The 72,089-nt window shown below is 32.8% G+C and overlaps 2 protein-coding genes, 1 long non-coding RNA gene and 1 pseudogene across 3 annotated transcripts; all 4 read right to left on the minus strand.

The window, feature by feature from the left end:
* Positions 1 to 3,624: 3,624 nt before the first annotated feature.
* Positions 3,625 to 7,940, minus strand: LOC143047838 (cytochrome P450 2H2-like). The gene is made up of 4 exons (XM_076221135.1): positions 7,523 to 7,940; positions 5,837 to 6,355; positions 4,822 to 5,262; positions 3,625 to 3,891 (listed from the first exon to the last, which is right to left on the minus strand). Exons 1-4 carry the CDS (start codon positions 7,848 to 7,850, stop codon positions 3,701 to 3,703), a joined length of 1,479 nt encoding a protein of 492 aa, XP_076077250.1. The 5' UTR covers positions 7,851 to 7,940; the 3' UTR covers positions 3,625 to 3,700.
* Positions 7,941 to 13,512: 5,572 nt separating this feature from the next.
* On the minus strand, positions 13,513 to 16,388 carry LOC143049523 (cytochrome P450 2C27-like; annotated as a pseudogene).
* A 2,269-nt stretch (positions 16,389 to 18,657) lies between these two features.
* LOC143047839 (cytochrome P450 2C8-like) lies at positions 18,658 to 23,494 on the minus strand. Its single transcript, XM_076221136.1, has 4 exons — positions 23,034 to 23,494; positions 20,745 to 21,263; positions 19,553 to 19,993; positions 18,658 to 19,035 (listed from the first exon to the last, which is right to left on the minus strand). Exons 1-4 carry the CDS (start codon positions 23,359 to 23,361, stop codon positions 18,857 to 18,859), a joined length of 1,467 nt encoding a protein of 488 aa, XP_076077251.1. The 5' UTR covers positions 23,362 to 23,494; the 3' UTR covers positions 18,658 to 18,856.
* A 26,133-nt stretch (positions 23,495 to 49,627) lies between these two features.
* On the minus strand, positions 49,628 to 53,112 carry LOC143047840 (uncharacterized). The gene is made up of 4 exons (XR_012969672.1): positions 53,041 to 53,112; positions 51,752 to 51,898; positions 50,659 to 50,806; positions 49,628 to 49,708 (listed from the first exon to the last, which is right to left on the minus strand). It is a non-coding gene; the product is annotated as an uncharacterized LOC143047840 (long non-coding RNA).
* Positions 53,113 to 72,089: the final 18,977 nt, after the last annotated feature.

A 72,089-nucleotide genomic window follows, 5' to 3' on the forward strand; every position in this document is an offset into this window, starting at 1 on the left:
TAGGGTATCGAAGAAACAAACTAAACCAGGAAAACATAAGATGGACCAATACAATAAAAATGAGGTCAATTAGTCTGATGATTATTGCCAGACTGACACATACCTAACAATCATTCCATACATATATAGTTGACCTATTGCTTATAGTATCAAAAATAGACACCAAAACAAACTTAACGATAGTAATGAACCGTAAAAATTCGGTCAATGTAAAATAAAACATGTACAATGTAAATTTTCATACAACGAATACGGTTGATCTAGTGCATACAGATTTATAAAAACGGACCAAAAAACACAAACTTTATTTCACCACTGAACTTCAACCATGAAACTGAGTTGAGGTCGGTGACTACCCGCTGGACATGTACATCTTAAAATTATTCCATACACAAAAAATATAGCAGACCTCTAACAGTATAAGGAAATCGAAAAAAACCCACAAAAATAAGAACTATAACCATTGAACCATGAAAATAGGTCAAGGTCAGATGACTGCCAGTTGGACATTTGCACCTTGCAATCCTCTATACACCAAATATAGTAGCCATATTTGCTTATAGTATCTGAGATGCGACTTACCCACCAAAAATTAACCTTGTTAACTGATCCATAAAACGAGGTCAAGTAAAACATGTCTGACGGGCATGAGCTTACAAGGTACGCACATACCAAATATAGTTATCCTATTGCTCATAACAAAGATAGAAATTAATATTTTGCAAGTTCCGTTGTCACCGAACCATGAAATTGAGGTCAAATACAATGGACATGTCACAGACGCAAATTTCATAACATAAGGCATCTGTATTTATGCAAAGTATGGAGCATCATGAAGGTCTTCCACCTTCTAAAATATAATGCTTTTAAGAAGCTAGCTAAAACCGCCGCAAGATCACTTTGTCGAGCTTTCTGCGACTAAAGTCACAGCCTCGACAAAAACTAAAGGCTTTATAACACCAGGGCCATGACAAGCTTCTTTTAGAAGTGAGGCAACACAAATTTTCGGAGAGGGGTCTCGGGCAGCTGAAGGCCCCCAGAAGCTCTGAAAAATTGACTCAAAATCGTGCATTCTGATGGTTTCCCAGACTCTTTCTTTCTCTGAAACGCAATTAATTTTTATACGACCGCAAAAATTGAAAATGTTTTGGTCGTATATTGGTATGATGTTGGCGTCGTCCGAATACTTTTAGTTTTCGTACTCGAACTTAAGTAAAAGTGAATAGAAATCTATGAAATTTTAACACAAGGTTTATGACCACAAAAGGAAAGTTGGGATTGATTTTGGGAGTTTTGGTCCCAATATTTTAGGAATTACGGGCCAAAAAGGGCCCGAATAAGCATTTTCTTGGTTTTCGCACTATAACTTTAGTTTAAGTAAATAGAAAACTATGAAATTTTAACACAAGATTTATGACCACAAAAGGAAGGTTGGGTATGATTTTGGGATGTTTGGTTCCAACAGTTTAGGAATAAGGAGCCAAAAAGGGCCCAAATAAGCATTATTCTTGGTTTTCGCACAATAACTTTAGTATAAGTAAATAGAAATCAATGAAATGTAAACACGAGGTTTATGACCACAAAAGGAAGGTTGGGATTGATTTTGGGAGTTGAGGTCCCAACAGTTTAGGAATTAAGGGCCAAAAAGGGGCCCAAATAAGCATTATTCTTGGTTTTCGCACCATAACTTTAGTATAAGTAAACAGAAATCTATGAAATTTAAACACAAGGTTTATGACCATAAAAGGAAGGCTGGGTTTAATTTTGGGAGTTTTGGTCCCAACAGTTTAGGAATAAGGGGCCCAAAGGGTCCAAAATTGAACTTTGTTTGATTTCATCAAAAATTGAATAATTGGGGTTCTTTGATATGCCGAATCTAACTGTATGTAGATTCTTAAGTTTTGGTCCCGTTTTCAAATTGGTCTACATTAAGGTCCAAAGGGTCCAAAATTAAAAATGAATCCTTGGGGTTCTTTGATATGCTGAATATAAAAATGTACTTAGATTTTTGATTATTGGTCAAGTTTTTAAGTTGGTCAAAATCGGGGTCCAAAATTAAACTTTGTTTGATTTCATCAAAAATTGAATAATTGGGGTTCTTTGATATGCCAAATCTAACTGTGTATGTAGATTCTTAATTTATGGTCCCGTTTTTAAATTGGTCTACATTAAAGTCCAAAGGGTCCAAAATTAAACTAAGTTTGATTTTAACAAAAAATGAATTCTTGCGCTTTTTTGATATGCTGAATCTAAACATGTACTTAGATTTTTGATTATGGACCCAGTTTTCAAGTTGGTTCAAATCAGGATCCAAAATTATTATATTAAGTATTGTGCAATAGCAAGAAATATCTAATTGCACAATATTGTGCAATAGCTAGAAATTTTCAATTGGAGTTATCTTTCTTTGTTCAGAATAGTAGTTAAATCAACTTAAATCATTGTTTTATACAATATACAATGTATATTCACTTTTACTACCAACTGATAAATTAAAACAATCTTTACCATTCAGTGATAACAAGCACTTTATTTTACATTTTAATATTTTATGATGTATTTAAATGAGTAGTTATTGTTGCAAACTCCATTAGAAATTTGAATTGAGATCAGTTTTGGAAAAAGGGAAAGGGGGATGTGAAAAAAAAAATTGGGGGGGGGGGGGGACTTGTCTCATTTCAGATTTCATAAAAAAAAGAAAATTTCTTCAAACATTTTTTTGAGAGGATTAATATTCAACTGCATAGTGAATTGCTCAAAGGCAAAAAAAATATTTTAAGTTCATTTTTTTTTTTTTTGGTTTTAATAATTATTTCATTGTTGAAGATCCTCCACCGACTATTAAGATGAAGAACAGGAATAAAAATGCTGACCGTTGAATTTTTCTATTTAATGACTTTTTGTGAGAGTATGTCCGTTGCACCTTTACTCCCTATTCCTTTATTTTTCTGTATAATAGTTTTCCGACAGATAAGTATATTTATATATATTCATCGGATTTTGATTGATTTATGGATGTCATTTAAAAAATACATAGCCCCGACGTTGCTACCCATTACACCGGGGTATTTAAAGAAAAATTGAGCCAAGGCATACAAGGTTTTAATCATGGGTAATATCGTATTTGATAGGTTAAAAAAATAACGGCACCATGTCAAAATCAGAACAAAGTATAGAGAAAACAACTTATCGTGCGAAAAGTCTCATTCTAGAATGACACAGACGAGAAAAAAGGCTTGCATTGAGGCATATTTAACTGTATCTGTGATACAATTATTTCAAGATTGATAGAAAAGATGAATTCAACAATGTCACTCGATGATTCATTTAGTGAAGGGAATCATAATATATTGCGGAATGTAAAAGTTAAGCGAAAATGTTAGCTTCTCTCTATGTTTTTTTTACAAGCTCATGGACAAATTCTGACTGATATGACTAAAGGATCAATTTAGCAACTTGCCAAGAATAACACAGTTGTTTTTCATAGGAATACCATATTCTCAATAAAGTTCTTAATGATGTTAGACTATAGAGACGGAACAGAATATTTAGAGTAAATTTGAACAAAGATTTTATGGCATCATATTATATATAAAGCGGTAATGGAAGAAGCAAACACATATATTTTTACTATTATAATATTATGTAAATAAGTATAATAATTGGAGTTATGTTTATAGAGAAACCATGTACACTACAACTAATTCTGTGATTCAACTCCAACTGCACGAAAGGTGTATTGTTCTGGAGCCAACGTAATGCCTAGTTTTCCTTTTAATAATGGTAACTTATTTGGATCTGATGGAAGTAGTTTGAATCTCTGCACAAGTGATGTTGTAAAGAGGAAAAACTCCATTCTGGCTAATGACTCACCAGGACAAACTCTTCGTCCTAAAAAATAAAATAAATGTAAAGTAACTATAAGATACACTTTTAAAGTAAGCTCCAATTATACTCATTTGATGAGCGCAAAAGGCTAAAGTCTGACAATTCATTTTAAAATAGAATCACTTTGATTTCCTATCTAACTTGGAATCGTATAAATGCATATTTTATACGTGATTCTAATTTTGTTAAAGTCATCAGATACTTGATTAATCAAAAAAAACCAAAAAAAACCCAGCATTTACATTCTTTACTGCTTTTTTATTATTATCAAAATAGTGAATATAACTTATGTTTTAGATATCAGAGTGTATTATCCATGAGAGAAAACAAGGGGAAATAACTGTACGTTTGGTGCGTTTTGGTATCATAAGAGACACCAGAAATCACATCCAGATTTTGGCGGGATTCTTGTTATTCAGTCCCTTTTTTCAGTGAAGCGTTTTAAAAGTAATTGTTGTTATTCCTTTTTGCCTTAATCGTGGTATTTTCGGTTCCCACAAATGTTTTAATTGTCCTTTTGGTATCTCCTGTCTCAGATTTACGTATATATATATATTTCTCCTTTCAACTTATTATATATGCTTGGTAAAACTGTTTTTTTTCCACATATTTAAAAAAAAAAAAAAAAAAAAAAAAAAAAAACATGCAGAACAAATAAATCAATTGCACACTTTAAGACAATAATATAGAATTCACGAATTTGTTTTATGCAATACAGTGAAAAGTCAAATATACACTGCAACTGTTAATATTTGTCTCAACATTATAGAAAATCGAGTACTAAGTTTTGAACTACATCTTGTTTATTTTAAGGTTTACTATTTTTGCAATTGATTAGAACAATCTTTGTCGACAACCACAGGGTTATATTATGGACCTTTCTATTAACATCTTAGTAAGTATGAATTTATATTTCTATAATTACAAAATTACCCAGACTGAAGACCAACACTTTATCTACATTCACAAGCTTTCTATCTGCATCCAAGAATCTTGAAGGTCTAAACTTTTCTGGTTCTTCAAAAATTTCAGGATCGTTCAGCACAGAATACAAATTTGGTATAAGCATGGCATCTTTCGGGATCACATGACCCTTATAAATAAAATCTTTAGTCAACCCATGTGGAAGACCAAGAGGGGCAATGCAACCAAATCTCAGAACTTCATGTAAAACGGCTTCCGTATAAGGTAGTTTTCCCCTATCATCCATACATGGATATCTAGATGTTCCAATGACGTCACTGATTTCTTGTCGCATTAAAGTTTGGACTTCTGGGTGATTTATTAGCAATACTATAAACCACTGCATAGCCGTTGATGTCGTTTCAGTTCCCGCTACAAACAAGTCGCCTATTGTTTTTAAAAGCTGCTCGTCTGAAAGAAATACAAATGCAAAATATGAATTATCAGATAGTCACAATCGGCAGTCCTCGGGTAAATCCATTACCCTTCTTCTATCCCGAGATGAAGGTACGGAATCGGCCGAGTTGTGACGAATGAGATAGTCAGTGTATTTTGTAAACATGTATTTAATAAGTTGATCGTAATTCTTCATCTGAAACAGGAAACAAATGAAAGAAAACGACAGCAGAATTTTAAGGATATGCACAGTCATTTATTTTCAATATATGCTTTACTATTGTACTTGATAATCAATATAACCTGTAAAATATCAGTGTTTAAGTATATATATGTTTACAATAATCTCTGTTTAAAGTACACTAATTTAACCTTCCTTTTTTTTGGAATATAATGAATACAAATTAGGAAAAGAAAAAGAAATGTTTGTTGTTGCAATATGCAATGCACAATTCATATAGTGGTAATTGATGTTTAATACTATTATATTGTACAACATTTAGTATAATTTCAAAACAAAAAGAACATCTTATTATATTCCTTATGTAACTTGAGAAAACAATCATACATATTGTGTTCAGAAACTTACGATCAAACGTGGAGTTTGGATTGCCTCCCTCTGATTTCATTCTTTTTAAGTAGACATCGACATAATCTCGCAGATATTTTTCATCATATGTGTCCTCGTGTTCCTTTACGACCAACGTAAGATGTTTTTCCACGTCATCAGCATTACGAAGATTACGTTTTAAGCCAAAAGGATCAAAAGGAATATGTTTGAGAAAAGGAAAAATGGTAGCCACAAACATTATATTGGTGTTGCTCAGATTTTCATTAATTTTTTCCAAAAGTGACATGAAAAATTCGTCAGTGTGTTCATAACGTTGACCAAAGTTTATTGAACACATTATATTGGAAACACACAAAGTCAAAAGTCCTCTGATATTGAATGGTGTTCCACGTTTTTCTTCGATGGCTCTAATCAAAACTTCAACCTCTTCCATTACTTTAGATTCCAAACTTTTCTTACCAAACCCAAACTCGCGTAGTGCTCCTATTGCAAAAGTTCTGTGTTCTTTCCATCGCGGACCAGACGAACTTGCAATGCCTAAAATTAAATGAATTTAATAATAATGTTTATTTGACACAAAACATATACGACAAGTAAATCTTATTGATGGAAAAACCATGTAAGTGTAATTTCAATTTTCAGCATGTGTCTGTTTTATATTTTTTTTCGTATGTTATAGAACTCATTTTTTGGCCTTTTTTATGATCTAGACTTAAGAGTCCATACGGTGTTTCTTTTGTAGAAATATCCTTATTTACTATATGGTTACATCAATTTAATTTGAATCCATATTAAAGATAGAGAGAACAAGGTTTTCTTATTCTTCTGGTATACAGTTACAGCTTATGAACTGTTGCATGCGCGGAGTATATGATTAAAATATGAACAAAAATTTATCTTTAAATTTGTAGAATACTTGGTGATATTTACATGAAAGAAAACAACAAGTGATTAAAAAATATGTACATTGTTATTAATAGAATTAAATTATGTTGTGGAGAACAGTTGGTGTCAACTGATCTCTATAGGTCATGACAATGAGCCCATGGATGACCTTGTAGAACATGATAAGTCTGGTTTTGAGGCGGCGCTCAGTGAGTGAGGGCCATTAATATTGTAGTTCGTTTAACATGGATGTAACACTACAGGTGTTGTGGTAATTGTTACATACATATCGTGCCGCACGCCTCTGTACCATTTCTAGCTTATTTTTGAAGCTATTCACGATCTCATGACTGCAAGTAATGTCGTGATGTCTTTCACTTTAAATACAAGTGAAAGGTTTAGCTTGCTATAAAACCAGGTTTAATCCACTATTTTCTACATATGAAAATGTCTGTATCAAGTCAGGAATATAACACTTGTAACACATCGTTTATGTACTGGTATTTGAGTTTTTGATTTTGCTATTTTATTAGTGATTTTCCGTTTTGAAATTTCCGCGGAATTCAGTATTTTTGCAATTTTACTTTTTAAATAAGAGACATTTGGGTTGAATTACTTTTTGTTTGGTTCAACCGCTAATGAAAACATAATTATGGAAAATACAACTTTTTTAGATTCGAACTTCAAAAGTTACCATGTCTGAGAAATTCAATTTTGAAATGATGCTATTTTTTGACGGAAACCTCACAAATTGACAAATTAAAGTTTCGTTAATTCACAGACGACATTCTAGATCACAAAGTCAAACCATGCACTCACCTTTATATCGACTAATTTCTTTCGCAATAAACATATCAGGACGTTCTGACGTTACATCTCCATTTTTGATGAAAACTTCTTTAAGTGTTTCTAGTCCATTAAATACGACCATTGTTTTGGATCCCAATATTAAACTAAACACATCACCATACTTTAGCCTATATTCTCTGAAAGCCTCTGGTAAATTGTCCAACTTCACGTTTAAGTTTCCCAGAAATGGTATTGTCGGTGGCCCCGGTGGCAGTGTGACATTTCTGGTGGTCTTTCTCCACAGAATGTACAGACAAAAGCCACAAAATAACAGAAGCACTGTTGATAAGTCAAGCATTGTTACATCAAGTTTTGAATGTTGTGCTTCTTATGACTTTCACAATACCTAAGCTAGAACTTCCTTTTCATTATCTTATATCATGTATATATTAAGTACAGATAATAATGACGAAAAAGAAATTTGTTATTACAAGCATTCAAATGATGAAATAGCTTTAAAGAAATCGATTTAGTTGTTATTGACCGTATAACCTTGTTCTATAATTAGATCACAGTATATGTATACTGTGTATTATCTGGCCTATTTCAACATGTTCAACCATTATGTATTTTATTCAGTTATACAATTCAACTGATATCAGTGTTTGCTAAAAAATGACCAATTTGACGTTGCAGTTATTATTTCAAATTAAAAAAAAATATGTATTGAAGCAAGCCTTTATAGAGGGGGAGGGGGGGGCAAGGGGGTCCCCATAACAGCAAAACAGTGAATTGATTTGGTGGAAAACAGATAACAAGGAATTGAAAAGGGATAATAACAGATAACAGTAAATGAAATATGAAAATAAATCTGCCCAGGACCAATCCAGTAGATGACTCGTAGATCTTAGTATATAACTTGTGGTATGGACCTAGAAAATTTTAAATAAGTTATAGTATGATTGTTGAATTTTTCTGAACGAAATTACTAGTTTCTGTTTTTGATATAGGGATATTTTTAATCTAGGGCATTTGAGGGATCAATTGTTAATGATTTAGGTTTTTTTATTTAATTTTTGAAAATAGTGCAGCCAGTGACAATTTATTATCAATTTGATTTTTAGATTTTTTTCTTCTGAAAAGCAATATATATACTTTACACGTAATAAAAAAAAAATTGATGCACAATATATTTTTTTTATTTAATGACCTCCTGATAAAACTTACTTATAAAATACAAAAATACCCACATCAGTTGAGACAGGACATGTAACTGAAACACGCATGCCAGTTATGGTTCTTCTGATAATAGAAATTGCCTCAAATGACAATTCTGATAGTATAATAGAATTTGGACCTATTGAAAATTTGGATGACACCAAGTGAAACACCAATCATGCCTCTTATGTGAAATTATAGAATATGGAAAATTTGGGTACAGCATGGGAGAAGCTGTAGGATTTTAAAAAGGGTATTTATCGAAAAATTAAACTGAAGACACATCTTTATTTGCATCAATGGTTTCAGAGCTTCAATTTTCGCCATGTGAAGCAGTTAAAAAACTTTTAAAAATATGGTGGTCAGGGTTCTCTTTCATGTAAATGAAAAGAGAGGGAGTAGCACTTATAATATAAATGCTAAAAGAAAAAGATGTTGTATAATTTCAAAAGCCATAATTCAAACCCATACCACTTAGTAATGTAAAATAATTCAAAGGAGAAAACTAACTGCCTAATTTATCCACAAAATAGTGAACGAGAAACTTAGTAACACAGTAACAAACTACAACCACTGAATACAGGCTCCTGACTTGGAAGTAGGCACATACAGAATGTGATTGCGTCAACGTTAGCATGCTAGTTGGTGTCCAATCCTCCCCTAGTCATGGACAGTGGTGTAACAGTACATCATAAAGATTATTATGTGGTCATTGAATAAAAATAATCTATAGGGTGTACCAATGCTTTTGATAACAAAATCCATACTATAAGTTATTGTACAAGTAATAAGTAAATTATAATTTGTACAAAATGCTACATGTTCACAGACAATGGAATTTAATACAAAGTATAATAATAATATATACTGGAATGGTCCTGGGTCCAATTGATTTTAATATGTTTATGTGATGTATGTTACTGAAATTCTTCTGCAAATACAGGGCCACCCGATATTACCAGTAGAAAGACCCCAATAGATATACATTGTAAGAAGATGTGGTAAGCGTGCCAATGAGACTATAATCCATTCAAATCACAATTTTCAACTATCTTCAAATTCTACGGAAGATTTGTTGTCAAAATGCTAACATTCCAGTTTTCAAAAACAGTTAACAGCAAATACATTCTCACAATAACAGATAACAAAATAGATAATAGTCCTATAACAGCTAACAAAGAATAAGTCAATAACAGCTAACAGTAAATATATTTTCAGAATAACAGATCACAAAGAATTAAAATGCCCCATAACAGCATAACAGTTAAACCCCTTGCCCTCCCTCTTTATAATTATTTCGTGAAAAAAGAAAAAGAAAGGAGAAATCATAGGTAATTAAACCTCTTTAAACAGCAAGCATAATTAAAAAAGGGAAATAAATATGAACAATATGACAAAACGAAAAATCTTAAAAGACACGGATTAACAGCGATACAAACAACCTTACTTCGAAAAAAAGATACGGAAATCACGTATGAGAAGGGTAAGCAGTTACCACTCTACTGGTGAAACTCTCTGTTTTGCTCATTCTAAGTTATATCCAAGTTGCAATGGGAAAATTTTATGAATAAAGAAAAGAAGTGACGACAATTTGAAAATATGTATACGTGGTCATTGACTCAATTTTGACTCAGTCTTGAAGTCTGTCCTTAAACCACCATCTACTCTGCCTCTTGCTACCTCTACGTCTGTCATCAAGTATCTAGCCTTTTGTGCCATATCAATATCCAATTCCAGCCAATTATTTGCAAGCAGCAGTTGTTGATTATTCTTGTTGGATAATCATTATACGTATACCTAAACATTAAGACACATAATATGTAGCTATATGACCCTATAGGTATGAAGTATCTATACAGAATCTAGCCTTATGTCAGTCTGTCGTTGTTACAGACATAATACTGTGGATTCATTATTTTTCGTTGGAACCAATATTCGTGTGTTTAGTGGGTAGAAGTGAACAACGAATTTTAATGTTCAACGTTCAACGAAAAACAAATTTCTATAAACTTGTATCCAGACTTTTGCAGAACCTTGAAATAAAATATCCACGAAAATTCGAGGTTTCCGTAATCCACGAAAATTGGTACCAACGAAAATAAAAGAATCCACAGTATTCCGTATTTTGTCGTGTTGTAACGTAGTAAACCGTAATAGCCTCTGAGAACCCTGGCTGACACCTAGCTTTCCTTATAATAATAGTCATCTAAAGAGTTAGATTTAGATAAAAGTTGAGGTTTACTTCTTTGTGGAAAATAGCACCCTGAGTAAACTACTACAGGAGTGTGTGACCATTTTGTAAATAAAAGATTTTCCTTCGTTCATCATAAAAAGCTAGTAAAAGTGTCAAGTACATTCCTTAAAAAAAGTTGAATTTGAGCTTATTTGTTATTTTTGTTAAGTGAAAAGTGTCATTATTTCAAGAAATGTGCGCCATAAAGGTTTTATTTCCCCAGCCTTATGACTTTAAACAAAATATGGACCGGATCGCAAGAAACGAATACATATTTACTTTTATCCTATAAATAATGCATTTACATTATTTAAAGTAATAATTACTGGAGCTCTGTTTACGGTAAAACATATGAATAACAACTGTTATTATGTTATTATACTTCAACAGCGGTAAATAACGGTAAATAACTCATGAAAGAAGAGATTCAGTTTTACCATTGAATTACATTGGATCAATTTCTTTTCTGTAAGCAGTAATCATCTATCACGAAAATCATGATAGACAAAACAACCCATGGAATATGAATATGAACTTTAAGAACGAAAAATCCGGAAAAAAACAGCAATGATATCCCCACACCCTATTACCGGCTATTGGTAGTGTGGATGCAAAATTAATCGTACAGTTTAGAAATGACCGGATTAATAGAAATCTACTCGTATTTCCCCTTGTTTGCAGGACAGCTGTCGTTTTATTTAAGGCCAAGGAACATTAAACGGCCTATGTATCAGATTTTGCTTAAATTTTGCATACAACCTTCAGTTTAACTACAACTGTAAATTGAAAATAATAATGCATTAATCTCTTTTATTATACGAAATATTATAGATTGATTTCTTTCAGTATGGGTATATATTTGTATGGAAAGAAAAAAAAAAAAAAAAAACAGAACAAAGTCGGCGAAAAACTTTCTAAAATTTGTCTAAAATCATCAAATCTGTTATTTGTACTCCATAGTTTTTTTCTTCTTTAAAAACTTTATGTTGTTAACACTTACATTTCTATTTTAATGATATAAAGTAATCATATGGTTACCCATTTCGTTTTTTGTCTAATAATCAATTTGATACCTTGGTAGTGAAAAACATTTTACATCCTGCAACGCGATGACGTTACGATTATTTCGACATTTTATTGGATTTTTACGCAAAGAACACAACTTTGAATGATGTATACCATACAAACGAAGTCGGTGACTCTATCTTTATTTTGCATCATTAAAAAGGAAATGGATGTATCAACAAGATAATTTTTTTAAAGAAAATTCTATGGAGTAGAAATCAGGGATTTCATGATTAAAGACAAATTTTAGAAGTTTTTTCGCCGATTTTATTTGCTTTCTAAACATATGTTCACCAGTTTTGAAAGAATATAATCAGTAATATAATTAAAATGATAAATAGGATAAATGCATTATTTTTTCGATTTTCAGTTGTTGTTCATCGAGCCAGAGTTGTTTGCAAAATTTTACTGGAATCCCTGACTTAGTCCATTGACTATAAATTAACCTTGATAGTAAAAGGTACTGATTCGATAACTTGAAAAAACCGTCTAGAACATTTTCATCCCTCGAAAATCTGTCAAACAGTGTGCGTTCTTATTATATATAACTGAAAGTGGCAGCAATGACTGACTTTACTTTTATTTGACAAAATGTACTTTTACATAGACTCAACTAAAAAAGAGACAAACATGTTTTGTTTTTTTTTGCAAATCAAAAGAAAGTCAAAGCGCAAAGAGTAAAACAAAGAACGAAATGTGAATATTATTTTGTATTTAAACTTTAAAAAATCTTTTGCTAATACAATTCTCTCATTAAATTTTCACATTTTGCTTCCACATATATAATTATGAATAAACATTGTTCAATTGCAGCCCTACCATTCTGCCTTATTAAATTCGATATCATTCTTGGAAATATATAAAAGAGGGACGAAAGATACCAAAGGGACAGTCAGACTCATAAATCTAAAACAAACTGACAACGCCATGGCTAAAAACGAAAAAGACAAACAAACAACAGCACAAATGACACAACATAGAAAACTAAATAATACACAACACGAACCCCACCAAAAAACTAGGGGTGATCTCAGGTGCTCCGGAAGGGTAAGCAGATCCTGCTATAATTTAGTTATTTAACCGCAACTTGATCAGTTATACAACTAAATAGGTTTCAATCAATATATTTAACCATGTACCATTGCCGTAATAGTCATCTAGAGCGTTAGGCTATAGATAAAACTTATGGTTTACTTCTTTGGGGAAAAATTAGAAACCAGAGCAAACTACTACATGACTGAGTGACCATTTTGAAAATAAAAAGATTTTCCTTTGTGCAACCTAAAAAGATAGTAAAAGTAGCTGACAGAAAAACAGTGTCATTATTTCCAGAAATATGTACCATAAAGGTTTTATTTCCTCATCTTTATGACATAAACCAAAATATTACAGGATCGCAAGAAACGAATACATATTTACTTTTATCATATACATAACGCATTTACATTATTACTCGAGCTTTTTTAATGGCAAAAACATATGAATACCAACTGTTATTATATTATTATACTTCAACAGCGCGGAATGAGAAATCGTCTGGAGCCAACGTAACGCCTAGTTTTCCAGCTGTTGAAGGCAAATGCTTTGGATCTGATGGACGAAACTTGAATCTTTGAACAAGTGTAGTTTCAAACAGGAAAAACTCCATTCTGGCTAATGACTCGCCAAGGCGTACTCCCTAGAAAACAATTTATAGCAACAGCAGCAATGACCATATATCGTTATTCGTTTGGAATCTTTCGGATTTTTGTATTCATTGACGTTTATCTCACAATTATTTTTATCCATTTTTGACACTCACAAAAAAAAGTGTGTATAATACAATAAAACACATCTTGTAAACTATTTAGCATAATCATGCGAAGCACTAATATAATATCATTATAAAATAACAGATACAAAAATAAAAAATATTTGTTATGCAAGGCAAACTTGTGAAACGTTCTTCTCTTATGGAAGTTTGTGACAGCATTTCGATTAAATTTCAAATGAAATCACTTAAAAAATCTTACATTACCCAAATAAGTCAGAACTTTATTTATATATGTACGTGGCTTAACCTTTATCTGATACAGTTCACATTTCACATATCTAAATTGTGTTGGCTAAGTTCATTGTAAAATTCTGACCTTAAGTTTAACCATTATAAACCAATTTATCAATTTTACTCATGGTTGAGATTTCATTGTTCATAAATAATGTTTTTTTAATACCCTCAATAGGTAATCTGGAAATGAAATATCAACAATACAACTTTAATTAAATGTTTTTGTGTATCCAAACCATAAATAGAAGAGACATCTTCCACAATAATATCCCCTTAATAACTATAAAATTGTTAAACTCTCAGATCAAATTAAACCACGAAGTGTAGACACTATTTGAAATGACACTAGTGCGATCACTCACAGCCTCTCTCACACCTCCCCCCCCCAAAAAAAAAGCAAACAAAAAACACAAAACAAAAACTGTACTTTGTAAAGAATGTCTATTTGTTTTAGATGCTTATCAACAAATACATCAAATGTACTTATCCATCACAATTATTTATTCTTATTTGTATAGATAGATAGTTACCAAGACTGAATGCTAAAACTTTGTCTTCATTTACAAGTTTTCTTTCGGCATCCAAGAACCTTGAAGGTCTAAACGTTTCTGGATCTTCAAATACTTCAGGATCGAAACAAAACAGAACCTAATAGTGTATAGTATGTGAAAACCCATACACATTGTGACCATAAACTTACAATCAAACGTAGACTCTGTTTTTCCCTTCTCTGATTTTATTCTCTTCAAGTAAATATCGATATAATCTCGCAGATTATGTTCGTCAAAGGTCTCTTCATGTTCATTTATGACAAGTGTTAAATGTTTTTCTACGTCATCGACGTTACGAATAGTATGTTTTATACCAAAAGGATCACAGGAAACATATCTGAGAAAAGAAAAATTGTAGCCAAAAAATTATATTAGAAACACATAAAGTCAAAAGTCCTTTGATTTTGAATGGTGTTCCATTTTTTTCTCCAATGACCCTAATCAATACTTCAACTTCTTCCTTTATCTTTGATTCCTGGCTCTTTTTACCAAATCCAAACTGGCGAAGTGCCCTATTGTAAGTTCTATGCTCTTTCCACAGGGGCCAGACGAACTTCCAATACCTGAAACAATATTGATTTAATTTTCAATCATTAAAAACTCATGCAAAAATATACCTGACAATAAAATTTATGTTGTAACATTCATTAGTTTCCCCATCACTTACAGTTTATGTCATTGACCTGTCAGATATATATCGGTTGCACTTATGTTAATACAGAAAATGCAATTTTTCCATAGGAACTCCCTTTCTTACTAAAATGTGCCACTTTAACTATGAATGAAGTTTCATAAAAAATCATATCTAAGAACGGAAAGTCTATATACACAAAGATCAAAACATAGTTCTGTGCATATTTTCAACATTTATGTGCCCGAACTTCTAAGAGTTTAAACGTATACTAAAATTCTGTACTACTTCACCTACACTGTAGGTCTTCCTCAGATTTTATTTTTCACCGTTATCATGTGGTTTTGTACTGGTAACTTTCCCAAGTTATGTCTCTATGAGATGAATCATAGAGATCGTATCTGGGAACCAGTACGCCAACAAAACAAAATATCTATGAATATTACCGGGTATGTATCTCCCAAAAGAGCCATGCCTTGAGAAACAGCTGTATTTACCAAGTTCAACCTACAATAATTGATTTCCTTAAACAATAACTATCATTGGTTATATAGCAAATGTAAATCTACAACTAGATACATTTTAATTTATCATTTAAAGAATATTTGAGGCTTCTAGCGAAAAAAAAAGATACAACTGAAATTTCACAAAACAGTGCATCAACAACTACACTCTATCTCAAACATAAATCTGATAGGGTGATCAGATAGGGAAAAAAGTCAGATAAAAGTATTGGCTTTGCAAAAAATAATTTTCAGCCTTCAGTTAAAGTAACATCAGAACGTCCTGATAGCCTTATTGTGAAAGATATTGCTCATTGTAAAGGTAAGTAAATGAAATTACTAAGTGGAGTGACAAATCAAGAAAAAAAATCTTACATCTCCATGTTTTATGAAAACTTCTTTTAGCGTCTGTACTCCATTAACTACGACCATAGTTTTGGATCCTAATATTAAACTAAACACATCACCATACTTAAGCCTATATTCCATGAAAGCTTCTGGTAAATTGTCTAACTTCACGTTTAAGTTTCCAAGAAATGGCGTTGTCGGTGGACCCGGTGGCAGTGTGGCATTTCTTGTTGTTTTGCTCCACAAAATGTAGAGACCAAGTCCACAAAATAATAGAAACACTGTTAACAAGACAATCATTATCACGACTAGTGCTTTCTTATTATCATCCTAAATACGTTAAACAGTTCAGCAAATAGCGGATAAATCATGTGTTATTATGAGCATTTATTTATAATGATGAAAAATAACTTTTAAACCCTATCAAATCATTAAATTGTTCTTGTTCCAAATATAGATTACAATGTATAAACGGTCTTAGTATCCTAAATTTGTATTACCTGGATGAGTGTAAGTTAATTTTACTTGTATGTTTATATAAAGTATGGGATAAATTATGTCACTCAAACGCACTTTATTACAATACCACTGAATTATTCAGAATGATTTTTTAACAGTATTTAAAAATATAATTTTGCATGTATCAGATAATTATTTGTCAATAAATTAAAGCCCTAAAAAGGTTAACTTGTGGCATAAAATCAACAATTTCAATGAGTTTTGAAACCCAATCTTTCTTTTAGATACGTATTTGAGAGATCTATATGTTTTTGTATTTCATAAGTAAAAAGGTAAGTGGGATATTACCAGGTCTTAAAACTGTTAATGCACTTAGTGCTGTAAAAAGGTAAACAGTTTCTAAACCATTAGTGAATTTAACCAAACAAAATTCTTTGTAAACTATTGCAAATACCGCTGAGCACTAGAACATGTACAAAATAAGTGTAAGGTTTGTAGAACAGTCAGCCGACTTGTTCATTTAGTCATTTGAGGCTGATTTAAAACAAATGTCTTCTTAGAAAGATTGGAAATGGGAGTGTCCTTCAATTAACTTTCCGATGCAGAGATGTTGTTTTCTAACTAAATAACGAAAACGAAATTCATAAATCGGTATGAGAAAAAAAAAAAAAAAAAAAAAAAATCCGGGTTACAAACTAAAACAATTCAAAGTTTGGTGACTATGTTAGACGCATCTATTCCATCGAAATTAAAATCAACGGTACTACAGATAGTGCTAAGTCTGCTAATATCATGACTTACAACTAGATATATTAACAATAATGGTCGGTTGAAAACAAAACTGAACGATAAAAGAGAATTTGAAAAATCTCTTCGTAAATTTTATGGACGCTATGTCGAGTTGGTTGACCGTTATGAAATATCTGTTTCACAGATAAAGACGAATATGTTCGAATTGTCGTAACCAAAATCCTGTTCTCTTATCCCCAAATGTGACCAACCGAATTTGACTTATCACCGGGTTTGTACTGACATGAGCGTCAGAGGATGTGCTTAATCATCCGGAGAAACTGATATCACCCCTGGTGGGGTTCGTGTTGCTCACTCTGTTTAGGTTTAGGTTTAGGTTTATTTTTATGTTGTGTTATGTGTTCTTAGTTGTTTTTGTCTTTTTGTCTTTGTTTATGCGATGATGTTTTCATTTTATTTTATAATTTATAAGTTCATTTGGTATCTTTCGCCTCTCGTTCAAAGTGTTTACATTCAAAACGGACAAAAATGTTATTTCCTGTTGAGACACGCGCTAACATTGCGTAAACGAGGGTAATATATATTCCGTGATATATAGATAAAGGCAACAGTTGTAACGCTGTTCAAAACTCATCAATCCATTGACAAAAAACAAAATCGGGGTAACAAACTAAAACTGAGGGACACGCATTAAATGTAAGAGGAGAACAACGACACAACATTAAAATGTAACACACACAGAAACGACTAAGCATTAGACAAAATCCTATTAGAATAAAAAATATAACATATAGAACTACGGTTGCAACTCAATCAATCGATTGTTGCCTTTAAACGACTAAGAAAGCTCCGTATTAGTTTGCGTTTTAAGCTTTCAAACAGTTTGATATTTTTGCATTGATACATTTGGTGTCCATTTCGGAATTTGAGGTCCTACATGCTCATATTTTATTTAGAATATTTTTACTTTTTAAATTTTACCGTCACAAGTGAGCCGCTCGTCTAGAAAAAAAATATTTGTTTTTAGTCTGGTGTCTATGATTAGTTTTTTTGTAAAATTGAAGCCGTCCTACTAGTGTAGGAATTTCTCGCTGCGTTGAAAACCTATTGGTGGCCTTGGGATTATTTCTGCCCTAGGTCGGGTTATGGTTTCTTTGACACCTTCCCAATTTTTTTATTCTGAGAAGTTAGACTATGAAGATTCATGCCATATGAGCGAAAAGGTTTAATATTAACATAAATATAACTTGTTTGAATATGCTGTGTTTTTTATTGACTTGATTGGTATTTGTTGTATTCCTAGTTTGGGATGTTGACGTAGATAACGATGTTCAGTACTGGAATATTATACCAACTTGGATTGAAATCGATGAGTATATTTATTTATCTGAACTAACTTATTGCAATGCAATGTTAATGCGAACTTCTTTTTTCTTTTTTCTGTAGTGTTTTCCTCGCCTTGTTAAACGTTAGAAATTCGAAGACGTTTTAAACATTGAGGCATTTACACAACAGAACTAACTAACTATTGTTTCCAGATACTATTCCTATAAAAATTATTATACTCCGACAGCACAAAAAGAAAATTCCACGGGTGCTAATGTAAGTCCTAATTTTCCTTTTATTGACGGCAAGTTGTCGATATCAGCAGCTACGAGTTTAAACCTTTGTATGAGTATTGTTGCAAATAGGAAAAATTCCATTCTGGCCAATGACTCTCCAAGACAAACTCTTCTACCTAAAACAAAAATACCAACAAGATAATTAAAATCAATATTTCAAAGTATAAAAGCGTCAAACTTTCTTTAAAAGAAATATTGCATAAATATGGCAGTCATCGGACATGATTTATCCTACAGATAATTATTAGCACCTTTTCTTAAACAAACCTCTTTAATTTTTTATTTTTTAACTGGTACAATCCGTCAATCAAACATTCTCAATAAAAAGTCGTTCGTTACGTATTGAGGTGTGCAAATTACTACATGTACTGATATTTTTTATAAGGATATATTTAAAAATACAATTACAAATGTAAGTATTTCTATCCCCAGGTTAAGATATCCTTAACCAAATTTTCCACCACTTTTGGATCTTTAAAAACAAATATTCTTGTATTTGCCTCGCAAATGTTTTGATTCGAGCAACACTGACGAGTTATGCGGGGATGAAATGCGAAGCTATCTTTCTAAATAATACACCTAGTATTTTTGGCGAGTTTAAACAAAGAAATGAAAAAATGAAAATAATATTACCTAGTCCAAAAGCAAGAACCTTATCCAGATTAACGAGCTTTCGTTCTGTATCCAGAAACCTTGTAGGACGAAACGCCTCTGGATCGTCAAATATCTCTGGGTCATACAAGACGGAATGTAAGTTAGGCATCAATTGGGAACCTTTGGGGATCACGTAACCCTTATAATTAAAATCCTTCGTTAGTCCATGAGGTAAAGTGAAAGGTGCTATACATCCAAATCGTAGGACCTCATTTAAAACTGCTTCCGTATAAGGTAACTTAGGCTTGTCCTGCGTACATGGATATCTTGATGTTCCTATGACATTGTTTATCTCCTTTCTCATTTCGTTCTGAACTTCAGGATGATTTATCAGCAAAACAATAAACCATTGCAAAGCTGTTGATGTCGTGTCGGTCCCCGCTACAAACAGGTCTCCTATTGTACAAGTAAGTTGCTGATCTAAAATATTTAAAATTAAAATTAAGAGACAGAAGATGTTATACTCGTGAAAATAAAACAATGAACCCAAAGTGATCAGAAACTTATTTGGTAGTGTTCTTTAATTAATTATATTTTTGTTGTAATGTTTTGTAAACAAAGAGATGTGGTATGAATGTCATTTTTTTAGTCAAAGACAGCAGTTTTTGATAAATTATTACCCAATCAAACGTACATACCCAAAAAAAGGATAAAAAAATAAGATAAATCAACATCTATCCTGAACAAATTAAGGTTTGTTCAAACAAGTTACCATGCATGCACTAAATAGGTGATTTGTTCTAAAGAGTCACATAGATGCATACTAATTTAAAATACGATTTTTAACGGCAAAACATTTCTCTTGGAAAACAAATTAGTATATTTTACTTTGATTAATTTTAGTTTAATAAGTACAATTGTCGTAACAATTTGTTATTTAAAAAAAGCTAATTAGTGCTGAAAAAGCATATATATCCGGAATTTGACCATCAATTGAAAAAAGTAATTCTGATATATAATTGTAACCCCTTTGCCACCAACTGATAATGAAAGGCTACAATTTAACAACATTCTAGCATAGTATATAATTATTGATGTGAATTCAAGCAGGAAATACGATTTTCGTTCAATTATTTCAAGTTTTATCCTGTTGAAGCCTTTACCGTCTGGATTTTACCGTCTGGGATTTGCTCATTGTGCCTGATGTATGACAAAACATATTTTCACTTACGATCAAATGTAGATTTTGGATTGTCTTTATCTGATCTCATTCTTTTTAGGTAGACATCGACATAATCTCTCAAATTATTTTCATCAAATGTCTCTTCATGTTCCTTAACAATATTCTTCAGATGATTGCGCACGACATCAGCATTGGTTACTGTACGTTTGATCCCAAAAGGATCACCTGGGATGTATTGAAGGAAAGGAAAGGTTGTAGCAAGCATTGTTATGTTTACACTGTTTGTGTTCTCTTTAATTTTGTCCAGTAATGACATAAAACGTTCGTCAGTGTATTCGTAACGCTGACCAAAAACTATGGAACACGTTATGTTAGAAAAAGACAAATATAGAAGTTGCCTGATGTTGAATGACTGTCCATTCTTTTCCTCAATGAGCTTCATTAAAACTTCAGCTTCTTCTATGATCTTTGATTCAAGACTCTTTTTACCAAACCCAAACTCGCGCAATGCTCCCAATGTAAACGTTCTGTGTTCTTTCCATAAGGAACCAGATGAGCTTACTATTCCTGAAAAAAAATCATGAAATAAAAACTTTACAACACATAAAATACATGTGCACACAGCCTTATTTTACTGCTGCAATCAAAAATAATACTATATCTCCTTTCACATTATTGGCGGAGTTCATATTGCTCAAAGTTCATGTGTAGTATTTGTCTTCAACTTTTTTGCCAAAACATTTCCTAAATGGTGTTGTGATGTGTTGTTTATGGAGGGTTATACGAGGATATGCATTGAATAGGAAGCTAAAACTATTAACTGTCCTGATTATTATCTCAATGTTGCACGATTTGTAACACTTGTCTACGTCTTTTATTCCCCGGAGGATGTTGGGAAATTTCGTATTTTCCAGTTATTTTCTAAATATAATTTGCACGTCTTCCTCCAAGGAAATGAAACTCATTCCTATTATGTACATGTAACTTCGTACGGAATGATTTCGTACAGAATACATTATAAATCGATTACTAGTATTACAAATCACAGGAAACTGGTATGTTCATACAATTTTCTATGCCATAGGACCAATGCTATCATTTACTATAACCAATATGCCTATACACTGAATATTATATATATTTAGGCATTACAGAAAAATGCAATGACTGATATTTTCAAGCAATTCATTATGTTCTTCACAGCGTCTGCAGAAGTAGCCCAACCGTTACGAACCTCATTCTTAAAAGATTTAAATTAAAAACAATTTGTTATTTGCGAATTAATTTATCAAACATTTTAAATATTTGATGAATTGATTCGGACATTACAGAAAAAGTATGAAAATAAAACCTACTGTGAGACACCAGTCTTATGACTTTAACATCAGACGTGCGTTTCGAATACAAAAGTCTCATCAAACAGATTGTTTTAAACTATTGTCAAATGTCGAGGGACCACAACTTCATAAACAATCATTCAACCGGAACGAAACTCAAACTCTCTTCGGTACCATTGAACCATTACATAAAATTACAGTGTATAGCAACATGAGCAAGCATTTAGTTTATTTCGGTTTCATCTGTAGAATAATATGAATGTCTTTAATTTGTACACAAAAAATATCAACCAGCCAAGAAAAAACAACGCAAACTTTTACAATTCTAATAAACAAAACATACTATAAGAATAAAACCTTATGATAAACTTTTGGTTGCTATGATTCCCTCCAATGAAATAAGCCTTAACATATCGCTTTTCTACCTCAGACATAAATTACCATAGCAGTATTTTGTAAAAAAAAAAAAAAGATTTTTTTGTCGTCAAAGCTGTTCAACTTTGTGCTTTATTTGGCATTTTCAACCTTTTTTTATTCTAGCGTCACAGCTGATGAGTCTTTTGTAGAAGAAATGCGCGTCTGACGCAAATACAACATTTCAATCCTGATATCTATGATGAGTTTATTTATATACAACATTTGAATTTTAAACGGACTGGGGTTTGTCATTGATGTTTGTTTTTTTTTTGCCACACGACGGTCTGTTATAATTTGACTCAAAATTATTTGTTTTATTTATTTTATCTTCCTACTTATTTAAATATTGGGCATGGAGCTAGATTCAACGAAAAGAAAGCTTGATAATACTTAATTACTATAAAATGTATTGTTTGGATAGATGATAGTTGACCGTCCGGAGCAAAATTAATGCATATATTATTATTCACGACCTCCACATGACAAATAAACTTTGTTTGTTATTAAATTACAAAAGAACGATTGACCTATATAAACATGATAAATAATTTTATATAAAAGAGTACACATGAAATACACAAACCTTTATGATGACTTAATTCTTGGGTAATAAAAGAATCTGCGCGTTCTGACGTTACATCTCCATTTTTAACAAATATTTCCTTTAATGCTTCAAATCCATTCACAACAACTAAAGTGTTTGATCCTAGTATCAAGCTAAAAACGTCTCCATAAGTTCGTCTAAAATTACGGAAATTCTCTGGCATATTGTCTAGCTTCAAATTTAGGTTGCCGACAAATGGAACTGTTGGTGGTCCAGGCGGCAACGTGGCATTTCTTACTGTCTTCTGCCACAGAATATATAGACCCAGTACACACAAACCTAGCAAGACTGTCCATAAATCGAGCATATTTACACTCAAAACAGGAAATGTTCTTCTATCACTGACTTCTTTGGATGTCGTTACTCTGTCTCATATGTTTTACTCACATGTATATATAATAATAGTCTTAGTTTGATAAGCAAGCTGCTCGTATGAAATAATACTTGATATTGCAAATATTAAAATGACGAAATATTTACTTGAATGATTTTGTGACAAAATGATATGGTCGTTAACCTTCAGTTCTAAAAATAGACCATACACAAATATAATATTGACTTTACTTAAAGTGCATATATACTTTATATATTTTCTGTGTTTATATATTTTATAAAATGAATATGAAGTTAATGTAAAAAAAGCAAAACTGTACATTGAATATAAAAGATAAGACAGTATTATCAACATGATAAATATGTGCACACGTTATCTTTTAATTTGTATATGTTTGAACTTAGTCTTTCATTATTTATCATTGTTTATAACATAATTTCTGCTCTTTACATTGGCTAACTGTAAATATTGCAAAACGGACAATAATGAACTTGTTTTCTCTTCTCTCTTCTTAATTTATGCTATCTGCTTAAATTGAATTGTATTTTTCAATTAATAAATTAAAGTTAAATCAATCATGTACATACGAATATTCTGCTTGAACTAAATAACATGTACTGGTACAACTGTTACTGCACCAGCATTTCGACCATTTTATCTTCAGTCATGATCAAGGCCAAAATATTTCAATACCTAAACTGAATACTAATGTAAGAAAACGTTTTGTTAAATGACTCGATGCGACAAAAAAAAATGATTGCACGTTTTACTGAAATGTTCACGACTAAGGTGTACTTTTTCTCATAAATTTTTTGTGAGAATTTTCATTCATGTGTATAGCTTCGAATCTTTTAATAGCAACGATAGGAATTACAGATATTATCTGGCTTAGGAGGATAATTAAGAAGATCACACTTTTGATCGCATTTTCTTTTTCAATGTATCTTGCTTTTATAAAGTGGGAGTGTGGTTATTAGTAAGTTATCTCTTTGTTATACCTCCGGGGCCTTTTCTTTGTTTATGAAATATCCGAGTTAAATATTTCGACATCTTATATGCATGAATCAATGCAGATCTGTATTTTAATGCATATTAAACGAGAACTTTATTTTATATAGATCAGACCATATCAAGAAATTATGTTATGCCAAATATGCAAGAAAATTCGTATACAGTTTAACGTTATTATAACGCGAACGTCAAATTACGGTTACGGGGACATTTCATTGGACATCTTAGATCGTTTCGGATTTTCTAACTGCAACTCAAACAAAAGTACATATCATTTCATTTTAAAAGGAAATTAAATGTATTTTCCATTCATATCATGATCAGTTAACAGGTGTTAAAAAATTGAGATATAGTAGAATTTCGTTTGATAAAAAACCTCTGAATTATTCTTTGTGTTATTTTGTCCATCTGGACATTTTATTGGACACGGGAAAAATGACGATGTTTTTAAAATAAGACCGCAGTTACTTAATGATGACTTCAGATAGCTTCTTCGGGACATGTATAAATTTTTGATATTATTAAAATCCATTTTCGTCCGTTATATCTTATGAAAGTGAAGACAGAAAAAAAATTTACGGGTTGAACAGCTAATTGGGACATTTTTTCTCTTTTTTATTTAAACTCTTTTAACGATCTTCCTTCTCTTACAGTTTAAAACGTCTGTTTCTTCATTTTAAGTTAAATGAATACAAAACAATTGCAAAATTTTTAACCATTCTACTTACTAATGAATCCGCACTGGGATTTTAAAGACTCGCATAAAACAAAATTGTAACAGCGGGACACCCTTGAAATGACGTTATAGGCATCGAAATGAGCAAAGTTTTTCTATTAAGGCGAAGTGTACGTAATTGCACGCCTCTAGCGGAATACGGGATTAAAAACGTTCGTCGTTAGTTACGCAAGTTATCTCCCTTACTCCAAGAAAGGACACACGAAAGAGAAACTACTTTCTTCGGTCTATAATGAATCCAACAAGCACGCCTGTGCTGTCTTTACTCATAGAAATTATCTAAATAACTCCAATTAGAAATCACAGCATTCTTTACGTTGTTCTGTGTGCAGCCTGACTTAAAAACATTGTTTTAGACGCGTAGGAGAAGGCATTTCGTGTTTATGATATCAACAGAAAGAAAAAACGCATTTTAAGAAGATTATTTTCTCGTCCAATTTCGTCTGCTGCAATCTTGCCGACGTATTTCGAAAAGACCAAAGCGAGGTTGCGATCAAACTAATAAACACAAATGTTAAATACCCAACAGTGAACCACCACCTGCCCAAATTAAAATCTTCGAGTTTGTACCCAATGGATAACGGGCTTTAAAATTGTAGATTTTAAATCCTTTTGTTTAATTAAAAAGACGTTGAAATGTTCGTATTTTGTGCAATTGAAAATTTAAGGACAGGATTTATATTCATATAAGAAATCAGACGATACCAAGAGAATATTTTGACCACTTGTGCAAAACTTACCAGTCGGAAGAACAAAGACGGAAAACAAACAAAAAATAAACAAATTATGCCCCAAAAATTACTCATTAACTTAAAAATTTTCTTACTCTAACATTTATCTTAAAATAAGTAAAAATTATGTCATTCAACTCCCAGTTTTCAACTTTTCTACATGTGCAGAAAATAAACAGGTGTCTTCTATTCCGTCCGCAATTTATGGGAAAACTAAATCTAAATTTAGAACCATATTGAAATTGAAAGTACACATGTAAGATAAAATATAACATGTCATTTCTTCTTTCACATTTTTCACAAATTCCAATTTCGAAGAGATATATAGCGAAATCTGTTTTCTTTTATTGTGCCTGTGTGCATCATTCAAAATGCAGATTTCGTGTTTTTAAGCCCGGGATTTCGGGATCTGGATCCTTCCTTCCCTCCTCCCTCTATTATGGTTAAAGAAAAAAGGTCAGGGAAGTTTTGTGATACTTGTAACTGCAATTTAATATTTAGTGGAATGAGAGGTGAAATGTGTTCAGACTATTACATTTCGATTTTTTTTTAAAATTTAACCAAAGTTTACTGCAAGGGGTGTTTAACGACCTCGATGATTATCCATGAGGATCTCGCACTCGGTCAGCTCTAGGTTTTCACCTAGTTCATGATCATACAAGAATTGAGAAGCCTGTGGTTTACTAGTCTTATAATATGAGACTTTGGAGTTCATATAATTTACATTCAACGTTTTTATCGAATATTTCAAGGCTTTTTGACTATCAATGTTGATCCCCTCTTCCAATTGATTGGATAAAATGAATGGATTGCCGCCCCTATTTCTAACTGAAGACCTATAAACTGACTGGTATTCCAATTTGTTAAAAGAAATAATTGGTATCTCTATTGATTCAATATCGTAATGCCGAAAAACAATCATTTGTTTCCACGAATTCCGAACAGCTAGAAATATATTCCCGAGTTTCAATTTGAGTAACTCGAATAATTCAAGCCCTTTCCATGTCCGATTTTCTCCCACACGAGAAATGTAGCATTCGTACATCAGCTGAATAAAACGACTGAATTATTCGGGTTACAATTTGTGTAGATCCCGAATGCACATAAAAGTAAAGGTCCAGTCCGACTTTCGGAATGGACTGTTGTAGATTTCAGGTTGATTTCTAGAAATAAAAATCATACAAAAATTTTTCACGCAAATATTTGTCTTCAGACGTGTAAAGTTATACAACGGTTACTAGCCGGTTTGGATTGTGATAAAAAGAAGCGCATGCAATGCATAAAATATATAATGTCGTGGCTCAGGGATGTGTTGAATTATAGAAATGCTTGTGCGGCACAAAGATTAGATTAATTTACCCAAATGTACTAAGAATTACCACACAACTTAAATTTACTTAAATATTGATTTGTTATCCTGTGCCAGACAGATGGCTGATATTCTGAGAAGAGACCTTGACGAAATGAAGTTTTATGGGAACAAAGATTTTGAAAACACGTTGCAGTGTTTAGATTTTAACAAAAAATAAGGCACCAAAGTCGAAAATAGTTCTAGTTCATAATGAAGAAAATGTCAACCGTTTTCTAGCTTGGCGATCTCCGCACGCACCCGAATATAATAGACAAATACAATACAATAGTACACAAAACGTAGCATAAAGAACTAAAGACCGAGCAACACGAACTCCAACAAAACAGTATATATATATTTCATACAAGTATAGGACTATATGAAGCGTCGTAACTGTTGCGGCGACGTCAATAACGTTGTCGTTGTTTTTTGTTTTTTTACACTCAAGATTCAACTTTAACAGGGTATAGCTTGAAAAGTAGCACGGTTGCTAAGGACTTTCTTTGCACCAATCGATTCCTCAGACATTTTAGAATCGTCTCATAAATTTAAAAAAAAATCGATTGTCTAATATGATAGAAAATCTTGGAAATGTAACAATTCCTGCCGAATTTCACGATTTTCCCTATATATCCTTTGTAATTTTGGTGTATGATGCTGGTAACTTCAACAGATCGTATCTCAAAAACGAAAACGGTTACCCCCTTTTTTTATTTTATTTTCCGATTTATTTTTACAAGCAAAATCTACATGTAAAATTTAAAAAGAATCCATTGTGTAGTTTAATTACGTACACTTCGCCTTAAAAAATAGACAAAGCACAAAATCATCTATGTTATTGATTTCTGTGGTTTATTTCCTTTCGAATGATATGCATAACATGGATATTTATTGTATAGGATAAGAGCTTGAATTTGAATAACCCGCCTTCTAACCCATATTTCCAAAGTGACACCAATATCGTGCGCAACGTCTCTAATATTGATTCGTCAGAATATACACAGTAATACATTATCTGCTGAATGATAGCATGATTAGTTGGGCTGTTTAATTTGCGAAAACCTAAACTATAACACATGCTCTTTTGACTAACATGGTGCAGTTTCATCTAAACCATTTGAAAGTTTATATTATTATTCAAATCATAACTGTGGCATGCAAACACCAACAAACCAATTTTTACCTATCTCACCGGTCTACACCAATACGTACAAATAAAACAAACACAATTCATATTTACGAAAACTTAACATCAATGTTTAGTTTATTAAACGTAATCAACAGCTCGTTCAAAATATAATAGAATAGTTATCAAAGTACCAGGATTATAAATTAATACGCCAGACGCGCGTTTCGTCTACATAAGACTCATTACTCATAGAAAGCACTAAACCGGATATTGTAATCGGAACAGAAACTTGGCTCGATTCAACAATCAAAGATATTGAAAACTTTCCTGAAGAGTACATTCTTTACCGAAAAGACAGGAACAAACAGCAGATTAGCGGTGTAGTCATTGCAATTAAATCACACTTTACAAGCGATGAAATTAAAAATACTGGCAGTGATGGATACAGGTGCTGGAGTCATGGTGCATGTGCGTTCCCTACAAAAACATGTTTTATCCTGTTGATTGTAGGTAGGGGCTTGGTGGATACACACTTTACGAAATATACATATCCGTTCTAACAGTAAAATTCCATAATCTTCTAAAAGACATTGTCTTTGAGTTGACGAAATTCCTCTAAAATGTTCCCCTTTCCAGTATAATCTGAGAATGTGCAGTTTACCCTGGCTTTAGTCTATTTCCAGTTTTTTTTCAGGGAAAATGGACACACAGTTAGTGATGAGTTTGTAGTAAACAACCCAACTCTACAACACAATAGGTCTGCCGGTAACTAAATCAAGTAGTGATTTTGTAACCAGACCACCGACTCCCTCAACAGCTAACTTAAGAACTCTTTAAGTGGTTTGTTTTGGCTTTATTGCATGAGGAAAGTTTCATACTCATAAATCGATGGACAAAAAACAAAATCGGGGTAACCAACTAAAACTGAGGGAAACGCATAAATATAAGAGGAGAACAACGACACAACACTACAATGTAACTAACACACACAGAAACGGACCAAGCATCAGACAAAATCCAAATAGAATAACAAATATAACATCAAAACCAAATACATGAATTTGGGATAGACAAGTACCGTTTTGCACGCAAAAACGCAAAAGTTTCAGTCTACCATAGTTCATCTCCAAACAATCTTCCATCATTTTAAAGGGTTTGCATTAAATACTTGTTTAAAAAATTCCAATAGGGAACATACTTTACATTATTGTACTATTAAACCAATTTTTAAGACGTTTCGGCCATTGGCCTTCTTCAGTTTCTTTCTTATTCTTCACAACTACATGGCAAACATTTTTTCTTTATCAATCATCCAGATGTTATAGAATAATTGCTGAAGGGGATTCACAAGTACACAGCCACGTTCGGTGGATATATTTGTGTCATGTAATCGATTTGATTGATCCACTTGATATATAGTACATTCTTCTTTTTCTTCTATAGTATGATATGAATTGTATAAGTGACTAGTCACTTGTTTACGAATCTGGACATCGTTCATATGTACATGGGACCGTGATAAACAAAATATGTCGTTGGGCTTTCGGAACAAATCTAGAAAAGGCTTTTAAAGGAGCACCAGATAACGTAACTCAACAGAAAAATAACGAGAATGCCAGGACAAGAGGGTCCATAATGAACTATTAGAATGTAATGACAAGTTAATTAATTGCTCGTACTGCAAGGTAAATATAATAAAAACAGATTTGCTTAAGGGTAGGAAAACATTTAATGTGATGCATTGGACGCCAATCTTTGCTCCTTTATTATAATATTCACTAACTAAACAATTATGAAGCTTAGAAATGGAAAATTACTAAATACTAAACTTGTTCAAAGGGTATCTTGTTGTCTCTTTGACACATTCCCCATTTCCATTCTCAATTTTATTTTTTACAGAGTTTGTCTTTAGTGCCGTGTGGAGGCAGTAGAGTACCTCCCCGTGCTTCAGATTTATGATCTTATAATATACTAGATTATGGAGTGTGTGTCCGAGCGAGAACTGCTCTAGTTCATTACTTTAGGAATATTTATCAAAAAGTAGTATTTCAATATTCAGCCCCATTCTACTATTTAGTCAGCCACCAGTCCTACCCTGATATACCCTATCTTTTTCGGGTAATTTATACTGATAGCGTTTGACATTTTTAGCCGAACAAATTTATCCATTTTATATAACTTAAATTATTGTATGCTGGTTCATATTCTGGACGCCAATCTTTGCTCCTTTATTATAATATTCATTAACAAAACAATTATGAAGCTTATAAATGGAAAATTACTAAATACGTAACTTGTTCAAAGGGTATCTTGTTGTCTCTTTGACACATTCCCCATTTCCATTCTCAATTTTATTTTTTACAGAGTTTGTCTTTAGTGCCGTGTGGAGGCAGTAGAGTGCCTCCCCGTGCTTCAGGTTTATGCTCTTATAATATACTAGATTATGGAGTGTGTGTCCGAGCGAGAACTGCTCTAGTTCATTACTTTAGGAATATTTATCAAAAAGTAGTATTTCAATATTCAGCCCCATTCTACTATTTAGTCAGCCATCAGTCCTACCCTGATATACCCTATCTTTTTCGGGTAATTTATACTGATAGCGTTTGACATTTTTAGCCGAACAAATTTATCCATTTTATATAACTTAAATTATTGTATGCTGGTTCATATCCTGGACGCCAATCTTTGCTCCTTTATTATAATATTCACTAACAAAACAATTATGAAGCTTAGAAATGGAAAACTACTAAATACTAAACTTGTTCAAAGGGTATCTTGTTGTCTCTTTGACACATTCCCCATTTCCATTCTCAATTTTATCATTAATGATCTGAGCAACACAAAACCGCCAGTCCAATCTCAGACAGGCCAGTTTCTGAAAAGTCAACGGCAATTAAGGCTGTTGTATAAGTAAAGGCTCAGAAAATGGACAAGCATGATCTGTTTTACAAATTCAAATGACGTCATTTTTTTTGTCATTTTTAACCGGATTTTTGTGACAAAAATGTCGGTTATTGATTTGGAGATGTACGGCGGGCGGTCGGGCTGGCGGGCGGCAATCAAATGTTGTCCGTGCATTAACTCATAAACCGTTCAACCAAAGCTTTTAAAATTTTAATATGTTATTAATGACAACTATACGAGGGTCAAGTTCAATAATGGCGATTTTGACTTTTACCGTTCAGGAGTTATGGTTCTTGAAAGATTGAAAAATGGAGTTTCCAGTCGTGTCCGTGCATTTACGCATGAACTGTTCTACCAAAGCTTCCCAATTTTAATATGTTGTTACTAATGACAGAATGGAGGTCAAGTTAAATAATGACGAATTTTACTTGTTCCGTTCAGGAGTTATGGTTCTTGAAAGATTGAAAAATGGAGTTTCCAGTCGTGTCCATGCATTTATGCATGAACTGTTCTACCAAAGCTTCCGAAATTTTAATATGCTGTTACTGATGACAAAATGGAGGTCAAGTTCAATAATGACGATTTTGACTTTTACCGTTCAGGAGTTATGGTTCTTGAAATATTGAAAAATGGTGTTTCCCGTCGTGTCCGTGCATTTTCTCATGAACCATTCAACCAAAGCTTTTGAAATTTTAATATGTTGTTACTGATGACAAAATAGAGGTCAAGTTCAATAATGACGATTTTGAATTTTACCGTTCAGGAGTTATGGTTCTTGAAATTAAGATCGTAAAATGGCGTTTCCATTCACGTTGTTGCATTTACTCATGAACCATTCATTCTAAGCTTTTCAAATTTTAATATGTTGATACTGATGACAAAATGGAGGTCAAATTTGATATTGACGATTTTCACTTTCACCATTCATCAGTAATGGTTCTTGTGATATTGCCAGGACACAAATAAATGTTAATAAATCCGGTTTGTTGTCGTTGTGACAGCCTCTTGTTACTATTTCAAATATGACGTCACTTGGCGTTGAGGTTTAAACTTATTCGGATGTGTCTACATTTTGTGTTGCAAATGTCTGGTTATGTAATGTATTTCAGTTGTTAACTGTAATTAGTTAATACTTCAGTTTTATCATGTACATCTTCTGTATAGTAATTTTATAAATTTACTGTTTGCAAAAGTATAAATTATTCTAAATAATAGGGATGTTCTGGTAACTAACAGAAAACCTTGGCCGTTTTTGGCACAACTTTTTTGATCTTTTGGTCCTCGATGCTGTTCGACTTTGTGCTTGTTTCGGCTTTCAAACTTTTGCATCTGGGCGTCACTAGTAGATCTTGTGTGGACAAAATGCACTTCTGGCGTATTAAAATTTTGAACTTGTTGCCTTTTGTTGACTGTTGTTCGTGTGTTTCTTTGTCAATTGTGTTCTCCGATTTATTTATATTGTAGTCCTGTGGTGTTGAGTTGTCATTTTAATGTTATATGTCACATGGCTATAAAAGAGGGAGGTTTGGCATGCCACATAACCAGGTTTAACCCACTACTTTTTCCTTTAAAAATGTCCTGTACCAAGTCAGGAATATGGCCATTGTTATATAGTTTGTGTGTGTGTTACATTTTAAAGTTGCGTCGTTTGTTTTCTCTTATTTTTTAGTGTAAATTCACATTGCGATTTAGTTTTTTGTCCATGGATTTATGAGTTTGAACGGCGGTATACTAATGTTGCCTTTATTTAGTATTCTGTTTCGCAATTCTCATGCTATTATATTTACATTTAAACATTCCCCCCCCCCCCCCCAGGTTTACTAGTCTAAATTAATATTAGTATGCCGAAAAACATTTAAATGCCAAAGTGTCGAGAGATGACGTACTACTACTATCTTTGTCTGAGATCAGTTTTATCAAGACTTTTGATGTTCCAACCCTATATAACACCATTCCCAATGTGAAAAATCGTCGATAGAAGTAATCCACAATGTTTTTCAACATCAAAATGATAGCATACGCTATAATTGTATTACTTTGAGATACAATACGTCAAAAAGTTAAAAGATGCTACACAGAGGAACAAGTGATCAGTATGCCTGAATTCCTTATTGACAACATATTAATGGAATTTAGAGGTCAACTTTTTCAAACAAATTGTCGGCATACCTATGGGAACGAACTGCGTGCCTCTCCTTTCCAACCTCGTATTTTTATATGAATCGGAGTTCCATCAGACACTTGTCAAAAACAAGAAGCCATGTAATTTAATTTCGCATTCAGATTAAAGAAACAACAGACGTCTTCCTTCGCCTTATGTGTAGACCTATAACTCGAATTTGACACAACCCAAAATCTATGACAAACGAGACGATTTCGATTTTGAAATAACTTCACTTGCATAAGGGATAGGCATTTTCAAAATTTATTTTGTATGCGAGAGCTTGCAGCTCCTACTCAGACTTTGAAAAATGTCCCAAGTGTCTCAGCAGAAACTGAACCAAGTGTATGTCAAAGAACATCTCGTCCTTTTTAAAAATAGTTCATCGGAATGTACCAAGACCTTGTTGATGAATATTCCGTACCAACTTCACAAATAATAGAAGATGGTCGTAAAGTAAGGAGTCTGGGTACTGACGTTGTTTTCATACTAATAACGTGTTATAGTATTATTTTATTTGTCTTTTTGAATATTAGTTTTACTAATTAGTCTGTTTTTGGTAATATACATTTGACGTGGCTCTGTACTTGTACATCCCGTCTTTGTGTTATTGTTCTATGATAATTTTTTGTATTCCCGTCTTTCATTTTTACTAATGTGCTTTGTCTGTATGGCTTTTTGTGTTTCTTTGTTACAACTTTGATTGTTTATGTGGTGATTAAGATAATAACACAATGCTAAATGCTGAACCCAAATATTTGTAACTCTTACCTTTATGTCTGTTTTGTTCATACATAGTTATCAATATAACGGAATTTAATGAGACTATCTTACAAAAGAGAAGCGAAAGATACCAGAGGGACAGTCAAACTCATAGATCGATGGTCAAAAAATAAAAAAGACAAAATAATAGTACATAAGAAAATGCCTGTACCAAGTCAATACAGTTGCTATCCATTCGTTTGATGTGTTTGAGCTTTTGTTTTAACCATTTGAATGTTTTGAATTTTCATCGGGAGTTCAGGTTTTTTGTGATCTTACTTTTTTCTGAATGCCTTCTCAATAATGTTCACACAAGAATCGAGAAGTTTACATTTATCACAGGATTGAGTGTGCGAATGATTGCATTTTGTAGCAAAGTTCTGATCAACAGAATCTCTTAAAGCAAAATGTGTACAATGGTCTGCACATTGGTCATCATTTCTAAGGCGTAGTTACCTCTGATAACTATTGTACTCAAACATAAGGATCTGGTTGAAAAGTTCATTACTTTCAGCGTATTGACATCTTCATGTCACAAGTCATAACCTTGGTCAAGCTGTCAATGGCACCCATATGTATTGTCCAGTCCTTGATGTGCCTTTTCCCTAGAAGCATTACAAACTTTAATGATTCTATTCAATGAAGCTTTATAGAAGAAGAAAATCCAGTCTCGAAGTAATATGTATAATAACTTTTCATAGTTCTAGCATGTATCAAACTCCTGATTACTTTTGGAATTTTTAACCTTTGATTTGTTGAAAGCTTAGGAACAGTTTGGCCAAATTACAATACTGGAGTATCTGATTTAGAATATAGTCAATAAAATTAGCAATCTTTGATCTTTTTAATTTCATTCGATATATCTTTGATGCATTAATGTTGTTACCAGCGCCTCTAACTATAGCACGCTTTCTTGCTGCATCAACACATGACACTGTGACTCGTGTGCTCATATTCTGAAGTTTTGATTTTGTGAAGTTGTTTACTATCAGAAAAATAATCTGCGTTTGTCAGTTAGATTTTGTTAGGTAATAGGTACGGACACGGTAAATTTTGCGGATATGCCATCATTACCGAACTGAAAAAAGAAATAACACGACGGGTTCCGTATAAGGTGCAGGAAATGCTTACCCTTCCGGAGCACCTGATTTCACTCCCGGTTTTTAGTGGAGTTCGTGTTGTTTCTTATTTCTTATTTATATAAACTGTTGATGAAAATGTTCTTGGTTTTGTGAGTCTTTGTTTACTCCTTGGTTTTGATTGTTATTGTCTTCATTTACCCATAAGAACAGACAACTTAGAAATAGGGAATTAAATAAATTTTACAATTCTGAGGAAAAAGCGAATATATAAAATATTCTTAAAGTACAAAAATTTATCAAATGTTAAATTGTATTTTCCCAAAAACTATCCGACAAATTATTTTTATTTAAAACTACTAACTGTGCCCATATTTTTACAATGTTACCTATTGTGTCTGTTTTGTCAATACAATGAAATTTGATGCGTCTGTCGTACAAGTGAGAGGTTTAGCGCTATAAATCACATTTTCTACATTTGAAAATGCCTGTACCTAGTAAAGAATATGACAGTTGTTATCCATTCCTTTGATGCGTTTATCATTTGATTTTGGCCGTTTGATTGGGGGCTTTCCGTTTTGAATTTCCCTCGGAGTTCAGTATTTTTGTGATTTTACTTTTTGATGTCACGAAATTTTTTGTGTTAGCGATAACATTGAAATTGAATTATCGAAAAATCAAGAATTCACCATTTCAATAAATATCGTAAACATGTTTTAGCCTAGGCATAGTCAGTTTCTCTTAAACTTATGAGTTTTGCGTGATCCTTAGATATCTTCCGCATCTTTTTCATTCACATGCAGTTGCTAATCATTTTTCAAAAGTTTGATAGAATTACAAAATGGACAATAAACAAACAGTTCTATACATAGCAGGTCTGTACACCATACTAAACTTTCTGTTGATGTATTGTTTTGCCAGTCTTATTTCTAATGCTGTTTGAGTTCTGCTCATTTCTAGTTGTATAAGCTGTTTGATTTCCTTCTTTAAACCATGATAAACATGCATTACTTTTTCAAACATTTTTTTTTTAAACTGATAAGCATAAGATTGCTTACATATTAAAAAATACAGCTGAGTATGAATAAAATGTCCAAGAACGGCACAGTATATAAAAAAATACAATATATTAATTTTTTTTTATTCAAACAAAGTTAATTTTTGACCCTAATATGGACTAACTTTAAACTGCGCCAAAAGGACAAATCTAAAATAATGATCGTAATACTCCAATAATGCATAGTTTACAAGAGTTCGAATTATTTTTCATCTTTGGATCCTTTGAAACTAAAATACACCAATATTGGACCCTAAACTTGAACCTGTATTTCGACTAATTTGAAAGGGGACCCAAATAATATAATTTCTCTCTTTACAACGAACTGGTATAACAACCCTTTTGCTATATTGTCGGCGCCAGCAGAATAGCAATTGTTAAATGAATAAGCTATTTCTAACAGTTTTATTTAAGACAGATTATTCAGAGCCGTCATAGTAGCATATTTCTTATTTCTTATTTTCCCGGCGCTGACCAAATGGTCATTTAAAACAAAACAAGATCTAAAAAGAAGTATTAGCTTATTACACGAAGTTGTCATGCTATTCTTACAATGAAACAGTCTGACCCTTTAAAGATATCTGCTCCAAAAGCTGCCTTGGCAATTACGCCAAGCTCTTTCTTAACTCCATCCTCAATGCGAAACTTTTTTTCCCTATCCTCCCTGGCCATTCTGATAACTCCTCTGTTGGTTACCTTTCCCTTGGCTATTCCTATTCTGGTTTTGGAACATACCCTTTATATCTCTGGTCAGGGAAACAGAAATTTTAATCAGAGAAATAATAATTTTGGCCAGAATAGACAGAATCAGCCTAATGGTGTCAGAAGTGGGATTCATGTAGTTGTCTCCCATTATTTACTAAAGCTTGGCCACCAGCCCGACTATTAACAAACTCAGAATTAAGTTTGAATATCTTCTTCATTAACTTTATTTCAGGTAGCAATAATTATACCCCTTTATAAAGTGCAGGGCTCATTATTTATATTTATTATCCTCAAAGGAATATTATACATCGCTAGATGTACAATTGATCTTGCCACCAATAAACAATTCTTCTTCATAAATTTCTCATCCCTCTTCTCCTTTTTTCTCTTTCCTCCTCTGGTGTTCTTTTTTCCTGCATCTTCTTTGTTTCCTTCTTTTTCTCTATTCCATTCCCAAATACCATTCTGCCCTCAACATACAAATCCCCAAGTACTGTTCTCTGCTACTTTGCACCCTAGTCTTGTTCCTTCCTATGGGACATCTTTACTATCTTTCTGCAGCTCTTTTTTCTCATCTTTGTCTACTTTCTTTGTTATCATCTTTTCCTCTCTCTGCCTTTGGAACAAAAGGAACTGATTCTCCTCCTCTTTGGTACAAATCATCGTGGACCGGCTTTTATGAATAATAATTAACCACCTGAAGAAAAAAAAAAGTCAAGACTGAGTGAAGCAAAGAATGAAGTCATATTCCAATTTGAAATAAACACCCTCTATTAATGTATTTTTCTACATAAATTTCTATTTATGCAGTTTCAATTTTTGCCGAAATTACGGGCTTTGGACTTGGAGAAATTGTTTTAAAACACAGTTATACGGACTTTTTTTCTAAACGCCTTCAGATATTTGGCTGATTTCTGGTATGTGAGTTAACCATGATGAGTTACAAATCAAGTTTAAGTTTCGTTCCGCTCCACTAATTTTTGCTGAAATTACAGGCTTTGGACTTTGATAAATTATCGAAAATGACAGTTATACAGATTTTTTTCTAGATTAAACTGGAGATTAATGGTTTTCTACGACGTTCATTTTGTGTATAAGAACATATAAGGCTCATCGACATTAGGTTTGGCATCTTTCATCGTTTGTGGAACCTCGACCAACATCCAAAATTATTCTATTCCAAATCTAGAACGTTTACTTGGTATATACTGTAGCATAGTTGATCTCAATTTCGTACCTACTAGTTATTCTTCAATTGAAAGTGTCTTTCTTGGGAAATTGGGAAACTTGCAGTTAAGCTAATTCTAATTTTCATATAAATTTAAATATTAAATTCAGTAACGTGTACTGCATGGAAAGAGAAACACCGACACCGAAGACATTTAATATTTGATACAAGCAATTTAATGTTTCTGATATTTTTGTTAGTATTAATAAAAAAAAAACACTTCCCGAAACCAATCAACAATTCGACATCATTTTTCTTTTATCATCCAAAATTAAGAGTTGCAAACTTGTATCAAGCTATGATCAGATGCTTGCTTACAGCACACGTTGAATAAACTGAGAAATCCTTCTTAGAATATTGTTTTAAGACTAAGAAAAAGGAAACTATTCTTTTATCGTTAGATCATTTCTGATTATACTGATAAGTTAGTTTTGATGATGAACATAATTAATATTAACTAGAACACACCCGTGACTGAATTAAAGTATATAACTATGCGTATGCCTTATTTTAGCATTGGTATTGTCATCTGATAAAGTCATGCCGATTATAAGATGCACAGTTTTCTCTGCTTTCAAAACCTTTCTGTTTGAACCCGTCGACCTGGAACCTATCAATTATTGGTAATAATAATAATTTGGAAAACAAAAGGGCCTGGAATGGAGTATTTTTTACTCCACAGTATACAGCAAAATTCTAAATACACCGTTTGGTGGTGTGCCTGTTAGATGCGGAACGTACAGATAAGGTAACAGGTAACAGGTTAATATACTATTGTTATCGGTGTCGGACTCCATCCGGAACTTCTTAAATATTGGCAATATTAATTACGTGGAAAACAAATGGGCCTGGAGTGGTGTAATTTTTAATCAACACCATTGTACTATATTAGTTATATATAAAGTTGAATTCTTTGATTCATCGTTTTTACGTGATGACGGCTGACAAATTGGACCTCGTTATTTTAGTATTAGAGATTTGTAAAAATACAGCTTTTTGCAGAAACCAACCTATGTGTTTGCCTCACAAGTTGTTTCATTAACTCAATAGATAACAATAAATAAAAATAAGCTATTGGTGGCGAGTTTTTATCTGGCATTCTAGTTGACCACCGTTTGTTTATGTTAAATTCTGGTTCTTAATCTTTTGGTTTCGAAACCACGGCGTTGGAATTGGGTACACGACGGCCATTTTCCAAATCAAGCACTCTGACATTTTGACGTTATGATTAATATAACGTATCTTCAAAATTCCGTTGGCCTTAAGACCTCAGCGTGTCACCTAATGGTAGTGTTTTTAAATAGGCCGTATGGCAGAGAAAAAGTTAAAGCCTAAATCTTATATGTACCAACATAACTGACCGCGAAGACCAATATAATTTACCTCATATTTCATTTTTAACTATGTTGGTTGTCAAGTTATCTGACTTTTAAAGTACTGGACGAATTTTTTCAAACAGTAATAACTGGAAAGCTCGTTTCAACAAAATTTTTTTGAATTAAAGGAATACACTCCCTTATACAATGAGCTGATTCCTCGATGAGTTTTGCTTTACTTTTGATTCGATTCAGTTTGATCGGGTCTTCAATATGTGTTTGAATGTTGAAGACATTTTTTTAGGGTTGGCCTTCAGCAGATGCGAGGGGTGATTCATCACTTTATATTTCGTCAAAAAGAATTCATTTTTACTTTTCCAAAATATATATTTCACGTTCTTTTTTTTATAAATATAATAAAAAGTAAGGGTAATCGCGATATTTTTTTCAGATACTAGACTTGCACAAATTCCCAATTTATGAAGACAAAAACACTTTTTGCATTATTTAAAATATACCTATGACAAAGGTACTACAAAGTCGGTCGGTATAACACCACGTGTTTTTATAACGCAAAAACTGCGTGTCACTTTCTAGATTAAATGAGGGTGGTAAAGGGTTATTTTCGTGCAATGTATTTTGCCATTTTTATTTCACATGCAGCCGTGAAAAAGGTTCGTTATTTGCCGTGTTTCGTGAAATCGGTAAAAAGATCAACGTTCAAGAAATTTTTAATTGTTCGTTCATCGTGAAATGGCAATTTTATTTCGCGTTCTTCCGTGCAGATACGCCCCTCTTAAATGTCTTTATTCCGAGCGGACGTGGCTGTGTATCGATACATCCCGTACTATCAAACTTGTCCTCTCTTCAACATGGGCTTTATGCCGGATAAGTCCAGTCATTTTAGCATAAATTTGGTCCTAACCTTGAAGTAATTGCAACGGAAGATTTTTACGTTTTAATCTTTGCCATTATACCCCAAATATAGACAGAAAAAAGGTCCCATAAACTTTTACTTTTTAAAAATCATGATTAAATCATATGGAGTGTTGCATTGATATGGGAGATAACTCTGCAAAAATGGCAGAAATATCAATAAAAATTGATACAAAATTATAGCTTTATCGCTTCTATTCAACAGAATGTTTCGATTCTTGATATTTAAGCCGTCTTTAGAGTTTAACAAACAACTCTAAAGGTGTTTTCATATTTTTTATCAAGCTACAATCTCGATTTCATAATTCATTAGTTGACCATTTATAAGATTTTTCAGAATATCAAGGTAAAGTGTCTCAAATTGAATAAATCTAATTTACCCTGTTGACCTAATCACTACTTTTCTTAAAACAAACATGCCCCATTTTTCACCCGTTATTTCGGCCCCCTTCTTACTATTACCATAAACATTTCATTTCAAATATTTGAAAGCATTTAGCATTCATAAATGAAGAAAACAAACTTTCTGTGCTGAAAACAGAGCATTTTTAACATGTTCTTATAATTACACATTTAAAAAAAACATTTTAATTTTTATTCACAAATTTTGATCAGTTAAAAAGTAATAATTAGTTTTAAAACTTGAGAATGTGAACAAAATAATACCATAATACAACAAAAGATATATTTATATAGATAACAGTAACCAGCTGCGTTACCTGTATACTGCAGGGATATAAACAAAAAAAAAAGGATTACTGGAAAAATTGCAGTTTTTTTTAACAAATCGACACAAATGGGTTTGTTTGAATTCTCATAACATTCATAGATGTCAATTGATGGCTCTTTCACTTTGATGTCTAGAAACATGTTTTTCCTGTCTTGACTTTCTCGTACTTCTTTTGGATTTATCTTCCGAATTGATTCAATAACATCCTTCTCATCCTTGGTAATGATGCCATGGTAGTGGGAGATATTATGGACATAATTGTGCAAATCGTGATACAAGCATGAAATTCGGCATAAAGGTTGACTAAATGATAATTAAACAAAATCAGGTGCTGGCCATCAAAAATTTTCATTTTTTCAAGATGGCCACCGATCATGCAAATGGCGTCATATCCAATTGGCTCCATTTCGAAAATCCTTGAAAGCTGTGTTATAGGTATAATCCCATGTAAGTTTTGATAAAACGTAAATTACAGTTCCTAAACTACGACAAAACAACACATAAATGACAAAAAAAAAGTGACTTCCGGTTCCAAAATGGCGGCAAAAATTTTGAAAATGTATTTTTTTTATAATTTCCATCAACTTAACAAGTGATATCATATTCTTTGTTAAGTTAACATGCCTAGTTTTGTTAGATAGACAGGTTGGTTATCTTATAATTATCTGACAGTAGCCAATACAAAAACCCGTATAAAGAAGGACAGAACAGAAGCATTTACAGCTGTCAACATAGCTGGATTTTTTGCCTTCGCATTTCATTAGTTCCTGGCAGGATGATGCAACGGCAGCCGAAGAAGTCCTTTTTGGTTTCCAATTGTCATCGATTTTTTTCTTTCATCCAACCCCAGTGTTCATGACTTGGTACATGTACCTGTCGAATACATAAATCAGGCTGAGCCCAAACTTGTCCTCCTTGATATACTTTTCTTTGAATGTGCTCCGAGAAAAAACTCTTGTAGGCGGAACTGCATCACAATGCCGCTGCTTCCTTTGTAACAATTTACATCATGCCTCGTTAACAGCAAATGTTGATATCGTTCTGTCATACATGATGCAAACAAATGCTTCTATGATGTCCATGTATGTGTCTTTATACTTCAGCGAAGAATAAAAAACGTCCCTTACATCTGGAAATACTTCCCATGTCATCCAAACTGACCTATTCCCTTTCCCACGAAAATCCAATAAAGTATCACATCCACTGAATGCATGAACGAAAGGAAGAGTAGCTACTAAAGGACCAAACGCATTTGATATGTCACGTACAGGAAGCAAGTTAAACATGGACAAACATTCGTGTATCTGCTTCTCCATGATTACAAGGGATAGCTGGAAAGTATCCTTATTAGTCTCTAAAGAAGCAATTCTGTCGGCAAGAAACTTGAAAAATTTTGTTTCGTTGTCATCTTCACAGAGAAAACTACTCCAGTCCCCTGGTGTTCTACTAGAACCAACACCTTTCCGTCTAGCACAAGAACCTTGCTTTTGTCTTGTCACATATAGCCTTTAAATTATTCATTTAGTAAACATCAAATACAATGTCTACGCTTGAATACTTATCGATGCAAGATTTTATGTAAGACAGTATGACATCATTTGCAAAATCATCAATTAGTGTTGCCCAACAAGGTGGCCTGGAATAAACCATTGTTGCCCCACCAACAATAAATGCGTCAGAATTTGGATCAGCTAATCGCAAAATGTTTCAAGTATACCCATTTGCACCGATTTAATACCACTGTTTAAAGTGACATCCTGAGACAAAAACGGAGGAGCAGTTTGTTTTTAATGGATAAAGAAATATTTCAAGTCAATTTGTCTACTGTGACAAGAAATACAAGTCTAGAAAAGATATCGCAATCACTGTAAAGGTTCTCTAGCTTTGTTTTTGACAAAGACGTTTACAGTTTTATTTTACGGACATAATAGGAAGTTGTTCTTTTTGATCTGGTTATAAAAAACAGGTTCTCCTTCGTTTTGCATTTGCTTCAAACGATCTTCGTATGGTTTGCCTTTGATCTTTTTAAAGAAATCCTTTTGCATTTTTGTAGAGTGTTCATTAAGTGGTTCATCTGTTATAGAATGCCACTAGATCTTTCAAATTCATCTGATAGTCTACTGACTTCTGGTCCAACTTCCATCCATATGTCTAAAAGGGATCTTCGGTTAACCCTATGAGTATTCTGTTTTTTGGTCTGATCAGTTGTGCTATAAGAAAAATATTTGCTGGTCTTACGTACAGTGAAATTATCATTTTCAAAATCAATTGCCACCTGTGTGTAATGTTAGAGAAGGGAAGCCATATCTCGGAGAATGTCGGTAACGATCGAGAATAATGTACACGATCAAGACCTAGATAAATACGGCATCATGCTTTATATGGATTATTTGTACAAAATCTGACTCATGAAATGAGCATAATACCAAATTCACAAGAAGTTCTTATTTTATAATTGAACGCCAGGAATTAAACTGTGGTCTAGATGGCTATATTTTCTTACACCAGTCTATCAAATCATTGAACGTCACAGAGTCATGAAATGATTATAATTTCTGTGTTTAGCTTTCTTAAGCTGATATATACAATTCAAGCAAAACACATACAGTTATAGCTGATGCGCGTGTCTAGTCCTAGGTACATTTGAACATACATACAAAGAATCTGCCGTTCTAGGTGTTGCAATATTGGTTTTAGTGAGGACACATGTCCATCCACTATTACGTAATATATCACCAAGAATTTTATAACAAGTCATTTCAATGTGCAATCCACCTCACATGACGATAAACTTATCTTCTCCGTACAAATCAGGCCATTCCCACTGAATAGCCATTATATAAAGTGGCTGATCTGTCGTTACTATTGATGTTTCTCTCGTATTAACCACAATTTTCGCCTTATCCATCGAATACCTGATCATTGCAACTGAATGGGCTTGTTTTTAAACACTGGCATCATAGATGTTACACTTACTTGAACAGCTTTACAAGAGCCTCGATTTTTAGAGTAATGAGATGAACTACGATTTATACCAGTGTGCCCTGGTAGTGCATAAACATCGCTCTTTATGTCTATAAATAGTTTGCGCATGCGCAAAATTGTTAAATCATGTGTATCATAACCTTGATAAATGTTATCAAACCAAATCATAAGATCATTGAAAATCCCAAAACACTAATTTTATAGTAAATAGTTCAAATGTTTTTTAATGAATTTTGATACATTTCCGCGCATGCGCAAACTCTGGATATGTCAAATATTCATTTCTAGTAAATTTTTCACATGAATGGAAGATAGATGTTTTTCACTAAAAGAAGGTCAAAGAAAAGTTTTTCAGAAAAAAATAGTATTTTCAAACTATAAAAAACAGCCATTTTATAAAAAGGCCGTGGCCATCTTGAAAAATGATTTTTTTTTAATGGCCAGCAGTTGTTTCTTAAAAAGTATATAATAATGATGCTTTAAGGTAATTTTCATGCTTGTATCATCATTTGCACAATTCCCTCGATTTTGCCTGTTAATATCTCCCACTATGGTGGCACTTAACCCGAATCAAGGTACTCCTGGAAAAAATCCTGGAAGCTCCCCCGAATTTTGGAAAGCCTTCCGAAAGGACTTTCCCCTGTCAAATGAAATAAATATTTAATATTATTACATATACTTCCATTTCAATATTGATGTCAAAAACACCACCACAAAAATACAGGTTATTTCATTTAAACATGCATCACCCCAAAGGAAATCATTTTTATTGGTGGGTGTCATTTACATTTAGTATTGATGAGGAAATTCCTTCAAAAATGTTAAACTGCTTCTCTGGGTGTTTGACTTATTTTGCTCCTCCCCCCCAGAAAATTTTGAAACGTTAGTGGGTGTTATGTTTTATTCTCTCTTTGTTGGTTTGACTGGTATAACTTATTTTGAAAAAAAAGTGTGAGGACAGTCGAGTCAGCATATTCATTTACCTGAAAATACAATATATCAGTGCTATCAACTCTCCTTCACTGCCAACGGGTGGTTCATGTATAGTTTGGTGACCTCCACACAGTCTAAGATCTTGTAAATGCCACGTTATGTCTTTGTTACATTCAGCGAGCTTTCTTACACTTGTATCCTGTTTACAAACAGGATAATACCCCATGTGTTGGTTAAAAACAGACTAAGACTGCACTTCATGTCGGGCGGAACCGACTCGTCTGTTATTTGTTATTGTTGTTGTGCAGACTACACGCTTTATAACCACGCAAGGGAGATAAACAATACGACGAATGACGCGTTTCGTACTGTAATAAGTTAATACTTCAGTTTTATCATGTATATCTTTTATATAGTCATTTTATAAAATATACTGTTTGCTAAAGTATAAATTATTCAAAATAATAAGGATGTTCTTATCCCAAGCAGAAAACCCTAGCCTTATTTGGCACAACTTTTTTGAATTTTTGGTCATCAGTGCTGTTCAACTTTGTACTTGTTTTGGCTTTCGAACTTTTGTATCTGGGCGTCACTGGTAAGTCTTGTGTGGACGAAACGCACTTCTGGCGTATTACATTTTAAACCTGGTGCCTTTTGTTAGCTATTATTCGTGTGTTTATTTGTCTAACTTGTTCTCCTATTTATTTGTATTGTAGTCCTGTAATGTTATGTTGTCATTTTAATGTTATATTTAACATTGCCATTAAAGCGGGAGGTTTGGCATACCACAAAACCAGGTTCAACCCACCTGTACCAAGTCAGGAATATGGCCATTGTTAATTAATAGTTCGTTTCTGTGTGTGTTACAGTTTAACGTTGTGTTTCTGTTGTGTCGTTTGTTTTCTCTTATATTTGAGTGTGAATTCACATTACTATAAGACGTGTCACGGTACTTTTCTATCCCAAATTAATGTATTTAGTTTTGATGTTATATTTGTTATTCTCATCGGATTTTGTCGAATGCTTAGTTCGTTTCAGTGTGTGTTACAATTTAATGTTTTGTCGTTGTTCTCCTCTTATTTTTAATGCGTTTCCCTCAGTTTTAGTTTGTAACCCGGATTTGTTTTTTTTTCTATCGATTTATGAGTTTCGAACAGCGATATACTACTGCCTTTATTTCGATTATTTGACATTAGTCAATAATATTTTTCAAAAATAAATTCCAACTTGTTATTCATTTAAAGAGACGATATGTTCACTATTGCGAAAAACGCCACGGGGGCATACTCGCAATAATTTAAACTCGCATTTTTTTTTAAAATGAATGAAACAGGATTTTTCACAATATCGCACAATAAATGCATCCAATAACCTCAGAATTTACAGTAAATACATAATAAAAAGTAAAATCACAAAAATACTGAACTTAGAGGAAAATCTAATCGGAAAGTTCATAATCACATGCCAAAATCAAATAACAAAACACATCAAAAACGAATAGAAAAGAACTATCATATTCCTGAATTGGTACAGGCATGTTCAAATGTAGAAAATGGTGATTAAACCTGGTTTTATAGCGCTAACCCTCTCACTTTGATGACAGTCTCATCAAATTCCGTTATATTTACAATGATAAAATAGTACATTTTGACATATAACCACAGAATAATAACGATTAACTAAAATTGATTTAGGACAGAACACAAACACATTATGAATTCTATGTCTGTCGCACGAATGTATCAACGAAACAAAAAGTAATGTCACATGTAAATTGCTAAAACTTGGATATGAATCAAGATAAGTTTCTGATTATGTTATTTGATTTATTTAATAGCAATTACAAGAATATTAATATAGAATTGTTAGTCATTGTGAAACTAACTGCACTTTCTAACTATGTCGGCCTTTTTCCCAAATCAAACTGTAAAACAAAAAATCCTGTGCAAAAAACATACGAATAGAAAAAAAATCACAACTTCAAACGATAAGACAAAAAACAATATACGATCAGAATTTATATAATAAATAAGACTTCATAACTAAACACATGAACGGTCGATAAACAAATACCGAGACACGTCTTATAGCAACGCAAATTCACACTCGGCAAAACAGTCATATTCGGGATTAGATCACGTTCGATAACGACGTAAATGGTAAACCACAATCTACGACGTTGAAAACATGTTCTTAGTTAGTTAAAAACAGTACTGACTTAACCAGCATAAGAGATATACACTTTCCAACGTATTCTGTATTCAAGAACATGCAACAACTACAGACTTGTTAGAACGTCACCAGTGTCTTAGCAGAAACTTGATGAACAAGGAGTATGTCATACAATGTCATCGTCTCTTTTTTTTTAAGTTAATCGAATGACTTTGTTGATAAATATTCCGTTTCAACTTCACAAATAATACACGATGGTCTTGAAGTATAGAATATGGATACTGATGTTGTTTGTCATCTTAATAATGTGTTGGAGTATTCTTTCGTTTGTCCTTTTGAATATTACTATACTGTTTCGTCTGTCTTTTTGATGAGATCCATTTGACGTGGCTCAATACTTATACATCCAGTCATTGTGTTATTGTTCTCTGATGTTTTTCTATTCTTGTCTTTCATTTTTTACAGTATGCTTTTCTGTAGTGCTTGTTGTGTTTTTTGGTAACTTATAACGTGGCTTCGTACTTGTACATCTTGTTATTTTTGTGTCAAATTCTGTAATTTTGTCTTTCGTTGGTTTGCTATTGTGTATTGTCTAGGTGCCTTTTTGTGTTATTATTTGCTTGTAACGATACATTAATTATACATACCGTCATTGTGTTATTGCGTCATGGTAAATATTATACAATTACTGTTTTTTTTGATGAGGTAAATATGCGGTTTTATTTATTTTTGAAAAACTGATATAGTGAATATCAGTTTTTCAAAAGTCAATAAAACTGTATTCAATGAAAAAGGGGGAGGGGGTAAGGAGGGGTCCTGATTCCGTAATCCCGGGCTTAAAAACACGAAATCCCGAGGTCCGAATTAAAATAATTTATAAATCCCGACATCCCGAAATTTGAAAAAAGAATTCCCGGATCCCGAAAGGGTCAATCCCGAAATCCCGAGCTTAAAAACACCCGATCCCGGAGTCCCGATAAAGGTCCTATCCCCCCTCTTTAATGACAAATATTTATCTAAACCAATTGTACATCAAATATTTTACCATAACGTTACATGTAAAAGCGCATGACGTTTAGCGCGGTGAATAACACTTTCCTCAAGGTGAATATGCTTTTTTGTTTAAAATCCAATTCATATAGAAAAACCTACTAAAATAATACTAATATGGAATAATTGTACATAACCTACTAAAATAATACTAATATGGAATAATGTATATATCTGTTTAGTTTTTAGGGGTGAAGATAACATTGACTGCTGTACTCCTAACCTAACATTTTTTTTTTGCTTGAACATCGTTGTCAAAATAATGGGATTTTAATACGACTGGCAAACAATTGAGAGGTTTAGCTAGCTATAAAACCAGGTTTAATCCACCGGTTTCTTCATAAGGAAACGCATGTTTTAAGTCAGGAAAATGACAGTTATTGTGCATTTGATTAATGTGTTTGACCTTTTGATTTTGCCATTTGATTAGTGACTTTCCGTTTTGAATTCCCCTTAGAGTTCAGTATTTTTGTGATTTTACTATTTTCTAGAGAGATTAAATCTTATCAATTTTTATATTATAATTTTGATATTTTTGCTTTTTCTTGAAATTTAAAAAAAAGGTATTGAATATTGTTTATTATTTGCTTTTTGTGGTTCCGGCTGGATGCATCGTTTAAAAGTCTGCATGCATTTGTTTTGTCCTTCCCATTGTCATTTTCTATGTTGACTTTTAAATCTTTTCCACTCATCATTAGCCTATGACAGGTAATTGCGAAAACAAATTATGGTTTGTGGTAAGACAATGATTTCGTCAACATTATAATTCAATGTTGATGCATTCTCCGAAACGTCAAACACTGCTTTCCCATTGTTAATGACTTGCGATTAAGAATATTGACTCATTGTCAACTGTAATAGACAAGTTATGTGCAGAAAGTAAAGGGGCAAATGATTCTATAGCCGCAGCCAGTGAACCCGTTTGTCTATGATGTTTTGCTCTCATCCTTGATACAATAATTAGTTGGGATATGATCGAACCTTTTCCCAGACTCGTCAGCATTCTAGAAGACGTTTTGCCTTATTCATTAAACTCTCTAGTACGATTTTCAGAATAGAATGAAACCCATTAAAATGCTGAATCTAGTGTTTCGAGCATAAATTTTGTAATCAAGGTACTGAGAAAAGTTTTATGGCCATATGCCATTGTGTTAAACTAGTTTCAGTTACATGTTTCAACAAGTCACTGAAGTTAATTGATCAATCCTCTTATTCGTCGTTGATCTTGTTGTTACAACAAAATGAGACAATACAGAGAAAAAGTGAACTCGAAAATGATTTTATTTTCTCAGAGAACGAAAAACTTATCATTGAAGACAAATCTTTTATCCGAAGATGCTGATTCTGAAAAAAGAAGAAAACAGTATCAAATTATTAAATAGCTGAAGATAGACAACATATTGTTTCATATGTGTTGTATCAATGCTAACAATATTGAAATTTGCATTATTCATCTTATTATAATCTAAAAAAATAACTGAAGGTTTTGAAAAAGGCAATGGTCGACAATACATTGTTATCTGAGTGATATATTTAGCTAGACTTGTCTGATTTCTTTATATGTCGTACATTTTAAGTTGTGTCGTTTGTTTTCTCTTATATTTGATTGTGAATTCGCATTGCTATAAGACGTGTCACGGTACTTTTCTATCCCAAATTCATGTATTTAGTTTTGATGTTATATTTGTTATTATCATCGGATTTTGTCTAATTCTTAGTTCGTTTCTGGGTGTGTTACATTTTAATGTTGTGTCGTTGTTCTCTTATATTTAATGCGTTTTCCTCAGTTTAAGTTTGTAACCCGGATTTTTTTTTCTATCGATTTATGAGTTTCGAATAGCGATAGTATACTGTTGCCTTTTTTAAAGTTAGAAATGTTCCATTATTTTATCATCATTATGAAGGCACATCTCATCGAATGCTCACAAAGTCCAATATTTTACATTGCTATTGAAGAGTCTTATTAAAAATATTCACATTTTAAACATATATATTCTTTTGAGGTTTATGTTGTTGATCTTTGGTTTCTATTTTGTGTACTATTGATTTTCTTTTGATCTATTTTTTCTATGGCTTCGTCAAGTTTATTTTAGACTTAAGCACTTGAATGTGCCTTTGATATATTTTGCCTTGCTTCTTAAACTTTTCTCATCTTCACTTATCATTGCATTTGGAAAGCAATCATTGAAGCAAACTATTATATACAACCCAAAATATGGAAGACGTTAGAGCATAGCAACAGAGCTTCTATAAACAAATGTTCCTCCAAAAATTATAATGATTATTTTACTTACAGTCCACAAGCGGCTACGCATAGTGGGGCCGATAGTCCCATTGTCTCTAGAGCAGTGGCACTAGCACAAACAATTGAGCATGAGGCTCCAGATAATTCCTTTCCATGGCCGAGGATAAAGTCCTTCACTTTGGTGTAAGCTTCATGAACTGGACAAAATAAAATCAATGAATAATTAAATCTCTATCAAATTATAAGGGTCTAATTAGTCTACTACTGTAATCACTAGCCAGTCACCACTGACACCGCTCGTTCTGGTGCACCTGACTCTAATCTTAATGACTATGATTGTCAGTTTTCCTATCGAAGGTCGGTGGTTATCTCCGGGCACTCAGGCTTCCCCTACCAATTAAAACTGGCCTCCACGAAATGGCCTAAATGTGGTGCTTAAAAGTAGCGTTAAAACACCAACAATCAATCAAATTATAAAACTATATTTTTTCATATTTTAAATTTGAAAGCATGTAGACGAGCTGAAACACAACTCTTAGAAATCAAATAAGTCTTAATATATTAGTGCATGAAGTGTTCGGTAATGTGTTTTGTTATGCGACAGATCCTTATAAACGTTTAGATTATTAAAGTCAAAGTTCAAGGTTACAACACCACTTCACAGACCGTATGACAGGTATCATAAGGACTGTTTTAGGTCCATTAATTGATTTCAAAATTTGAAAGTTAACAAAAATCTACAGAATTATACCCCTCACATACTGACAGATATCACTATTTTAAATTTTTGATTGTTCGTAAACAATTTGCATTTTGTATTCAAACTACTTGAATATAAAGTACAAAACTGCAAAAAAAAATAAATCTTCCAAAATACATACTGAAACTGAGAAAATATTATTACGGTGAACGAAATACTACAGATCTTTTTCCACGAGTTCAGCTCTAAAACACCTTAAATGTTCAAAGTTCATCACTTCTAGATAACGCTTTGAGAGTTAGAGATACGCATTAAAATTATTCCTCTAAAACTTCTGCTACTAAGCATATGTAAGCATCAGATAATCAACTATTAAATCTAAATGAAATATTTCCAGAATAAAGATAAAAATAAAAAATTCGTCCTTTATAATGACATTTACCTGACAATCGTTCCTCGTGGGATAACGTGTTGTATGCCTCCTGGTATTGTTTGGCTTCCTGTAAGCTTGCAGACAGGATGAATGGTAGGAGTGCAAGAAAAACGATTGCTACTTTCATGATTGAAGACTTGGTATTATGCTGTAGTGCTGATAAAAAAAAAGAACAAAATAGAAGGCAATCCAATTAATTTCGAACATTACTGCCACTAAAGTTAATTATAAAATAAAAGACAAATTTAAGCTTCATGTTTACAGCAATTTTAACGAAATTAGACACCATTGGGGAAACTGGATACTAAAAGAGGGACGAAAGATTTCAGACGGAGAGTCAAACTCATAGATAGAAAATAAACTGACAACGCCATGGCTAGAAATAAAAAGACAAACAGACAAATAATAATACAGAAGACACAACATAGAAAACTAAAGACTAAGCAACACGAACTCCACCAAAAACTGGGGGTGATCTCAGGGTGTAATACAAATATACAATACTAGTTCCAGTGTTAACAGCGCGTTTGTTGGGCTACACAGGAACTAAAAAAGCATTTAAGGCTTTTATAAATACATTGAAATGTATGTGTTTATAAGATTTCAAACCTCCCCTTATGAAGAAACACTGTTAAAAAGAAGTCCGATTCTGATGTAAGAACATGTCCGTGAAGTTACTTGACAAAATGATCATCATAGGTTACACTATTATACCGCATTTAAATTAACGCTGCAATCCTTTTTAAGAATTCTAAGTAAATATTAAAAAAACAAATTTCCTTGAAAATATAAAGATTCTACATAGCAGGAATAAAATTGACAAGATAATTTGTTTCCTGATAGCAATATACAATGTTATCCCCCCTTTTATAACAAACTTAAAATATTACTTTCTTTAAACCGATACACTGTCCTTTATAAAAAAAAAAGTAAAAGTAGCAAATAAATGTTGATTATAAAAGACAAAATGTATAAGTAGACTATACTAAGTAATGACAACATATACATATATGCTTACTTTTTTAAATATCAAATATGAAATAATACATTCCATTTTGTTGATTTTTAAATTTTCGAAGCACATTCCTGTATAAATCATCATCACAAAGTGAATTTCTCCATGCAGTGAAACGAAAAAGACAAAAAAGCAAGAAAGGGAGAAATAGAATGATACGAAGAAAGAATAAGAACATACACATTTGCACTAGCAGTAAGAAAGAATAAAATGTATCCTTAATTGTAGAAACAAATTATAAAATGTTATTTTTATACGAGACTGAAACACTGTAATTCCTTACCCTTGGCTCAGATGTCTATGGAAACAATGACACACAACGGCGCCTAAGAGATTTTATAGCAATAAATGTAGGTCAGCAGATTGTATTATCAGAAAAGCATGAATTCAAACTTATATACTAGACGACAAAAGCAACACTCCAAAGTTCAGCATGTTACATATATAATTAAGTATAACAATATTTGTGTTTGATAGGAAACATTTATTTTTAGATAGATTTATTAATCAGACAACCCTCTTACTTTTTTGTTCAACCTTTTGTAATTGTGTCTAATATGTTTAATGCTCAATGTCAATAACTTTGAATAGCTAGCTGCAAGCATTGGGGTTTGACTTTCGGAATAAAAAGTTACTCGAAACAGGTTGTGCAAGTATATAGACAGGTTTAACCCCAACAATCGAGCAGTAAAAAGAATATACTATTGAGAAAATCAAAACTAACAACACTATAAGAAATGAAAAAATTATATCACAATCAAATGCTTGTCCTTTTGAGTAAATAATGGATACACTAATCCCTACTTTTATTTGCAGACTATTTTGCTACTGGTGCTTATGATAATTATGAAATTCTCTCCTGTTTTTTTTTTTAATGAGAGTGGCGTTGTTGTTCAAATAACGGTGTAAATCTTTGTATTTGGTTGCAAAAATCTACAAATTTATGTATCGTTTCATTTGTTTATTAGTATAGATATCCGACTGTACGCACTGAACAGATAAAACATGGAACAAATTCAAGTTTGTTATGTAGGACGCAATACTATATATCGTTGGATTGAGAAAAGAGTTAAACTTCCCACAATTCGCGTACCTTATAATAGCATTACATACAGTGTAGGATAGAACTTAAATCGTGATTCGCCCACTAAACCTTGTCTATGATAAATATTGCATTAGTGCAAATTAAAAAGTTACCAAACCTGTTATATAAATTACACTAGAACACACCGTACGGTGACCCATAGTTGTTAATCTCTGTGTCATTTTGGTCTCTTGTGGAGAGTTGTCTCAACGTGGCAATCATACCACATCTTCTTTTTTTTTTGTAATCAATGAATTCTGTAAAAGATTTAATGATTGTAGAATTTCAGAAAAGGTGATTGGAGAATTTCAGAAAAGGTATCAAAAGTTCACATGAATAATTTATAATTTTAGTGCTTATCTGTATATTATGAACATTCATTACTCGATATAAATGAAGTGTATTTACTTTCAATTCTAAGTTTACTAATCGATCCATGGTGGTCATTGATATAGTATACAGACCCTCTCTATTTGATAAACTCTGTGACCGCCTTGGATAGTAAACTTGAAAATGATAGCAGATAAAATTCTGAAAATACACTTTATTCGTAGTATATATGTATGTTCAAAGTATACAGAAAAACGCAAACCGGAAGTCTAATCTGACTTAAAATTTCATCCAATGACGGGACAATATCCGGATGCCTTTTTTCTCGTTTTTCTCCCAAAATAACTCAATCTGAATAATCATATGAATGGATGACAAATGCGACTATGCACTGTACCTATAGGACACATAGGCGTGTTGATTAATTTATTGTGGAAAGAAGAGAAGCGACACACAAAAAGAGGTCTTCTCGTTTAATAGTATAGATAGTATAGATAATCACTTAATGCGAAACACAAACGAATTTTGGTTAGAGCAAATTCAGAGACAAAACAAACTTAAGAAAAACTCAACAATCATTATAAACATGTAAAAACAGTTAATAGTGGTCATCTTTTCTCAGTTCCAAAGACACTTTTATAAAAGAAACAACTGTTGTTATATCATTTAATGTTGGTGAATTTAGTATACATGGTATACTAGTTACTAATATCCCCAGTAGTCAACTGTGTTGACATGAGTAATCATTGACATGGTCGTATTATCAATTTATAATTTTGGAAATACTAAAGCTTTTTCTACCTCAAGAATAGATTACCTTAGCTGTATTGGCAAAACTATCAGGAATTTTGGTCCTCAATGCTCTTCAACTTCGTAGTTTATTTGGCGTTTTGAATTTTTTTGGTTACGAGTATCACCGATGAGCCTTTTGTAGACGAAACGCGCGTCTGGCGCAAATATAAAATTTCAATCCTGGTATCAATGATGAGTAATAATATATTAAGGTTAGTTGTTTTAAAAACAAATTTTACATTGAATTATTTAACAGGTCAAAACACATTGACGTAATTTTCATGTTTTGTTTATTTAAAATTTTTGTATTTTCCTCATCCACGGTGGGTATGGTTGTCCTGCGAGAGAACGTTCTGTGCTGGTGATTCGGTCCTGACGGGTGCTGGTGATCAATGAAAAAATGTAAACAAAGACGAAAATGATGATTTTTGACGTTTTCACTCATAAAAAATGGAAGAAAACAGTTGAGATTTTTCAACTTTGTTTCTTATGGGTTCATATGTAAACCATTAAAAACTTGACTCTCTAAACTGTTTCAGTAAGCGTAACACAAAAATGCTCATTTTCAGAAAATCTAGCACTGAAAAAATAAAACAAAAATGCTCATAGAGTCCGCTTTCTACACCGCAATCCACACGACAAAACTATTTTGTGAAAAAAACATTGCAATTTATTAAAATTTAGCATTTTCTCAATTTATTAATGTCCTGATACTGTGCTGGTGGGTCCTGATACGGTGCTGGTGATTTCGGATAAGAAGTTGGTCATATTTGAAACAAATGTTACAAAATCAATAAAATTGGGCAGATAATTGTTGTCAATAGAATCTATGACTCCTATTTTAGCTCTTGTGCATCCATTTGGCTGTTTAATGTGTGTTTTCAAATGATCGTAACTTGTATTACATAATTACATAAAAGGGCAACATCTGTCGTCCAATATCAGATAACAATATATAGTATCTAAAATAAGAATAGTTTTATTAAGATATTAAATGCCCCTTACATTGATGCTTCAACAATGATCAAAGCCCATGCCGCATAGACATGTTTGTTAGCGCTCCGAATACCCCTCCCCACTTCCACCCAACCAACCCTCCTCATTTCCTCCTTCATTGTTACAGTGGTGTACCAACACAACAATTTATCACATAAAATAATAACACAAAGACACACATTATTGAACAACGAATGCTCGCAGATACTGAAAGCTAGTTCAAAGCCGCATTTTCAACTAATAGATAAACCATGTTCTCATATACAAAAATCCTAATCGTGTCGATTAAAAAAGTCTTAAAACTTAAGTTCACATTTTAATGTTTGATGAAGGCAGAACTTTAAAAGTGTGCAGTGAATTTTGTGCTCACAACAGTTATTGTCATTATTATGTTTACATAAGACTTATAAAGGAATTAAGAATGTACCAAGAAATATTTTACAGTTCAATTTAATGATCATGAATGGAAGGAAAAGGTACGGAAGTTTACATAGGACAAAAAGAAATTGATAGTATTTTTTGGCGAAAGACTTAAACGCTTCTTTGCATTATATAGTACAGCTCTTCTATAAAAGCATGCAAAAAAAAAAACTTTGATTGACTTGCTTGCTATGTTTGCTTGGATGTTTTCAAACAATAGGTAGGCGGAGTTTCAATACATACTGGGATTTGATTAGACAAATACAAACTGACAGGAATTGAAGTTAATGTTTATTGTCAAAACAAATTCTAGTATATAGTAAACAGACTACTTACCTGTCGTTTACAAACATCCAAACAATCATAGCAAGCAATTTTATCAATGGTTTGCTTTGCATATATTAATAGAAGAGCTGTAAATTCTAAAAAAAAAAATTCTTGTTGTCGTAGATGGTTAAATCCTCAACAAAATCTCAATAACTTTGTTGGAACGAATAAAGGTTTTAAATCAAATTTTCGTGGACTTTTTAGCTTCCACCCTGACGAGGCATGCTAGCTGTTCGTATGCTGTTGCACCTGACGCACGGAAACTTTCACATTTCCATCTTCTTTTCTGAAATATTTTACCCCTCTCTATTTGATAAACTCTGACTGCCGTGGATAGTAAACTTGAAAATGATAGCAGATAAAATTCTGAAAATACACTTTATTCGTAGTATATATGTATGTTCAAAGTATACAGAAAAACGCAAACCGGAAGTCTAATCTGACTTAAAATTTCGTCCAATGACGGGAAAATATCCGGATGCCTTTTTTCTCGTTTTTCTTCCAAAATAACTCAATCTGAATAATCATATGAATGGATGACAAATGCGACTATGCACTGTACCTATATAAAACAGAGGCGTGTTGATGAATTTATTGTGGAAAGAAGAGAAGCGACACACAAAATGAGGTCTTCTCGTTTAATAGTATAGATAGTATAGATAATCACTTAATGCGAAACACAAACGAATTTTGGTTAGAGCAAATTCAGAGACAAAACAAACTCAAGAAAAGCTCAACAATCATTATAAACATGTAAAAACAGTTAATAGTGGTCATCTTTTCTCAGTTCCAAAGACACTTTTATAAAAGAAACAACTGTTGTTATATCATTTAATGTTGGTGAATTTAGTATACATGGTATACTAGTTACTAATATCCCCAGTAGTCAACTGTGTTGACATGAGTAATCATTGACATGGTCGTATTATCAATTTATAATTTTGGAAATACTAAAGCTTTTTCTAACTCAAGAATAGATTACCTTAGCTGTATTGGCAAAACTATCAGGAATTTTGGTCCTCAATGCTCTTCAACTTCGTAGTTTATTTGGCGTTTTGAATTTTTTTGGTTACGAGCGTCACCGATGAGCCTTTTGTAGACGAAACGCGCGTCTGGCGCAAATATAAAATTTCAATCCTGGTATCAATGATGAGTAATAATATATTAAGGTTAGTTGTTTTAAAAACAAATTTTACATTGAATTATTTAACAGGTCAAAACACATTGACGTAATTTTCATGTTTTGTTTATTTAAATTTTTAGCTCACCTGGCCCGAAGGGCCAAGTGAGCTTTTCCCATCACTTTGCGTCCGTCGTCCATCGTCCGTCGTCGTCGTTAACTTTTACAAAAATCTTCTCCTCTGAAACTACTGGGCCAACCTAAACCAAACTTGGCCACAATCATCATTGGGGTATCTAGTTTAAAAAATATGTGGCGTGACCCGGCCAACCAACCAAGATGGCCGCCATGGCTAAAAATAGAACATAGGGGTAAAATGCAGTTTTTGGGTTATAACTCAAAAACCAAAGCATTTAGAGCAAATCTGATATGATGTAAAATTGTTTATCAGGTCAAGATCTATCTGCCCTGAAATTTTCAGATGAATCGGACAACCCGTTGTTGGGTTGCTGCCCCTGAATTGATAATTTTAAGGAAATTTTGCTGTTTTTGGTTATTATCCCGAATATTATTATAGATAGAGATAAACTGTTAACAGCAATATTGTTCAGCAAAGTAAGATTTACAAAAACGTCATCGTGACCGACATGGTCAGTTGACCACTTTAGGAGTTATTGCCCTTTTTAGTCCATTTTTAACCATTTTTCGTTAATCTTAGTTATCTTTTACAAAAATCTTCTCCTCTGAAACTACTGGCACAAATTAATCCAAACTTGGCCAAAATCATCATTGGGGTATCTAGTTTAACAAATGTGTGGCGTGACCTGGCCAACCAACCAAGATGGTCGCCATGGCTAAAAATAGAACATAGGGGTAAAATGCAGTTTTTGGCTTATAACTCAAAAACCAAAGCATTTAGAGCAAATCTGACAGAGTAAAATTGTTCATCAGGTCAAGATCTATCTGCCCTGAAATTTTCAGATGAATCGAACAACCTGTTTTTTGGTTGCTGCCCTGAAATGGTAATTTTAAGGAAATTTTGCTGTTTTTGGTTATTATCTTTAATATTATAATAGATAGAGATAAATTGTAAACAGCAATAATGTTCAGCAAAATAAGATCTACAAATAAGTCAACATGACCAAAAATGGTCAGTTGACCTCTTTAGGAGTTATTGCCCTTTATAGTCAATTTTTAACCATTTTTCGTAAATCTTAGTAATCTTTTAGAAAAATCTTCTCCTCTGAAACTACTTGGCCAAATTAAACCAAACTTAGCCATAATTGGGGTATCTAGTTAAAAAAAATGTGTCCGGTAACTCGGCCAACAAACCAAGATGGCCGCCATGGCTAAAAATAGAACATGGTGGTAAAATGCAGTTTTTGGCTTATAACTCAAAAACCAAAGCATTAAGAGCAAATCTGACAGGAAGTAAAATTGTTGATCAGGTCACGATCTATCTGCCCTGGAATTTTCAGATGAATCGGATAATCGGTTGTTAGATTGCTGCCCCTGAATTGGTAATTTTGAGGAAATTTTGCTGTTTTTTTTTGTTATCTTGAATATTATTATAGATAGAGATAAACTGTAAACAGCAATAATGAACAGCAAAGTAAGAACTAAAAATAAGTCAGTATGACCAAAATAGTCAATTGACCCCCTAAGGAGTTATTGCCCTTCATAGTCAATTTTTAGCAATTTTCTTAAAATTTGAAGATTTTCAATAACATTTTCCACAAAAAGTACTGTTATAGATAGAGATAATTGTAAGCAGCAAGAATGTTTGGTAAAGTAAGATCTACAAACACATCACCATCACCAAAACACAATTTTGTCATGAATCCATCTGTGTCCATTGTTTAATATTCACATAGACCAAGGTCTTTAGAGCCTCTAGTTTTATTTTCCTCATGCATCTTCCATAATCTTTTAACGCGCGTCTGGCGTATATATTAAATTTAGTCCTGGTATCTATGATGAATTTATTTACATTGCTTTATGTATAATTTAAACTGGTAACGTACGTGGGAACACAATAAAAAACACTTTGGTAAAATTCTTTTATCTCTGTAATGATGTATTTTTAACATTATTATTGTGTTCCTAGGCTGCGCACGATGTATCCAAAAAGAAAATATGGACTGTAATCTGCATTCTTTCTAGTTTTCGTTTCCATCAAAAAAAAACCGAGGTGCATATATGCTGTTATTGTGACGTTCGACTTTTGCTACAACTTTTATGGTCCCGCAACGAAGTTGTCGGTGCCATATAGTGTTACCCTTGTCCGTCATTCTGTCATTCCACAACAAACCATTATACAGAGGTTTTTTTTTCTAAACGCCGTCAGATAATTGGCTGATTTTTGGTATGTGAGTTAACCATGATGAGTTACAGATCAAATTGAAGTTTTGTTCCACTCTGCTAATTAATGCCGAAATTACGGGCTATGACTTTGATAAATTGTTGAAAGTCACAGTTATACGGACTTTTTTTCTAAACGCCTTCAGATATAGGGCTGATTTTTGGTATGTGAGTTAACCATGATGAGTTACAGATCAAGTTTCAGTTTCGTTCCGCTCCGCTAATTTTTGCCAAAATGAAGGCTTTACAACTTTGAAAATCAGTTATAAGGACTTTTTTCTATATGCTTCCAGATTTTGAGCTGATTTTCGATATGTGAGACTACCATCATGTTTGCGTCCACATGTGTTATTGAAATTGCAGATTTTTCAACTTTTTGAGACGGGGCCATTCGTGTCGCTTTAAAACATCTAGTTTGTTATTTTTTTTTATTCATAGCTAATCATCTTTGAATAAGCTCTGGATTTTCAATTATTTGGACTCGAGCATATCACTTAAGGGAATTGATTGTCGAAATGCGCGTCTGGTGCAAAAAATAAATGATACCGTCTACGTTATTGTTAGTCTATGTTTGTAAATTTCATGCATTTCCAACCGTTATGTGCAAATTTATAAAAGTCCTAGTACACTTTAGGACAAGGGCTGTAAAATTTCACAATTGTGTTTTGTATGCTTTTTTTCATCTTCTGGTAGTTTTCATATTTATGCAATTGTATTTCCTGCTTGGTTTTCGAATTATGAGTTTGCATACCGTATCGCTTTGATATCTTTTGCCTCTTTTGTAATAAGTTTGAAACTTCATGTATTAATATACAATAAAGTAATATAAGAAAAATACCGATTTCCTGTTGTTCTGAAGGTTGGAGGTCCATGCATAAGACGCTGAGAAGATTCATTATTATTTCAAACATATTTTAAAACTCCAAATGAATACTTTACTAAAATGGATCGTTATAAGAAAAACAATGATTCAAAAAGATGTGCATGGTCAGTAAAAGCAATGTACGCATATGTATATATATAATGATACTCTATTGGTTATAAATTATTATATGTACAGATGATTGTATATTAAAGAACTGCAAACGTTACGTTAAAATGATTGAAGAATTAGAACACTTGATTTAAGAAATAATTATTGCAAAATTATCGGTATTTTGTTCCAATATGGCCAGGATTATGTTGTGAAATGTGTAAACATATTTTCTATTACAACTGAAAGAAATAATGTGTGTAGATAAAATGTATTAAGCAACAGTTTTTCGGAAGACTCAAGTAAAAGATTGATACTTACGTTATCTTCAAGTTCATCAGTCGAAAACAAACTGACTACGCCATGGCAAAAAATGAAAGAAAACGAAAAAACAAACAACAGAACACGTGAGACGATAAACAAAAGACTAAAGATTGTGCGATACAAAACCCGCCAAAAACCGTGAGTGAACTGAGGTCCTCAAAAAGGGTAAGTACATCCTGCTGCACATGTGGCACATGTATTGCTCATTCAAGTACAATAGTTATCAAAGGTACCAGGATTATAATTTAGTACGCCAGACGCGCGTTTCGTCTACATAAGACTCATATCTGTGACGCTCATATCAAAATATTTATAAAGTCAAACCAGTACAAAGTTGAAGAGCCTTGAGGATCCAAAATTCCAAAAAGTTGTGCCAAATACGGCTAAGGTAATCAATGCCTGGGATAAGAAAATCCTTAGTTTTCTACAAATTCATAGTTTTGTAAACAGGAAATTTGTAAAAAAATGACCAAATTATTGATATTCATGTCAACACCGAAGTGTTGACTACTGGGCTGGTGATACCCTCGGGAACGTAACGTCCACCAGTAGTGGCATCGACCCAGTGGTGTAAATAGTTAACAGGATTATAACTTAGTACGCCAGACGCGCGTTTCGTCTACATAAGACTCATCAGTGACGCTCATATCAAAATATTTAAAAAGCCAAACAAGTACAAAGTTGAAGAGAATTAAGGATCCAAAATTCAACCCGGTGATAAGTGATTATGTAGATCGAGGATAAGAGAATAGTTGGAACATAAGCGTCGTCTCCTGTGAAAAAGATATTCCATATCGGTAAACCAACTCGTGTTAGTGACCTTAAAATTTCCGAAGGGATTATTTCATCTTAACCACTTGGATACTTATCCTCCTTGTAAACAACAAACCTCTATCAAGGAAATCACACTTGTAATATTTTAACTGACAAATATTTACTCCAATGAAAGTGATCCATGAATGTTGCCACATAGAATGGAAAGTGCACAATTTGGAGGCTGAAATCATTTCTTTTGTGTTAAAATTTTGTTTTTAACAGACCCTCATTGTCAACCTCTAGATGTAATGCAATGTGTGGATCAAAATTAAAGTTTCTTTTGTATCCTTTTTTAGCTCACCTTTCCTAAAAGGAAATGTGAGCTTTTGCCATCAGTTGGCGTCCGTCGTCGTCGTCCGTCCGTCGTCGTCGTCGTCGTAAACTATTTCAAAGATCATCTCCTCTGAAACTACTGAACCAATTCAAACCAAACTTCATCTGATTGATCCCTAGGGTATCTAGAATAAAGTTTATGTTTTAATTCCCATTTCATCAAAAAACATGGCCGCCATGGCTAAAAATAGAACATAGGGGTAAAATGCAGTTTTTGGCTTATAACTCAAAAACCAAAGCATTTAGAGCAAATCTGACATGGGATAAAATTGTTTATCAGGTCAAGATCTAACTGCCCTGAAATTTTCAAATGAATCGGACAACCCATTGTTAGGTTGCTGTGCCTGAATTGGTAATTTTAAGGAAATTTTTGCTATTTTTGGTTATTATCTTGAATATTATTATAGATAGAGATAAACTGTAAATAGAAAAAATGTTCAGCAAAGTAAGATTTACAAATGAGTCAACAGGTCCAAAATGGTCAGTTGACCCCTTTAGGAGTTATTGCCCTTTATAGTCAATTTTTAACCATTTTTTCGTAAATCTTAGTTATCTTTTACAAAAATCTTCTCCTCTGAAACTACTGGGCCAAATTTAACCACATATGGCCAAAATCATAATTAGGGTATTTAGTTTAAAAATTGTGTCCGGTGACCCGGCCAACCAACCAAGATGGCCGCCATGGCTAAAAATAGAACAAAGGGGTAAAATGCAGTTTTTGGCTTATAACTTAAAAACCAAAGCATTTAGAGCAAATCTGACAGTGGGAGAAATTGTTTATCAAGTCCAGATCTATCTGCTCTAAAATTTTCAGATGAATTGGACAACTGGTTGTTAGGTTGCTGCCCCTGAATTCATAATTTTAAGGAAATTTTGCTGTTTTTGGTTATCATCTTGAATACTATTATAGATAGAGATAACCTGTAAACAGCAATAATGTTCAGAAAAGTAAGATTTACAAATAAGTCAACATGACTGAAATGGTCAATTTACCCCTAAGGAGTTATTGTCTTTGATAGTCAATTTTTAAAAATTTTCATAAAATTTGTAAATTTTTACTAACATTTTCCACTGAAACTACTTGGCCAAGTTCATTATAGATAGAGATAATTGTAAGCAGCAAGAATGTTCAGTTAAGTAAGATGTACAAACACATCACCATCACCAAAACACAATTTTGTCATGAATCTATCTGCGTCCTTTGTTTTATATTCACATATACCAAGGTGAGCGACACAGGCTCTTAGCCTCTAGTTTCGATATCTATGAGATAGATTCGTTCTGTGTAGTCACCAAACTTGTTCGATAATTTAGTGAGAAGATATCATGTACATAGAGGGACCTGAATTACAGGATAATGCTAGGTCCTTTTTATTCATTCTATAAGAAGATCATATGTGAATATAAGGTTTATCTAAAATGAATAAAGGAAACAGTCGGCAAAACGAAGAGCACAGTTTCCATAGGAATGCTGATGTTTGTTGAAATGTACAAGTATGTTTTCAATCAAGAAATCAAATATCTTATTAATTTTAGATTCAATTTGATATGTCACAGAGCATAATTTATCCCTCCCTAATACAAGAAACTTGTTTCTACGTTGGCCGCTTTATTTATAAAACGAAGTATCAATAGACAGATTTTTAAACATTGTTTTAGTTTTAAATTGCAGCGAATACTAAAAGCTGTGAGAAATTTTACAAGGAATATAAAAAAAAATCTACTGTTAACCTTTAGCTGGTCAATTTATCTATTTAATAAAAAATATCATTAAGATCTGATAAGCACATAAACATGTGGCGGTTCACTTGAAACTAGTTTGTTTTTGTTTTATCTCCTTCCCTCATAACGTTTGCTTGCTCTATTATTTGTCTGATATATAGACTTGATTATGCTTTATCTGTTAGTAGTCCATCCCATTATTTAAGGACACGACAGTGTAGGTTATTCGAGGTTATTGTACTGTAGTCCGGCCAATTGGTGCAGATATAGAGCAGAATTGCTCAGTTGATGAGGAAAGCATGACACTTTGCACAGTAGTTCTTGGTAGTATACCCTTTGATTTTGGCTATGGACCCACTCAATAAAATCAAATGTGGCTGCCATTTTCAAGATGGTGGAAAAAACGTTATAAATATCAAGATTGTCCGCAAGGTATTTTAAATAATTTCGGAAATTGAAGTAATGATCCTTAAAAAATGGTCTTCATGTTCTTGAATATGACACAGTGTTATCAATTAATTTTTAAATATAAATAAAATAGTTTGGTTATTTCTAGAAGCCATATATTTGCAAACATGACTGCATATACAAAAACAAATAGTGAAAATCAAAACGTTAATCAATATGTAAGATGTTATTGTAATTCTTCTGTAATCGCTTTCAGTTTTAATGGTTGAAATTAAAATAAATTGAAGTGAGTCGATTGAACATTGATATAGGTCGTTTAAATGTGGTTTCATATTAGTTAACTATCTGAACTTTGAGGCAGTGCCGACGGCACCTTGTCTAGTGTCTCGTCAATGCTACTTCTTGCGTAACGTATCAGGTTTTCATCTGTCGTACCCACAATATCGTCAAATCATTCTATGATCCAGTATGGGGGAAACTTTCTTCAGGCAGATGTGACGATTGCCATCGTTAAAAATGGTTAAGGGACAAGCCTTTCCTTTTCCAACTATTCAGCGGGCATGGTTCTCAAATTAACTCCTGGTCAGCACTTTTATTAGTTTTAATGAGTTTCAGAGTTTGGCGGAACTGTGATTGTTTGTTTAATGCAAACTTGCTAAATTGATATATCACCTTCACTGTTAACAGATGCCGCATTTATTACTTTGTTGTTCATGGTAAGTGTGGGAGTATACGTACTCAGATTTATAACTGCACCCAGTGTGTCCAAAATATCTAGCCAAAGTATAACATTGTCTATTTATGGCGCTTTGCATATATCCCATTGTATGTTTACTCAATCAATGTCGAGAGAGGTGTTCTTCATAATCTTCCCAGTAATTAGCTGTTTACACAAACCACGTATCGTTACGGTCTCCGAATCTTCAATATATACTGGAAATGATTTCTCATCCACTAATGTTATCGTTGCAACAGTGTCCACATTCTGGTGAGATATAATACCTCGTACTGTTAGGCTTTTTCTAATGGTAAGTCTTGATGACAATATCGGACGAGGACGTGGGCCTCTGTCCGGTTTTGCCATGAGGTTATGTTTCATGGCAAATGGTATCAGGTCCGTTCGCGCCCAATACACTTTCACACTCTACTCGTTCGCACCTCGCACATTCGCACCCAAAGTCCGTTCGCACCCAATTTTAAAGCAAATTCTAGTTGAATAATTAGAAAATCAATATATTGCAAACAAAGAAATAAAATTGGCAATGAATAATATCTTACGGCAGATAAAATCTCAAATCACAGCTTTTATGTGTGACCTAAGACAAAAAATGTTGCAGCTTTTTAATGAAAGCTACTACTGCAGCTTTTTATGAAAGGTAATACTTTGTATATGAAATGACAAGCCATGGAAAGGACAGAACTGGAACAGACTAAATGACACTATACTTTAATCAAATCTTTAAATTCAAGTCAATTCTCAATAATGAATATTTGCATTTTTTTCAAGGCGGCCAATTTGAAAATAGCCGTCATTTTGAATTTCAAATATAGATCAAAACAAAATCTTGCTTAGCACACCAAATCATTCAAATATGTTGATTTTTGTGCTTCCTGCATCAAATCCACTAATAGCTAATATTGCTCAGTACACGAAAATGTAGCATCATGCAAAATTTGGTGCTTTCCTCATTATTTGAGCAATTTTTTCACCAATTTGGCCGGACTACTGTAGTTTCGACCAAAGATTATGTGACCTAAATAAAGTTATCTGGTAGTACATGTAATTAGTTTCAATGGAACCGGACCATTAAAGCATAATTACAATTTGAACCTAGGAAGATTACAGGATTGTATCTCCCTCATGCAAGGCTCTGTTTCCTTGCCTGGCTTTGACTATACTTTTTGTACCTTTTGGATAAAAGGTCAACATCTTTTTAATAAGCTTTTGATTTTCAAATATTTTGACCTCGAGCATCACTGAAGAGACATTTATTGTCGAAATGCGCATCTGGGGCTTAAATATTGGTACCGTTTTACAGTTTAAGTGCAAAAAAACAGAAAGATATAATGGAATATATCTGACATATCCAAACATTCATTTATAAATTTGAACAATGTTTTTCTTTGCTTTAATAAAAATAAGAAGAATAGGTTGATCTTCGGTGAGATAGCTGCTTAAACACACAACGAAATGAAATACTTGCAATGTCTTGTCATTAAATAAATAGTTTGATGAGTTGAAATTACAACAAATGTTAACCAACCACATGTTTATGTTATGTGCTTATGGAAGTCAGTAACCTCCGAGAGGATTATCACATCTCAATGATTTTTTTATATTATTTGTTATGTACGATATATTTCCCTGTTAAAATTCATTTTTTGTTTGTTTTGCGGCAATTAATTGTAACTATGTATATTGCTTATACATCTGTCTATTGTTGAAGACATTCAAAGTCGTTGTTATACTCTTACTTAGTCAACTTAAGATAAGAATGTATGCCATTTACAGGTCATCATTATATAATTACATTAGATGTATGTTTCATTATAATATTTTATTCTGATTGGCTAACTGCACCGTGTGATCACGTGTTATTACGTAAGCAGTTGCATTGCTCAATACAACTTTTCATTCATGATAACACGTGCTCCAACAATAAGTGCACAGGTGAATTAAATAATAAAATATATAAAATTCGTGTTTCATGATCATAGCTAAAAAATGTAATTATAAGTATTGAATGCTTCTTTTTGTAACTTTATCGGGTTGTAAAAGCGTTGACCGTGCGTACATTTTTAGAATGAAGCGCTTCCGCGCTTCATACAAAATGTACTTCGGTCAACGCTTTTACACCCCAATAAATTTACAAAAAGAAGCAATCAATTCTTAAATAAACATTTCTAGATGACAATATTTTGACTGCGTGGCTGTCACTTTTCTATAAAAAAATGACCAGTATCAGAATGTGTTAATGAAACTATTACTTTAATACAATTTATGCACCTGTTTCTCATTTCGACAATAAATGTTTCTTCAGTGATGCTCGTAGTCAAACTTTTCCAATATCCAAATAACCCAAGTATTGAAGGGAGGAGCAAACTAAAAAAAGACGTTAGACAAAGCTGAACAACGTATCAGAGCTTTGCACGATATTTGATTCAAGTTCCGAAGTTCTGGTTACAGATAAAGGCAACAGTAGTATACCGATGTTCAAAACTCATAAATCGATAGAAAAAACAAATCCGGGTCAGAAACCAAAACCGAGGGAAACGCATTAAATATAAGAAGAGAATGACGACACAAAATTAAATGTAACGCACACAGGACTGGTGATTCTCTCGGAGACTTATAGTACACCAGCAGAGGTGTCGACCCGGGGTTTAAATTAGTCCGAAGCGCTTTTCTGAAATTAACCATTCATCAGTATCGTTCAAACTCAAACATATGAAAGCCGGGGATATTTAAATACGTACACACATTGGGAGGTGGACCAAACTCCTGTTTGACATATGAAAGAGATAATTGACTGTTGTCAAGTACAGTACATGTGTGTTCAAAGAAAAATTTCTTGGTGTCTTACGGACGTTCATTCCAGCACTGTTATCTATATCAAGGCACCCAAATAAATTCTTATGTTTAGGTATGCAAGATTTAATGTGACTGTTTTGATATTCTAGATAAATTCTTCAATCTATACAATCCTTTATAAGTAAAACTTGAGGTTTGGCATAACTTTAATGGTTCAAATTAAAATGGTGTTTGTATGGTCAAGATCTTTGACACAATAACGTGTACTACGAGATAGATTTATTTATGTCGCCTTATCAATGGTGTTTGTATGGTCTAGATCTTTGACACAATAACGTGTACTACGAGATAGATTTATTTATGTCGCCTTATCATGTCACCTTATCTTCGGTTGTAATATCGTTCATGGAATGCATAGTAGCTATGATAATGGTTTTTTGTTTACATTTTGTCTACTTTTCGTAATTTTCGTAATGGTTAGTGCTTCATTTTAAAGTAAACAAAGAGGATTGTCAAATTTTTCTAAGAATCGTTTTAATAACAGAGTGAACGAGACCATTTATTGGCGCGCTCAAGTCTCCCATTGACTGGGTCAGATTATGTAAACGTTTGTCTATAACGCCCACTGTTCATGTCGTATTTTATTTCAGACATTTAAACTTTGGGGTCACCAAGGAATCTCAACGCCTAAATCAAATAATTCGAAAAATTAATACAGAGAAAAAACATTTTGAGTTTTGATTACTATTGAACACTTTTTACTGACGATAAAAGCTACAACGCATGTGTTGGTAATTGTCTTTTTTCGACGTCAAAGCGATTTAGTAATTTCGGTTGTCGAATTATGTCGCTTACACAGTATCTTATAACTTGTTTCTGCATGATCAAAATTCAATAATAATTACAAAAGACAGACAGAATATATTTCTAAAAAGACAGTAAAGAATAAAATTGCGAATGGAAATAGGGAAAACGTCAGTGACAACAACCCATCTAAACAGCAGAAAACAGCCCATGGCAACCTGCAGATCTTTCGTATCTACGACATGCTATTTTTATATATTTCAAGAAAAAATATGTAAGCCATACTCAAATTATAGAAATTGTAATCACCCTTTGCAACCTGTTGGTGTCATTCACTTTTTTGGGGCTATGACTTTTTCATGGGACATATCTTTTATGGGAATAAACTGGAAGAAATGTCTTTAAAGACATATCAATTATTCGGAAGCATTTGACAATGCATTAATCACACGACAAGTAGCAAATTGAACAACAATGATTTAATAAATATTTCTTAAGAATAACTCTAATAAGTATTCAGGAGTTATCTCATGTCAGTTTAGAATCTTCTTGTATTTTTTGGCAACCTTTTTTATCACCCCCCTATTGTTAGTGGGGTTCATGTTGTTTAGTCTTTAGTTTTCTATGTTGTGTCGTGTGTACTTTTATTTGTCGGTTTGTTTGTTTGTCTTTTTTAACCATGACGTTGTCAGTTTATTTTTGATTTATGAGTTTGAATGTTCCTCTTGTATCTTTCGCCCCTCTTTTACTACTTTTGTATCTTTTCGTGTTTTTAAAGTTTATAGAAAGTGCTCATATGATTGTCCCATTTGCCTACAACATCTACGAACAATTATCTGAAGGTATACATATATTTCTTATCAAAGACATTTAGTCAAACCCTAAGATCTACTTCTTTTATTTCAAGGAACTATGATAATAAACGTCAAAAATGGCTCACGTGAAAAATTCATTGGCACAACAAAATGCAAATTGCCGTTTTATCTTATTTATCCAACTGATATAACATAACTTTTGATAATCTAAACGTTTGTTGCAAGTTTCTTCGTTTTAGTTAATATACACTTATCCTTTTGGGGCCATTTATAGCTGACTATGCAGTATGGATTTACTAATTGTTGAAGTCATACGCGTACCATTAGTTGTTAATTTCTGTGTCATTCGGTCTCTTGTGGAGAGTACTAGTCTTATTGGCAATCATGCCACATCTTATTTTTTTTTTGACACACAGTTCTTCTGGTGGATAGTTGTCTCATTAATAATCACAAACCCCAATTACATGTATAATTAGGTAAGCAGTCGGCATTCACGACAATTGTTTAAAAATATTATTAAATAAATTTAGAAATGTTATAATCTTAAACATGTAATAAGCACCTTTTTTATAAGTTCAAATATTTTTAATTTCATATTTAATTAATGCGATTACGAATAACAAAGCGTACGATCTCTCTGACTTTAAAGCATATCAAATATCGAAGTACTTTCAGCTTTAAAAATAATGTATTAAAGGTGAAATGTGTATCGATTGATTAATGATACTCATTACGATTATAGATTAACGAGATTAAAAGGCGAACTGATTAAAAGATTAAGGATACTCTGGCGATGGTCTTGGACACCTTTTCTTAAATGTGAAAAGGGAAGTTTATCTAATATAATCATGATAATGACAATTTGAAAGTAAGAAAGAGAGAGAAACATCAACTGCGGTAAGTTAAAGTTGTGACTTTGTCTTTTAAAAATTACTACGCTTTCCAATAGGATAGCAACTGAGCTATAATATAAAAGTAGGATCAATGAGACAAACCGTTGGTATAAAATGTTCTATATGTCGACCCCATGAAGGCTTATTCGTTTAAGGTTCTGTATGTTGACCTTATAAGTTTTGTTTTTAATTGTGACATCTTGGATTAAATATGAGTTCTTTCAATGAAGATGCTTTATACATCAAGGGAATAAGCTTACAGGATATGATATAAGTTTGTGGAATCTGTTACTGAATCATCCTTAAAAAGCAAATTGCAAAATTGTAATGCAATTTTTTTTTTTTTGTTTTTAGCTCACCTGGCGAGAAGGGCCAAGTGAGCTTTTTCATCACTTGGCGTCCGTCGTCGTCGTCGTCGTTAACTTTTTACATTTTGAACTTCTTCTATAGAACCACTGAATGGAATGAAACCAAACATGGCATGAATGTTTCTTATGAGGTGCTGACCGAGTGTTGTTACTTTGTAGCCGATCCATATCCAAGATGGCCGCAAGCGCAGGACTTAGTTTAACATAGGACCCTATGGGAAATGTATACAAATGACTTCTTTGAGAGAACCACTGAATGGAATGAAACCAAACATAGCATCAATGTTCCTTATGAGGTGTTGACCAGGTGTTGTTACAATGTCGCCCATCCAACATCCAAGATGGCCGCCAGCAAGGGACTTAGGTCCTTATGGGAAATACATACAAATGACTTTTTTTAAAGAACCACTGAATGAAATGAAACCAAACATAGCATAAATGTTCCTTATGAGATGCTGACCAAGTGTCGATACTTTGTAGTCGGTCTATCATCCAAGATGACCGCCAGCGGGGGGATTAGTTTAACATAGGACCCTAGAGGAAATGCATACAAAAGTCTGCTTCTAGAAAACCACTGAATTGAATGAAATCAAACATAGCATGAATGTTCCTTTCCTTATGAGATGCTGGCCAAGTGTTGTTACTTTGTAGCCAAATTTTATCTTTTTTTATATGATTTCAAAAACCAAAGTAGAGTCAGGTGAGCGATACAGGCTCTTGAGAACCTCTAGTTTGTTTTGCCTTCGATTTGAAATAATTCAATGTAATAACTTTGAAGATGATATTAAAACACCTTATTTAAAAAAAATGAGTGTAGATTCTTGTTAAAGTCAATTAAAAGGACTGCTGGACTTAAGTTGTAAAAAGAAAAGAATATCATTTGAATTTACCTTTTTTGCTTTACTATTTTTTAA

This window comes from Mytilus galloprovincialis, chromosome 10, assembly GCF_965363235.1.
Source record: "Mytilus galloprovincialis chromosome 10, xbMytGall1.hap1.1, whole genome shotgun sequence".
NCBI lineage: Eukaryota > Metazoa > Mollusca > Bivalvia > Mytilida > Mytilidae > Mytilus > Mytilus galloprovincialis.

Excerpts from the sequence above, each read along its gene's own strand:
- LOC143047839 (XM_076221136.1), bottom strand. The coding sequence starts at position 23,361 with ATGCTCGATTTATGGACAGTCTTGCTAGGTTTGTGTGTACTGGGTCTA. Across the intron at positions 21,264-23,033 it reads AGAATTAAGTCATCATAAAG|GAATAGTAAGCTCATCTGGT; the intron begins GTTTGTGTATTT and ends ATTTTTTTTCAG. Across the intron at positions 19,994-20,744 it reads TCCAAAATCTACATTTGATC|ATCAGCAACTTACTTGTACA; the intron begins GTAAGTGAAAAT and ends TAAATATTTTAG.
- LOC143047838 (XM_076221135.1), bottom strand. The coding sequence starts at position 7,850 with ATGCTTGACTTATCAACAGTGCTTCTGTTATTTTGTGGCTTTTGTCTG. Across the intron at positions 6,356-7,522 it reads AGAAATTAGTCGATATAAAG|GCATTGCAAGTTCGTCTGGT; the intron begins GTGAGTGCATGG and ends ATTTAATTTTAG. Across the intron at positions 3,892-4,821 it reads AGTGTTGGTCTTCAGTCTGG|GACGAAGAGTTTGTCCTGGT; the intron begins GTAATTTTGTAA and ends TTTATTTTTTAG.